This window comes from Larus michahellis, chromosome 6 (assembly GCF_964199755.1).
Source record: "Larus michahellis chromosome 6, bLarMic1.1, whole genome shotgun sequence".
Classification (NCBI taxonomy): Eukaryota; Metazoa; Chordata; class Aves; order Charadriiformes; family Laridae; genus Larus; species Larus michahellis.
This window is the reverse complement of record NC_133901.1, coordinates 21,969,353-22,033,674: the sequence shown is the minus strand read 5'-3', so window position 1 is coordinate 22,033,674 and position 64,322 is coordinate 21,969,353. Positions and strand designations below refer to the sequence as shown.

Below are 64,322 nucleotides of genomic sequence, written 5' to 3'. Positions count from 1 at the left end.
TGTCCCGTGCCGTGGGGACAGTCCCCGCAGGAGGGCGGGCTGGGGGTTTCTCCGTGGCCCACGGCCGGCGTGGCTTTTTGGCGTTGCCCCTGTGGTGGGTGCTGCTGTCTGACCTCTTCCCCTCCGGCACTCCTGGATCCCACCGGTGAGTGCAGACACACACCTGCTCCCCACCTTGCTCCGACCGAGCCCTTCCCTTCCTCCCAAAGGCGCAGCGCTCGCGGCCTCCCATATTTGCTGTCCTCCATGGGGAGTGTAGAGCGTCCTGCTGATAAAATTGCCTGGCTATAATTCTTGTATATCTTGTATTAATATCGTCATTAATACTGTTTCTTTAGTGTCATTGTCAATTATTTGGTCTTATCCTATTAAATCTATTTCTGTTTCAACCCTCGTGTTTCCTTGCTTTCCCCAACTCCCCTTCCCGGGTGGGGAGGGTCATCAGGTTGAAGAATAATTGTCTAAACAACACTAAATTGTTATGGGTTTTCTCAAACCATAGGAAGATTGTAAAGTGGAGCTGGGGAAACTTTTCTGTGGCTTAACCCCCCCCTCTTCTCTCCCAGCTCAGTTTCAAGCTGGAGTTCACTTGGTGGCTCCACACCAGTTGTCCTGCGAGAGCCGAGGAGGCAGGAAGGACCCCGCCGTGAGCCTGGCTGGAGGATTTCCAGCTCCCTGCAGCAAACCGGCCTTGGAGGGCAGCCAGAAGAGGGGCAGATCCCCCGGCCCTTGCGCGGTTGCCCCCATCAGTGGCTGCACCAGCAAAGGGGGGAGGATGCAGCTGCGCAGCAGCGTCGCTTTGCTCCAAGTTGTTCTTGTGCGCCCATTGCTCAGGTGTTTGTCTCTTCTCAACGTTATTGCAGGAAGGAATGAGAGCAATTGAATGCTTTCATGAAGTCAGTGGGGTGCTGACTACATGGCTAAAATGTTGTACCTGAAGATACAGCTACTAATGAAAAAGGAATGTTAAAGAACTTTAGATATGATTTCTCTATTTTTTTGAATACATGACATAAAATGAGGGTAACTATAATTCATGTGTGTTTTTATTTAATGCAATAGCTCTACATTGTAGTTTTGTTTTGTCAGAAATGAAGGTGTGAATGACTGAAGCTTGCTAACAAATGTTTAAATCTTCTTGCTAGGACGACTCCTCAACAAAATGATACCAGCCCAGGAGGAGAAGACAAGCGGGGCTGCACCCCCTAAACCGTGGGGACCATTTGAAAAGTGGCAAATTTCCTCTCTTCAGGGGCTCCAATGGTGTAACTGTGAGAGTGTCCATGTCACCTTGGATGTGTTCTCAGGCTGCAGGCCTGGCCTTGGAAACGTGCAGATGAAACAGCTGTGGCGAAAAAACCTGCAGAGCGCTGGTTCCTGGGTTTAGTGTCCCCTGCTACGAGAGAGCAAGAAGGGGACCCTTTTTACTGGGCAAGGAATGCAGACAATGTGGGCAGCCCTGCAGGGAGCCCCCACGGGTCCTTGTGCCCATCACCCCCAGTGCCGTGGGGCTGTAGAGAGGGAAAACTCCCAATTTTAGGATGGAAGCGGTACCAACTTGTGCAGAAAGAGGCCTGAAATGTGGGGATGTGCTCCCTCTGCCAGGGATGGAGCGGAGCAGCAGTGGGAGTAGAAAAGAAGGGCTGTCACCTCCTGGGACTTTCCTGGGCAGCCCCAGGTGAGCGTCTGACCCAGCCCCTGAGCTGCCATGCAGTCAAACCGAGCAGCGACAGGGGGTGCTTTCCTGAAATATTGACAGCTCTTGATGAAATGTGGGAGGCCTTTCCACACACAGCTGGAAGCATCTTTAGCAGAGCCCCCTCTGCTGCCTGTCCCTCCCGGAAAGCAGAAGCCGGGGTCTCCCTTGAGCTGTGCCAGCGCAAACGGCCTTGGGCTGCGCTGGACGGGACCTGCCCAGGCCCTGGGAACTCCTGATGCTGCAGCCGTGGGCAAGGGCTGCTCACCTGCCCCTGTGCTGCCCGGCCTCCAAGGGTCCCGCCGTCTTCAGAGCCCGCACAGAGGGCATCGCCCGTCCCAGCAGAGCTGGGTGCTCTCAAGGAGCTGCCTTGGCCCAGATGCCACCAGCAGTACAAGCTCCAGCCCTGCCCAGAGACTGCGATGACTCTCTTGGTGTCACCGGGACCTGTCAATTGTTTTTTGGAGTTGTAGCTGGGTTTGCTCTGGGGTTTTGCCTTTGGGCTTCTGTTGTGGCTGGTCACCTCCTAACCCGTAAGAGCTGTTGTATGATGAGACCATAAGGAATGGAGAACGATGAGGGCTGCCTGGAGACTGGGCTGGCACTTGTATGTGGAGACAGGCTGTGTTTTTCTTGGCATTTCCATCCGTCCAGACCTCTTTGGGAAGGATGGGCAGCACTTGTCCCAGCGTCCCACAGAGAGGCTGCAATGCCCTGGGCAAAACCCACTTGTTAAATGGCCGACTAACTGCCTTCCACCACTTTCTGTGAGCATTCCTGCCCCGGCAATAGTCCACCAGGATTGTCCAGGGCTGTTGTAACTCCTTCTGCTGCCATGGCAGAGACGGGCAATGCTCTTCCAGCCTTAGAGCTGGAGGGAACACAAGCATCCCTGGTAGCCCTGCCAAACACCGTGGCCTTAACTGATGTGCTGGTCACTGGAGAAAGGTCCATGGGCACTGGTCAGCCCCACATGCTGTACAGATGCAGAGCGAGAGCAGAGACCAGAAAGGGATGGCCATGAAATGTGACGTGAACATCAGCTCCAGCATGAAGTAGCTGGAGAACTTTCCTGTGGGGTGTGTGTGACTGCCAGGCATGATGGGATGGTTAGGAAGAGCCACTGAAGACAGGAACGAAGTGTAATGTGTCGGGATTCTTAACTTTGGGGGGTATGTATGTATTAAGCTGCCCCCCCTTTAAGGGGGCTCGTCCCCATCCCCACTGCGCTCCCGTTGCCGTGGCCCGTGTTCCATCTGCAACTGCCAGTCCCTGGCAACGGGCACAACGCATCCCCTCTGCCCTGCGCCCGACAGCCCTTCTCTCCTGCTCCCCACACAGCCCTGCTCTCCTGCTCCTGACAGTCCCGACCCTCGACCCAGCCCTTCCCTTCCCTTCCCTTCCTGCTCCCAATTCGTCTCCCATAGCGTTGTGACCATGAAGGAGAATCCGCGTGTGCTGGCAGAGGTATGGCCCCACTCCCCGGAGGTGGGCACCCCCTGGTGCTCGGGGGGCTGGGAGCTTGGCTCCCCCTCTCCCCCCACCCCTGCGAGGCCAGGGGCTGGGAGAAGCCCTGCTGGGCTCCTCATGCCCTGCTGGGATGCAGCATCCCTGCGCGGGGGGACATGTCCCCACACACGGCCCAGGGTGCCCCGGGCTGGTGCTGCAGGGATGCTCGCCGGGAGCAGTTGGGTGCTGCCCAGAGCCTGAACTGGTGCCTGCGCTGCCCCTTTCCAGGCTGGAGCCGTGGGAGCCGAGCCCTGCCAGCGCAGCAGCGCCGAGCCCAAAGGCTGCCTGCACAGAGTAAGGAGCTTCTGGGCGCCCAGGAAGCATGGGGGCAGGGTCTGCGTGGGGGACCCGGGGTGTGTGCCTGGGGCCCCATGGGGCAGGGAGCGGGGCCACTCACCCCTGCCCTCTCTGCTCTGCCAGATCCACAGGAGCATGCCTCACCCCGAAATGAAGAAGATACGGAAGAACAGGAGCCTCCAGCTGCAGACACTGGGGCGCCAGCACTGGTGGGTGCTGGTGGCCAAGGAGCTCCTGCTGGGGATGTGCCCACAGCTCTCCCCGGGAGGCGAGAGGGGCAGGGGTGCGGAGACCCCTGTCCCACGGGTCTGCTGGGTTGTGCAGGCAGGACCAATGCACTGTTCTGCTTGCCTTTCGGCTTAGGATGTGCCAATTCGCGCTGGAGGCTGGGGAGGCGGCTGCGAGGAGCGTGGAAATGTGGATGCAGCTTGAGATGGCCATGGACATCGATGTGCCTGAGGATGAGGAAATGGAGGTGGATGGGGAGGAGGAGGAGGCCATGGATGTAGACCCGCCATCAGGAGGACAGGCATGTGCTCCCCATGCACTACCCGCAGGGAGGGAGGGTCTCCTGCCATCGGGATGGGGATGGGGCTGGGGTGGGTGGTCCCCGCTGCAGGGACATGGTGCCCGCTCCCCTCGTCCTGGCGGCACAACCGCCCCCACTGCGCTGCCCTGAGCCCCCGTCCGCTTTGGGATGGGAGTGGTTTCTTAGGGCCAGGACAGGCAAGCGTAAGCCCGAGCCCAGGCGGGGCTCAGTGCTGGTGGCAGAGTCCTGCTGTCCCCAGCATGTCCCAGGGCTGTGGCCATCGAATGCCCATCAGGGCGAAGCCTGACCTGAAGCAGCTGCTGCTGCTGAGCTGGCTGGGGAAGCCCCAGCTCTGCTCAGCAAGGTGCTGCTCGTTAGCCAAACGACCGTGCCACTTGTTTTTCTTCCAGGGGTGGCAGATGTGCAGAGACCAGAGGAAAGAAAGTGGAGGTGTGAAGAGGAAGAGATGTATATAGTTGTGTATAGTTGTGTTTTGTAGTTGGTTGTGTTGTTCTTAGTAGTTGTAGGCAGTTGTGGTGTTGTTAGTAGCTGTAGGTAGTTGTGTTGTTGTTAATAAAGAGTTGTGTTCATGTTTTTCACACCCAAGCTCTGTGTGCATTTATTGGGAGCTGCGGCCTTTGCAGAGTTGTGGTTCCAGTGTCTCGGGGCTGGAGGGGGCTGGGGGCGCTTTCACGGCCGCCCCGGGGGCAGGGGCTCCCTGCGCACAGATGGGGTGCGGCTGATGGAGGGGACGGCCCTGGGCGCCAGCGGGGTTCATGGGCTGCTGGAGAGTGGTGTCCCCAGCAGCCAAGGGGTCCCCAGCCAAGCGTGAGCTCTGCTGTGACCGACCCCTGCCGTGATGCCAGCAAAGCAGGCAGGAAACCTTCTGCTGCCCTTGCTGCTGGAGGGAAAGGAAAGGGACGGACGGGGCATGAGCCAGGATGAGGCCCCACAGATGCAAAATCCCAACTAATCCCCTGAGGGCCATGACATCCTTGGGAATGGCTGGTATAAGGATGAGGGGAGAACATGGAGTGGGCAGCACAGCCCGGGACGGGGGAGGTTGTGAGGGGTTTCGAGGAGGGCGATCTGGGAAACCCAGCAAAGCAGATAAAATTCCTCTCTTGGGGCAGTTCAGGGGAAAGATAGGTGCTGTCTGCTGCCTTCCTCCAGGATCCTGGGGGATCCTCATTCATCTGCACTGGCTGCAGGTGTGTGACGTGGTTTGTGGTGGTTTATGAAACAGTATGATCCCCAGCACCGTGCTCCGGGAGGTTGGTCCTCACCTCATCTTGTCGCTCAGCTCTTTGGGCACAGTTCTGTCTGGGACGTCCTGAGCAGAAATAGCTTTGCCCAGCTCACAGTTAGGATTTTCATGTAAGGTTAGTGTGTGTGCGTTGGTTATATCCAGACGTGCTGTTGTTCAAATATTTACATTTTTGTTACACCTGGGATTAGAAGCTACATCTCTGCTCACGGAGAAGGGTCCTGACCAGCTCCAGTAACCTCTCCACCAGGCCCTGGTTAGTCCCGAGGAGCAGGAGCTCCTCCGGTTCAAGCTGGGCCCCAAAGGTGAAGCACCACCATGGTTCCAAGAGAGACCAAAAAACTAGCACTGAGGGGAGGAATTCTGCTGTTGATCAACCCACACGCGCTGGGCACCGATACAATAACCAGCACAATCCAGCTGCTTAAGAAGTCAGAGGATAAAGGCTTACAGCTGCTTGTATTTTAAAAGACATAAAGAAACTAGCTAATAGATTTCCTGGGACTACACATCCTTCCTCAGTCCATATCCCCCCGTTAATTACTCCAAGTGGAATATCCTTTTCTTTACTGCCTTACCACGGCTGCGGGCCAGCCGGGCACGGGCAGAGAGCGGTGGGCTCCTCGGGCCCCGGGGTGATGGAAATACCTGTATTTAACAAGCCCCCCAAGAGTGCACGGGGAGAGGACAGCCCCGAGCTGGATCTCCTTTTCCTGCTCTTCCACGACGTACGGCCCCGCGCGGCTCTTCTACTCTAGAGACTACGCCTGCCCCGGCTTGCGCCGCTACACGGGGCACCTCGGCCCGGCGGGGCGGCGCCGCTACACGTAGCGTTACGGCGGCGGCCGGGCTCTCCCCGCGCCGTCAGCTGACGGGCGGCGGGCCGGTCCCGCGGCAACATGGCGGCTGAGATCCACTCCCGGCCGCAGAGCAGCCGGCCCGTCCTCCTCAGCAAGGTCGAGGGGCATCAGGACGTGGTGAGCGCCGCGCTCCTCATCCCCAAGGAAGACGGGGTCATCACGGCCAGCGAGGACAGGTAAGCGGAGGCCGCCGAGGCGCTTCACGGGGCTGTGAGGCCGCCTCAGGGCCCGCTCCCCGATGGGGGCTTGGCCAGGGGCTGGGCCGGGCAGGGTAGGCCCGGGCGGCTCCTTGGTGGAGGGTCCGCTCCGCTCTCTCGGCGGTCTCCCTCCGTGCGGGGCTGGGGCTGAGACCCCCCGGCCTCAAAGCCCACCAGTCCCGGAGCCTCCATCTCCCCGATCCCGGGGCCCCCCGAAGCGGGGGAGCAGGGGGAGGTGGCAGCCGGCGGGAGGTGGCTGAGCCCGGGAAGTGTAGCGCTGGGGAGAGAGGTGTGAGGCGGGGGGGCAAAAAAAGTCCGTTTTTACGCGCTAACTTTGCCAAGAGGCACACAGCCATGACTCTTTGCCTGGAGCCACAAGGAAGTAACCGAAGCTGCAGTTCCAGGGAGGAAAATAAGCGGAGCTGCCTTCATGGCCGCCGAGGGAGGCAGCGGCTCGGCCCGCGGGGCTGCAGACAGCCTTCCCCCACCCGTAGGAAAAGGTGCTTGTGCACCACAGCAGTGTGTTCCAGCCCCCGCCAAGGACATGGGAAAGTACAACTCGTTCATGTGTGTAAAAGGGTTCTGTAGTGAGCAGAAACAAAAATGCGGGAATGTGTTCTCCCTTGCCCTCAGCTGTGCTGGCTGAACCACTTGAGGGTACATCACTGCTTCCGCTGTCTGTCAGGAGAGTTTAGAGCTCCCCGAGCTGCTTCAGTCCCAACAAGCCCATTCTGAAGGTCTCAAACCTGCTTCATTCTGGCTGAAACAGTTCAGGGAGTGAGTTAGCAGATCTGCAGGAGAGGCAGTGATGGGCCACTGAGGACAAGGGTTTCTGGGTGGAAGGGAAAATGTCTTCAGAGTCTAATCCTGATCCTCAGCACTGGCTCACAAAGCATGTGAAACATCTGTCACGAAAGCTGGTAATGTCATTAAGCAGTTATTCAGACCAAATGAAAGCGGAAATGAGGAAGGAGGTAGCATAGGGGGTTGTTGACTAGGAGAGAGCTGAGGGGTCTGCAGTGTAGTGGTGAGAGCTGGAATTTCCCCCGTGCTGCCTGGAAAGTAACTTTTTGAATGTGAAGAGCAGTAGGAGATGCTTCTTAAGAGCTCCTGTCCAGAAACTGTGGCAGTGATTGAAAGGAACATGTTAAAGTATGCAAGTGCATTCTTTGAGAGATGGCTTGGTGGAGAGATAATTTTACTGTTGTAACGTGAAGCTCTTAAACCTGAATTTGCATTAATTTTTGCATGAGTTCTCATTTGAAAAGCCTGACCTTGAGAGTAACAGTAGGTTATGAGCACTGAAAGTCAGCAGAGCCGTGGTGTTACCTGAACTAATGAACTGTCTTTTTTGATATTTATTATTAGGTCAAAAAGAGCAAACACAGCAGATAGCAGCAGCATATTCTAAGTTTAAAGCTTACTATTAGCCATGGCATTCAGGATTTGGGAGAGAGGGGAAGAGATCAAGTGCAAAGGATGTGAACTTGTCCTGACTGAAGTAAGGTTTACCAGATATTGTTAGTTTTTAGTTAGCTGGCGTTAAAGCAATAAAATTTGTGTAGGACATGTCACGGTGCTCTTATGCAGATCAGGTAGAAACACTGTCAAATTTGTCATACTTCTCAGTGATCTGGTAACGTCAATATGATATTAAAAATGTGAAACTGTAGCTGCAGTTATTGAAGTGGATTATCAGCACTTCTGAGAAATCAGAAAGTGCTGGTCTGTTTTGACTTCCTGTCGAGAGGTGGTAAGAATGTGTTTTTTGTTGGCATGCTAGGAATTGTTTTCAAGTGCCAGTTGAACTCGGTAGAAAACAGGCAGTAGAAGTAGTTGAATTTGGAAGACTTAATAAGTGGTTCTTTAAAGTGACTGATTGGATTCTGCCCCCTTCCTTCCCCGCCCCCGAAGAGAAGATAAGCACACTTAATTCTTATATGACCTATGAGTTATCATCACTGAATTCTAAAAGCCTGATATACAAATGCTGTAAGTTTGGGGTAACTGAAGCCAAATATTTCCTGATGTTGTTTAAAGGGTATTTGAAAATATTTTTCTGAAGCATTTGGAGCCAGGCTCCTGTTCCTCAAAGATGTTTTTTTCAGCCATCAGATTGGGTGTCTGTTGTAAAAGGCCATCAAAGTGCTCTTAAGTGCGCCAATATTAGTGTTAGGGTTGTACCATCAACTTCTAGCATGTGATAGAAATCTTGATGTTCTGTCCCAAGCTTCCAGAATGCTGGAGTTTTGGGTGCTGGAAGCATCCAGCACAGCATTAGCATGATCAGAGGATAAAAGGCATATGTGCTTCTCAAACTGTACGGTTAGATAGTGGCATATTAAATATTTTCATGCTCTTAGACATCATAGTGTGCAGTGTGTGCGCTGAACGGTGGGTATTTAAGGGAAACAGAGTTTTGTGATTCCAGAGAACAGCACCTGCCTATTCAGAGCTTGATTTTGCAATTTAGTAGGACTTCTTAGAGTTTAAAATGCAGTTTCCTGCCTGGTAAAGAGGTAAACGGCGTCCTTCACTGTAGTAATACCTACCAAAAAGCAGCAGGATTTAAATCTTGACCCTTCGAAGCAGTAGTAGATACTGCTCATTGTTGAACTGTGGCAGTAATTGTACCTAGCTTACCTAGCTTGCTGCAAGCAGTGATGCTTGGATGTGTTAGAGGTGTTTTCTAGCTTTGAAAGATGGTCTTGGTTGGTCTCTTCCCTTTGTGTGGAAATGGCTTTCTGTACTATATGCTGGATAACAAGTTTTGAATGGGACTGAGCAGCTTCCTTTGTATTCCGCTTTTGTCTGCAGTTATTCTGATACTGTCTTAGTACTGTGCAGGGTGAAGTGGGATGTACCCACTTTTTGGATGATAGTGTGGGCTGAATCTTAACATGTTTGTGTTCAGTTTGTTGTGATGCCCTTCTTAAAGGAGAGAAGAGGAAATGGCAATCTTTAAGAGTTCATATCTGAGTTAAACCTGAACAGAATTTCATGGTGCAGCCTTGCAGAGGTTTGTCTGTAACAGCCAATGCCTGCCTCTAAACTTCAAGGTCTAATGCTGAAGGTTAGCAGTTTGTGTGCTCAGGCTGCGTTGATAAGACCCAAGGATGCAGCTGCATCGTTATGTGGGCAAGTTCTGGTGGCAGATACGGACCAATGCAGAGAGCAGAGACTGTTACCCACCTTTGGCGTGTATAAATTTCTAAGAGAAGCTTTGGACTCTAGATAACACTCATGTAGCCTGCCTTACGGTGGGAGTTTACTTAGATCTTTAAGCTTTCAGAAACTGTTGCACTGTATTACCTCTAATCTAGGATACCTCCTACAGCAGATCAAAGCCTACTCATATATCCGTCACCTGCAGTTTAGCATGTTGGCAAACTTCTTTCTCTCCTGTTTGTTCGCTAAAAATGGGGTGTAGGTGTTAATACTGCATAACAGATTATGCTGCTAGCAGCAAGCAAAGTACAGAGTTCAGGAAGTGAAAGAGCTGCTGTGTACAACCCCTTTGAGCAGTATACTAAAAGAGTAGGGCCAAAGTATTTTTGATTAAATCTTAATACAGCTAAGGCTGTCAGGTATTTCATAATAACCAGTCAGAGGAATGTGTTTACAAGTTCAGGAGCGAGGAAAACATTGATGCACAAACATTCTCCAGGAACATTGTAGATTATCCTCTTATTAGAGGAGTTGTAGTTCTTTCTATTTTAGGTGATATTTCCTAGAATGAGAAGTAATGGTTCTATTCTTTTTGAGGGCACAAAAGCTGCAATAGTAGATCTGTGAATACCAATAAGAATCTAGCTCTTTTTTTTAAGTTTTGAAGCCAGAAAAGGAAGCTAGAATACCTGCAGGAGTTAAATAGTTGATTTTCCCAATCTAATTTTTCAGCAGGAGGCTTGCCATCTGTGAAGCTTTCTCAGAACTTACCTAGAAAGGATGATTAACTCTGTCTCCCTATAGGCATCTTGCCTGACCCTGGCTCCAAGATGATGATTGGAATCCTTGCAGTGTGTCCCTCAGCCTGGGCAGCCACCTCAGGTACCAGCTGTGAGATAGATCCATCTGCTCCAGGCTGGTTTGTGTTTTCTCAGAGCTGAGATAGGCCAGTGTGGGCTGCACAGATCTGTGATACTGTCAGGTCTCTGGACTTTGCCTTGCTGTCCTTGTTGTCAGCAAACAAATAACTAAGGCAAGATGAGTGTTGCCCAGCTGTAGCTGGGGATGCTGGGGGACGATACAAGACGCTAAATGCAAGATGATGGTATTCTATTTACCACAGGCACGTCTCTAGAGTCACTAGCACATCTGAATGCTGGTATTCTGTGACTTGTCAGCAGCTGCTATTGCTTTGGAGCTGCTGCTTAAATTGCAGTATTAGGGCTTTTTTTCAGTTATGGAACTTGAATATTTGTCAGAACTAATGTCTTAGCAGAAATTCGATAAAAGCATCAACTGCAAGCTGTGACCTTGAGCTTACATTGCACTGTGATTAAACTGGATTCCTAACGGTGTTTTGGGAAGGCAGTCAATAGCAGTCTAAATACTTCTGGTTTATTTTGACTACCAGAAAAATGCAGTCTTATGTTTTTGATGGGAAAGCAATTGTCAGTGATTGATTTCAGATAGGAAAGCAAGTCTTAGTGGTTTTAAGGTGTTGGGAAGATGAAGTGCTTGGACCAGGGCTGGTATAGTTGCACAGTACTTGCAGCAGTGCTTGTGTTGTAACAAGTTTGGATTTGCCTGCTAATGTTCCCTCACTCCTTTCTCCCAGACATGCACACATTTGGCTTTTAGGGGGCATCTTATGTGGCACGAGCACAAATGCTAAATGCTGACGGATTTTCTTGCCTCTCAAACCCCAAGTTTTTTTTATTTCCAGCACTGTTGGGTGCTTACTCACTCTGTAAAAGAAACAGCAATTGAGGACAATAGAAATCCTTAAGGCCACACTCAGTATTACTTAAAGATGGCTTTAGTGTGTGTTTCTTTATATTATGTAAAATAACCCAACCAAACAAAACCCCCACTTTGAATTACTCTTCTATAAATGTGCATGCTTTACAGCTGAAAGCAACTTCTGGTTCAATAGTCAAGGTTAGGGAAGTTTGGAAGGCTTTTTAAATCTTGTTTTACTTCCTCCTGCCACTTTCAGATATCTGAGTCTACTGTAACTTAAAAAGTATGTATCTATCTCTGAGTGCTCTTTAGTGAGTTTCGACATTTTTATGTCCTTACTGAGACTGCTGTCAAACAAACCTGTGTCTTTCTAGGCCCCAAATGGGGAATGCCTAAGGAAAGGTGAGTGATAGCCAGCTCTTCTCAGGTACTGGGCACAGGCCTCTCCATTAAATAAAGACCAAGTTTTGAGAAAAGTGCTAAAGACTCTAGGGTTGTTATGGCAATTTTTATAATAAAACTTTCGTGGTAGAAGACAACTGTGGAAGTGCCATTGCTGGAGGACTTCTCTGGTTCTTTAAGCTAGAACTGGTATTTCACAAATTAGTTTGTCCTAACAAAAGGAGATGCGCCACAATGAGAGATCTGTAGAAGAGAGAATCGAGGAGAAGGTTATTAATTGAGAAGGTTATTAATCGAGGCACAGGTTATTTGCTGACTACTGTGAAACGATCTCTTCAAATTTTGCTCTGTCAGAGCTTTGTATAAAGCTGTCAGCTTATCTGTGCAAGCATGAGGCTAGCGAAGTCTAAATCTTACTTAAACCAAAATAAGAAGCTTTCAGAAGTTAATTTTGCTAACTCTTGCAGCTGTTTGCTTAGGTTCTCAACTTCAGTGAGGGACTGTATTGTTGATGATCAGTGCACAAACTATACTTCTAGGACATTATTTTCTTAGAAAAAGCAAACCCTTGCTTCCTTTATATTAATTCCTAGTTTGATGTGATTGACCAGAATACTACAAGGAAACAAAGTCTACTTTGGGAAAATGCATGATCTCAATCACTATAATACGTCCTAGTTTTTTTTATATCAAAAGTAATTACATGATTTTTGGCTAGAAGTTGAAGAGTTGAATTAGTAAGAGTGGAAGCTACCATCCAAGAAGCTCAGAACAGTTTGAGTATGATGGAGCTGCTTTAAAAAGCAGATTAAAAATCCATTATAATGCAGAGGTGCTAACCTATGCTACTATTGGCATTTGCATCATAAGAATGACTTGAAAGCATTGTTTTTTTCCTTCTCTCATGTTACTAAGAAGTAGCAGCTGCTCTTCTGAAGTGTTAACTTTCTGATTGTGAGGGTGAGTATGGATTACTGGAAAGAGGAAGTGAAAGCTTTTAAGAGAGAGTCTTAATGCAAAATATTTAATGGACTGGAGTAGTGTGCATTTGCCACTGAACTGGTGGCAGAGGGATTTGATTCAAAAGCTGAAAATTATTGTTTTGAGGCAGTGTGTATTCAGTTTTAGAAAAGGAAAGTAGTACGTTAAGGGTGGGCGTTGTCTGCTTTATTTTTAAGTTATCTTTTAAAGAAAGGCCCTTAAATGGATTACAAAATAAGAATGCTACCTTTATGTCTTCAACCTGAAAAATTCTAGTCTGGATGCAAGATACGAGTCCCCTCCTGTGCTCTTTTTGTTAAACTCTTACTGGCAATCCTATATGATGTTTATCAAGTCTATCCACTAGGTTTCTTTTTCTAAAAAATTCTAAATACTAGGCCTTTATTTAGCTAAAAGTAAATACAACAACTCATTTCAATGAAGTCTCTTGACAGCGTTTCCAGGTACACATGTTTACAGATCAATTAGGTTTCCATTTAGGAATGAGGAAGTTGGATTTAAACAGTAACAAGAAGGTAAACAATGGTTTGGAGAGGAAATTTCAAGTAGACTTAAAATAACCTCAGCACTGTCTACATGTATGCTCTTAACTTCTTGATGTAGATTCCCTTCAAATGTGCCTATTGTTGGAATGTTTTTAGTTGACAGTAACTTTCCACTTCCTTGCTGATTCTCTTATATCCCTCCTCCCAGGATGTGACAGTCATGAGAGCAGTGTGTAATGCTAAATATTCTCAAGACTGTTTTTGCTTTCCTTCCAAGGCCTAATTCTGGAGGGTTACAAACTAAAATCAATTTTAGAAAGAGCCTTAGTGTGCTTTCAAGTTGTCTTGTCAACTTCCTTCAATTCCTTTTTGACTGGCTAATAAGTCCTGTTCATATTTAGGCCAGAGGAGCAGTGGTACTAACATTGCTTGTCCATTGCATTTGTAAATGGGGGAGTAGAGGCATGCCTCAGAGGAAATAATACTGAAATAGATATGATGTACTTTATGGATCCATACATCAATATTTGGGGATGGAGATGTCAGTAATGTGCTGGTCTGGAGGATGAGGTACTTCTGTTACTAATATTCAGTATCTGGCTTGCTGAAGGATGAGTTGCATGGAGAAGCTGTTAAAAATTCAAAAGTTCAGGCTTCCATAATGGAACAATTTGTGGTTCTTTTTTTTAAACATAGCAAACACTTAATCTTCTATAAAACAAACTGTGGTTTGCTCTGCCAAAGCTGGAAAGTTCCCGAAACTTGAATTTGACTTAAATCAGCCAGAGCCAAGGAGAGGGAATTAAAGGAATGCAATATGTAGCAATTTCTGAGGTGGGCTGAAATGGTATTTCCATTTCGTACTTACTGAAACTCAATATATAAATAGTTTTGAAGAAAACTCTTCATGATTCAAGGGTGTCTATTCTTAGTACTATTATTTTTGTTATGTTAGAGTACTATCGGTATACTCTTATTTCTATTATGTTGTTGTTCTATTATGTTTGAGTAGCAGAAAAGCTAAGATGATTGGAGCTGATATATAAGTAATGAACTTGTTCAGATGCAAGGGATGACGTACATACTTAAAACTGTCTTCTGCCCACTCTTCCCATGACACAGAACAATACGAGTATGGCTGAAGAGAGACAGCGGACAATACTGGCCCAGCATCTATCACACCATGTCATGTAAGTACAATGCTGGAGATGGTAAGTGATAGCCAAGCATAGCATGGGGTTGTTTACCTGTGCTGTGGGGGGGAATACCTCCTTCCCATTTCCCCAGGTGCTTGATTCACTCGATGATCTTAAATTTGGGAACTTTGCAGCAACTCTAGCTCAGTCTTTAATTTGAAAATAGCTGCATAATAGGTGAGATCTAAGGCAGCATTCTGTTAGAACCATATCCTTCACCAGGTAAAACACTGTGTGGATCTGCAGCTGAAAATGTCTCAAATGCTGGCAAATAACTGATCTGCTGAATAAGTGTGCTTTCAAACCACTAGCTGAAAGTTCAGACATACCAAGGCATGCTTTATTTTTCTTTTTTTTTTTTTTTTTTTTAAGCATTTAGATTATTAAGAAATCGATACTGAGTAGTAGCTTCAGTGCTAAGTAGATCTTGAGAGTCAGTGTGCTTTTTGGGTTTTGAAACGTCACTCAGCCTGGATGCTTTGGTGTAACTTCTTTACTGTAGAGTTGCTGCCTAGACATATGCCACATATAAAAAGAGGGAATACAATGACAAAATAAAACATCATACATACAAAGGATAGTCTTTGGAATGACAATTTCTGAACTAATTTGTGTACAAATGTTAAACGAAGACCAAAGAATTGGACTCCTTGATGTTCTGTGTCTTCAGATGCAGGCTGAGTAGCCTAGGATCTAGATTAGAAATCCCAACTGTAATATTTTTTTTTCCTAATAGTTGATCTAAATTACAGCAGCTGCTCCATGTATCAATTTTCTAGATAGACTGTTCAGATTGTGCTCTGAAAAGGTTTATGCAAAATGAAGTGCTCCTATACGTAGTTCGAAGGGATGGACTTGTCCTTATGCAGTATGACCACTGAAATATTCCAGACTGTCCTGCCTGGCTTTAAATTTCTAAAAACACCTTCAAGGCTACCTTTTCTGAGGGTCTTGGAGAAGAGGGTATTGGTTTAGAACACTGTATCCTTCTCATCCTTATAACTTGCAAGTTTAATGAGGACATTCTTCAGTGAAATTTTTTCACAAAATTTTCATCAGGAGACTTTATTGTAATTTTTTTGTCATTGCTTTTCACATCTATTTTTAGCCCTTAATTTATAACAGGGAAGTAGGTCTGTAGAGGCCTTCTGCTAAAAGAGATTGTATGTAATCTCAAAAACATGAGTCGCCTTAAAGTTGCAGAAGTTGAGATATGATTCCATATGAAGTTGGCATGCAATTACATTTTTCTGTCTGTCACTTTACTCTGTAAAGAACAGAGTTCTTCATAGTTCTTTATAACTCTGTATATAACACAGTTATATACAAGAACAAGAGTATTGTTCTTGTATATAACTCACGGCTCCATTTGAGGTAATTTTAAGGAGCTCAAGTTCTTAAGTGTAACTAGCTGCATATGCTGTTGCTGCTAGCTGGGCTTTCAGCCTGTGTAAAATTCCTCTTACTGAGGTGCACCTTGCGGCAGGAAATCATGGTTGCATATGGTTCCTGGCGGTATATCTGACTTACTCTAGTAGTGTACCTCTCCTCAGCTTCACATATGGGAATTTAACTGTCTTACCAAGGGATATTATCTATGTAGACTAATTTCTATTGAGCTACTTATTCTTAAACAGCTTGTGTCCTGAGTGAAAGAATTGGTTTTAATCAGTCATGTGTATCCTAATACCTCTATTTCAATAACTGTAATGTGCTTTCTTTTTTTGGCAGCGCCATGTTCAGCCATGGCGTATCATCATGACAGCAGACGAATATTTGTAGGCCAGGATAATGGAGCTATCATGGTAAGTTGCTGTGACTTTTCTTCAGAACGCAGATTAGAATTGCTTAGATTGTCTGTGAGCACCAGGTGTTGCTGGCAGCTGATAATTTGTTTTCTTTCCCTTCTTTTTGGAATGCAACTACTACTAAATGGCTGAACTTCTTGGCAGTTCACCTGAGATGTACATGGGAGGACTGCAAATAAATAAGGGTTCTTCTGGCTAAATGTGAGCCACCTAGCCTCAAGAAGTCATTGAGCCATTAGTGTACTAGTGGACCCAAACTAACACACTTTATCGAGGAATTATTTTGAGGAGTACATTAAGCTGGACAGAGTGCCATGGCAGTGGACTAACAGGGGTTGTGAACTGCAGCTAGGTTGCATCTGGCCAGAAGTATGGATCTGCCTGTATCTTGCCATGCACGTGTCTCTGGGTTTTCTTCCTGCAGATCTTTTTATGATGTGGACATTTCAACACTAGCTCTAAAATTACAAGAGGCAGGATTGATTTTATTTTTTTCTGGGAAGTCTTCCTTCTGTCTTTCTGTACTCTTGCTGTAATGGCTCTCCCTCTCCTGGAGAGCAGATACAGATGTCATAACAGAAAGTGGGTCTGTATTCTTCCCCTCTTTTTCTTGGCAGAGGAGGGGAATCTTGTGACTTGCAGATGCTTTAATGGTTTCCTTTCTCTATGAAAATAAGGTCAAAATAGTAAGTGTCCTGTGAGGAGCCTGGATGCTGCATGAGTGTCGTAAATAGTGATTTTACTGATAGCTACTGTGAATAGTCTATACAGAACTACATAGAATAGTGATTCTAGTGATAACTACTTGAAATTGTAAACTGAGACTGTTAAAATTTCAATAAGCCTAATACATAGAGAATACTCTCACTTAAATCAGTCCATTATGAAGTCTCAGATACTTAAATCCTAAATTCTACAAGATACAGTTTTCTTTGTTCTTACTGGGGACAAATGAGATCTTATCTCTCCCTATAATCTCCCTTCAGCAAACTTGACTCTGAAAGGGTGCTCCCTGTTGAAAATGCAGTTCATTAATAACTTTAATTTACAGTTGGTGTGTCAGTGTGCTATGCTCCAGCTTGAAAAACTGCTAGTTTTTAGTGAGGTGTATTGCTGCTATGCAAATTTTGGCCTGCTCTTGGTTACTGTTCTTTTTTTCAGTATCAATATTGCTTATATCACTGCTATATCTTTTCTAATGGTTACACTTTGCTTTTAGGAGTTTCATATTTCAGAGGACTTCAATAAGATGAACTTTGTGAAGACCTATCCAGGTAAACTGTAAAACAGTGTCTACAGTAAGATTTGTGTGAAGGGGAGGCATCTAAAATAGTTGTGAAACTGGACACCGTCACAGATTAATCAAGTCCAAATATGCTTTAAATCTGACTGACTTTCTAGTTGTTGCTTAGTTGGGGATAACTGCCGTAAGATAAATGTTCTGTTATTGAGTAATCCTCAGTCAGTTGAGTCCAAGTTGCAGTCATTATCGTTAAGTTCAGTACATCATTAGCCTGCAAGTGTAATGAGCCAGAACTAGTGAGTTCAGATTTTGCTCTTCAGGTGGAGTAGTTGTGCTGCATGAATGTTAAGGTAAGAGCTTTCTAAAGGTGCGTTTTGGTATTTGCAATTTCCATCCTTACTTTCTGTAATCACTGGGCTTGATTACTTCTAGATGAAGGTAAGAGTCCTCACCTTCTCTGTCATTTTAGGAGAGCAAGAGGGATGAAAATGATCTTATTTTTCTGGTATGTGGGGAATAGGGATTGTTCTAATAGTTATGGAGAAGCCAACTTCATCATTTGGCTGCATATCTTTAAAAGAAATACAAAACTTGATTGCTGGTTAAAACTGGAATATTAATGTGAAAGGCCTGGAGGAGACTCTTAAAGACTGCAGATTATGTGTCAAAACAAAGTGCAGTTTGTCTTATGACTCCCTGACACTGATAGAAGTTCTTGCTTAGGAGAAAAAGACCTTGTTCTTAAAGCAACAAAACCTCCCTTTATCCTAAGGAAGATGACTCGACAACTCAGTCAAGGGAAGTACTTGCATGTTGTGGGCCAGGAGGGGCTTCTCTCTGATGCTCATGTAACTTCTTGTTTAGTGGCAGCATTCCAGACAAAGCTGGGTGGGCTTTGGTTTGCTGTCACATGTAGCAGTTTGAATGCTGTGGACTAGATACGCTTTCCAGTGCTTAAAAGTATGAATCACAGAATGGTTTGGGTTGGAAGGGACCTTAAAGATCATCTAGTTCCAGCCCCGCTGTGATGGGCAGGGATCTTTTCAACCAGACCAGGTTGCTCAAAGCCCCATCCAGCCTGGCCTTGAACACCTCCAGGGATGGGGCAGCCACAGTGTCTCTGAGCAGCCTGTTCCAGTGCCTCACCAACCTCACAGTAAAGAATTTTTTCCTAATATCCAATCTAAATCTCTCCTCTTTCAGTTTAAAACCATTACCCCTCCTCCTATCACTACACTCCCTGATAAAGAGTCCCCTCCCATCATTCCTGTGGGTCCTTTAGATATTGGAAGGGGCTATAAGGTCTTCCTGGAGCCTTCTCTTCTCCAGGCTGAACAACCCCAGCTCTCTCAGCCTGTCCTCATAGGAGAGGTGCTCCAGCCTCTGATCATCTTCTCAATCTGGGCATAGCTCCCCTGGGGTCAGGAAAAGAGGCACTTAAAGCAATTAAGGTTTTTAGATGTGTGATGTTCTCCCTGGAAGCTCTGGCCTAACTAGAGGAAGCTGAGGGTTTGCCTGCTTCTTAATCAGAGCATCTTGGGTATCTGGGCTGAACTCAGCTTCTCTCTCTGTGGGAGAAAGGCTTAAATTAGCTGACTGACATGTTGGGTTCACTTAAGCTATTCAGAAGGCAAATACCAAATGAAACAATGCTAACCTTTTAATTCAGCCTAGAGGCAAGTACAGTATGGTAAAAATGTCTCCCTGGGGCATTGCTTAGTTATCATCTTCAGCCTATGTCTCTCTGAATTAGAACATAAGAACCCATTGCTTTGATTTTAAGGAAAAATGAGCCAGAATCTTTTTCTTCCTACAGCTCATCAGAATCGAGTGTCTGCTATTACTTTCTGCCTGACGTCAGAGTGGGTGATCAGCACTGGTCATGACAAGTGTGTCAGCTGGATGTGCACCAGGAGTGGGAGTATGCTGGGGAGACATTACTTCACCTCTTGGGCTTCATGTCTACAGTATCCTTTGAAAAATTATTGCTACCCTGAAACTGGACGAGTACTTTATTCCTTTAGCTCAATTTGTTCCAGAGTGATATCTCTTGCAAGTCTGAAAACCCTTATTCTGATTAGATGTTTGATACCTTTATTTCTGTTAGCTGTTGTTAGATAGTAGAAGGGGATGTTGTGACCTTGAGTTGCAGAAATGGCAGTGCGTACTAGTTCCTAATTTTGAGATATTTGTCTGTAGCATCTTGTGGAAGTGACTAGTAACTGTATCTATAGCCTGGTGTGTATACTTCCTCAGCAAGTTACTTTTTCAACAGATGCCAGTGTGCATTTGAGTCATTCTAGAGCATAAAACATCATGAAAACCCTTTGGACTGCTTTAATTTTTCTGTCTTTGCCCATGTTAATATTTTCTATCTTTAAACTACAGGCTACATTGAAACTTTATTAGTTCCTAGTAGTGATTTGTGTGCAGTTTGCTTTCCTGCAAATTGTCTTTAACTTCAGCAGTCATAGCTTCAGAACTCCAGTTGTGTATTCAGCTGTAAGGACTTCAGGGTATTCTTTATCCTGTGTAAAAGACTTACAAACCTAGTAGCTTAAAATATAGTTCGTATATCAAAACTTTTGAGCATGAGTTAAATACTTTAAATTTTAAACCTATTTCTTAGCACTTGTAATGATGTCAGTTTAGATGTGGCCCGACAGTAATTGGAGGTACTGGTTGGTGTATGAGGATTAATGGCAGTAATGTTGTAGAAGTGGCGTGATTTAAAAGCTGAAAGAGGTCAACTACGTCTCTTGAAAAAATAAATACCTCTCTAGAATTGCTGTATACCTGTGTATTGCTAAGAAACTAGGAGGAAAGCTAACCGCTTGTTTGCCAGCAGCATGTCTAGCCTTCTCGGGTCTCCCACCTGTGCAGACTCTGCCTTACTGACTGAAGAGCTGATAGGTTTGTATTTTTGTACTGTTGCTCTTTTTTGCTGTCCTTCTAGAGTCCAGGGGCTTTGTGTCCCACGAAACATTTCAGGTACAGCTAGCCCCAGCTGAATGCAGCACAGAACTGGCTTAATACTGTGTGTGTGTGTTAGGAGACTAGCTCACAGAACAGTCTGGTGCCTCTGAGCCTCACTGTTTGAATTCAGTGGGTTCTATAACTAATGCTATTGCAAATAATGGAACAGTTTATTATGAAAACAGAGAAAAGAATATGACCTTTTCTATCAAGATAAAAATAAATTTCCATTGAAGACCTTGGCATTTGAAAATGCATTATAATTGATCCTGCCTTTGGACTTGTGTTTGGAAGAACTAGCTTTCTGCTGTGTGTACTAGGTGCTTAGCCTCCCTATCAGGAGGTTCCTTAGGATTTATTTGTTAATGATCCTATGCGTAAGTTTCTGAAAAACACAGCACAGTGCCTATTCTTTACTGGATTAGTGGGGATAATGCTATCCTGAACTTCCAAGATGAAGAAAGGATCACGTGTTCAAGGACTTAATGGATTTGTTGAAAGCAAATTGTTTATCTCGGGATTCTGAAGGCCTAAGAGGGATTTCAGAATGTCAACAGATGACAAAACCTCTGCTTTTTCACTTATGGTGGTGGGCTTTTTGGTATAGTGACTTTTTAAAGTTAGTCTTTTCTGTTGCTTATTATGGACTATCTTACTAGCTGCTGCTTTTGTTTTTTTTTGTGGCTCCAGGAGGACAGGTGAGTTGATCCACAGCTCTTGGGTTATGTGGTATCATCTGCATGGGCTTTTCGTAGCTCTTGCTTATATCCTGAATAGCAAAAGCCTTTTAAAGGTGGCAAATGATCTGGTCCCATCCAGCTTGCTGTGCTTTAGTTTACATAGTTTAGTTACATAGTGACAAAAACTGAATATCAGAAAATTGTTATGATATGTAATGATTTTATCAAATATGTCACCTTGTTAGTAGATCACATGTTAGGATGTGGTGTGGCTTTTATGTCAGTGTTAAATGAGAGAACTCTTTCTGAAATACGGTTCAGTCTTCGATACCGTGGTGAAGGACCTGCATCAGTACACTTGAAACTACAGAGAGCAGAACAAGAAATTAGATGGTCTCACCTTCTCAGTAGCTAGAAGATTGGGAGTGTACTTCCACTGTAAGGTGGAGGGTCAAAATCCTTGTATCTTAGTTTTCGTGTCCTGGGGACATCAACTAGTATAACATACTACAAAACTAAGAGTTTATGGGAGCGGGTACTAGGTAAGACTGAATGCACCCAGCGTCCAGTGAGGTGCTCCTAATGGTAGCTCTGCACTGCAACAAGTAGCCTGAGGAGTTCTGGCATCTCTTTTAGAAGATCCTGAGTGTGTTCTGTAAATATCTGCTAGAAATGGTGTAAATCTACTTGGCTTGCCTTTAAGTAGGAGATGGATTATCTCATGGCTTCTCCAGTGGCTTTCTGAAATGTTTCTCACTTGTTTTCCATACCGTCTTACTTGCACATGTAGGGAAGGGTGAGGAGAAGAGAGGAATGAAAAAGGCTTAACTATTACAGTCTCCAACCCCTTTGGAAGTAGTTATGTAGATATTTATCTGTCATATTAAAATGTTCTTTTCCAATTTGTTTAGAGTCTGTAGCTGACAGCTGTGCTATCTGTTTCAGTCTTGCAAAATACTTCTAAAGAACAAAGGAGGCTTCTCCTTGACTGGTGTTCAGATATGATTATGAAACTCGGCATGCATTTGTTGGTGATTATTCTGGACAGATCACTCTCCTGAAGCTTGAGCAGAATACAAGCTCAGTTATCACAACACTCAAAGGGCATGAAGGTAAAGTAACTCTTCCTCTAAATTCCACTTGACCCAGATGATAGTACCTGTTTGTAAATCGGGACATTCAGTTGGATATCTACCTCTTAAGGATAGGTGTCGGATAAACATCTAGTGCAGGGTAGCAGCTATCAAAAGCCGTACATATGACTGTCTCTTAAAGAACAGACACATTCTTGCTGATGAGAGATCTTTGCCTTACAAATACTGACAGGTATTTTTACTATAGATGAAGAATAAAGGTAAACATATGCATTCAATTAAACACAAGTTATCCACTAGATGGCCACCTTTAAAAACTTTAGTCTCCTTAACATTAAAAAGAAAGGATGAGAATGTGTTACCTTTTTTTTTTCCCACCCTCTGGAGACCTTGTATTACTATAAAAAAATATGTAAAGCAGCTTTAGCAACCCCCAATCTAGATTCTAAAAAGCCGCCTAATTCTTCACAATGTTGACTTTAATGTTCTGATCGGTCTTAATGAGACTCCAGTTTCCTATGTTTAGCTGAAACTAAGCTATATGCAAGAAATTTAGAGAGCCTTTGAGAATCAAAAGTGTCTAGTCAAAGACAAATGTCCCATCCTGCATAGTATAGCTGAAGTCCTTATATCAAATAGTCTGTAACATGATATGGAGCCACTGTCCACTGTAATGAATAAGGCAAGAATGCAAATCACAGAAGAATGTGTAATTTAATAATATGCTGAGAGAAGAAAACAAGACTTAATGTCTCTTCCCATGTGGTACTGGCAACTTTCAAATCAGCTGACTAGTTTGGGTAGGGGTGAATTACTAAGTCGTAAGTGTCTGACCCACTGGAAAAGACTGTCTTGTTTCATAGCTGTAAGTATAGAGTAGACTTTGTTAAAGCTGGGTAGACTCCTGATTTACAGATGACTGCAAAATGATAAAGCCGGCTTTGAATGAGGGAGGCAAGTTGAGATTTTTCAAATAAATGCCTCTTCTGCTTTCAAGCAGAATTTCAGATTGTTTCAGTTAAGAGCAAAATAATTCTCCTGGCCCTAGAGACTCCTTTACCTCTGTATGCTTTAGCACTAGTCGGTGTTAAAATGCAACTCCTCGATAGATGATATTGTTAGTCTGAAATCAGTGTATCTCGACATGGCACTACTATTGAGTTGTGGTGGGTCTCCAAGCACCAACTTCAGCAGTGCTGTAAGCATGCAGACAGCTTTGCCTTATATATAAGTTCCTTAAGGGGATTGTGATCCTCAAAACAAGAATTGATCTAGTATAGAAGTCGATTAAATTTGATGGGCAGGAACAGGTTTTTCTTCAATTGGTGTAATAGTAGTTCCTTCATCTTTTTTATTTTATGTTTTTTTTTTAAAGCAAAACAGATTATGTGTAACCTTTTTTCCTCCACAGTATTTGCATAACATTCTCAAGGCCTGGTAACCTAAACTTAAATGGCATCTAGTTCTTCTCTGAGTGCAGCTGTGTTTGCCAGACTTCAAAAGTCTGATTTCATCTTGTTTCCTTTCTAGCTCTTGCCTAACTGTGACTTCATAAGCAAGCAAGGTTTGCTTTGCGGTCTAAATGGTTTTAGAACTTGTCCTTCAACAGTCAGCTTGCAGAACTCTCCGTATTTAACAGCCTACTCTGTGCAAGGCTGAGATAATACTCAAATCCGCCTTTTATGGTGCGAATGGTCACTGTTCTCTCGGAGACAAGTGTTTCCAAATGGGTCAGTCTGAAAACAGTGTAGCCGTAAAGGAGGCAAGAAAAATCTCTCGCTCCAGAGAGCTGGAATAGACTGATTTGGGCTGTAATTACCATTCGTCTTGCTTTCAGACTAACAAGGCTTTTGATGACAACTGAGCAATGGAAGGATGCTTTAAAGGGAAGGCTGTCTGTAGGGAATAAAATGTTCAAGTGACTTCAAAACTATAGGCAGCATGAGTGACAAAATTACTTCTTCAGTCTCCTGTCTACATTGCCATATATACGGGTTCAGTATAAGACCGCTACTATCAGATGACTCGTTTCTTTCTATGTCTGACTAATGAGGCGCACAGCCAGGTTGGGCCTTCTGAAATCTGGTTTTGTGATTTAGTATGTAGTGGCCAGATTTAATAGTAGCAGTGAAACTCACTTGGTTTCTTATTCCAACTATTTTGAAGTTGTAAATAGTTATGTAAGTGAGGTGGTTTACCTGTGAACATTGCATGCTGTCCTGCAGCCACTGTACAATACTTACTGTATTGTAGATACTAGTCTCTGCTTGGCAAGTTTTAGTACTTTTCATCTTCCAAAGATCGCATAGCAGCCTACTGACTCTTTAACAACTACCTAAATACAAGAGGCAGAAAGCTAATAATTCAAGCTTTCTGGCTTATTCTTTGCATCTAACTTTCTTCTTAGAGATGTTTTGTTCTATTGTCAAATGTTCTTTGCCTCTCTAGCAGGACTGTGTCTTGCTGTTGCATGCTGTCCTTTGCCTTAAGGCTTTCGATATCTGTTACTGTAGTAAAGGAGTACCTCAGGTTTCACTTTAATAGCCCAGAAGAACATCATTATGCTGGGGAGTGACTCCCTTAGATCTAACTGCAGAATGTTCTTTCCTAGGAAGTATTACTTCCCTGTGGTGGGATCCTGTTCAACGACTGCTCTTCTCAGGTGCCTCTGATCACAGCATTATCATGTGGGATATTGGTGGAAGGAAGGGGCGAACGCTGCTGCTCCAGGGACATCAGTATGTAACTGTGTCTTATTTTTTCTACATGTTCTGTAATGAACACAGAGTCCCAGGAAGACTAAACAGCATGGCAAAATACCTGAATCCTTGTGAATAATGGAGAAAATAACCTTTTGCAGAACTCTGAAGACTTTCAGGGGGAAGAAGGATAATCAGTACTAGGAAAGCATTACTGATAAATCCTTTTTTTGCTCATGTTTGATACTTCTAAACCATGGGTAATGAGAACATAACATAAAAGTAGGTTATAGAAAGAGGTGGGTAAAAATCCTAAATCATCTTGCTTGGACTTTATGTAAAAGTTGCATGCTTCTGTATTGTAAATACTTCCTTGAGTTGCCTGTGAGGGTGGGGCTAGAAACTTAATGTGTAAGCATGTTTGTGTACCCATGTAGAATAAGTTTCAATATGTTCCTGTTCTCTGTGTATCAGTGAGGTGATAAACTGATTGGCTAAATGACAGGGGGTGGGGGTCTCAGCGTCAGAAAAGCATGTCACATCTCCAGAGTTCTGTGGGATTAGGTAGTTGTCTGTATTTAATCAACTCTTTATTTTTACAGACACATAACACTAGCTGCCATTTTTAAATCTAGGGCCTTAGTTCAGTCTGACAGGCAGTGCACCACTGAAGATATATTCTACTTAGAAACGCAGTGGTAGTAGAGATCTTGTTTATGTTTAAAGATGTATTTGTATAGTGCATTCTCCTCTTGTCTAATTCCATAGATGCCTCCATCCACCTTTGATCAAGACTGATAGCCTTAGCCCTAGAACTCTTGTTAAATCTTGAGGATTTAGTTTTATGGCTAAAGAACTAATAATAGAGTACTGGTTACAAAAAAGTAACTGAAGTCAGTGACTGGAGGACTTTATACTGCTGTTACTGCTGCATCATGTGTCCTGGTGAAGACTTATAACACTGTTAGTTTCTCTTCAAACATCACACTTAGCATCAAACTTCATACTGAATGGGAAAGTAAGTTCTTCTGAGAAGCAGAATGGCTTTTTTAATTCAACTTAGATGTTGCAAAGCAGTCTAATACCATTGAGATCCTTTGTTTAGTTTCTTAGGGTAGACATATTTTGCCATGACTTTATTTAGGATTAAACTGTCTTACTGGTGAATGCATGCTTTGTTTTGCAGCTGCAGGCTTAAATACTGTGACTTGTTAGCAAAAGTGGAAGCTCCATCTGCTTCCTGTATCTTGAAACAAATATTTCTCTTTATTTTTCCAGTTGTCTCTGTTTTGATAACTGGCTCTCCTTGCCAACACAGAAGAGAATTTGCATGTACACTCTGGGCCAGTTGACACTCAGCTCACTGTCAGTGCTTACTCCCAGCAAATGTTAGCATGGAACTGTACCTCTGGTATTCTGGTCAAGGCTGTAAGAACACTGCTCTAGGCAACATCCTGATGCTATGATAGTGCTTAGGTGACAGCATCTGTTCTCTCATCTTCATAGCTCTACTTAGTAGACTTAGCAAAGTGTTGGAAATCAGTTTTGGCTTCCTAGGTAGCTTTACAAGGATAAACTGGGGTTTGGTGGGAAACTAAGCTTTGTTTTAATACGTATGGGTAAATAGTGTCTACTTTGTTTGCAGTGACAAGGTGCAGGCTATCTGTTACATCCAGCTGACACGTCAGCTGGTATCTTGTTCAGCTGATGGGGGAATTGCTGTTTGGAACATGGATATCAGCCGAGAAGAGGTAAGGTCATGTTCTAGATCAACAATTTTTTTATTCTTTTTTATTTTTTTTCTCTTTTCAGAGGCTGATGTGGCTTTGCTTAGTCAGTTCTGCAGGCTGTTTTTCTCATATCGCCTGCAACTTAAGACTGAATGATGTTATTAAAACCTGTATGAAAATCTATGGCTGTCCAATTGCAGTGGATGGATTCCCAGGACAGGAGAAGTGCAGGACAGGCTTGGGACTGCTTAGAGTCTTATCACAATGAGACAACATGGTCACTGGAATGGCTACAGCCTTTGCTGCTGGAACTCTCTAAAGCATGCAAGCCTTTACAGTATAGAAACCAATGGACTGTGCTTCAGCAGTCTTGAAATAAGTTCTCAACTCATGTCAAAGCAGGTAAAGAAGTTTTGAGATGCAGCTCATAATGTAAAGTATCAGTCCCCAGACAATATATTTTCTAAAGATCTCAGCACACAGCAAACCAGCCTGCCATGTACATTCTTTCTGCATCAGTTCATATCCATCATAGGAGCTGAAAAGATGTATATTACTACTATCGTTGGTTAAACCATAATTATAGAAGTTAGCTTTGGTTGTCCCCATAAAGCAGTATTTAAGGCTCAGCCTTCTGTGCCCCGTTGCTTTTCCTTAAATGCAAGTGTCATGGGTAAGAACTGTTTTTCTGACATGTGTTGAGCTGTCACCTTAAACACACTGAATGCTACATGTGATTCTAACATTTTCAGCATCTCTCCAAAACTTCTGTGATATTATGAATCTTTGCAGTTGCAAGGAATTGACTTAGAATACAATTGGGAAAACAAGATGTGGCCATTTCTCTTCTGGATCTGCACACAATAATTAAGGGATCTTCTGAATAATAGGCAGTTTTAATACAATTAAAATAATATGGTTAACTTAGAACAGCCATGATGTCTCAGAACTCATTAGAAAAACATAATAGAGCCCAGTCCAAAAGCAAAGAAACTAAACGCATGAAGAATGATGAACATACTGCCTCTGAAGCATTAGCTAGCGAGTCATGTTATAGGGTATTCTCAAATACACACTAATGCGCGCAAGACTAGAAGACAGACTCTTTTGATTAAAAGGAATGGTAACTCCACTAACAGCCATACCATTGATCTTGGGCGGTTCCAACTGTATGTTAGTAACAGTGTTGGAAGTGTTGGCAGGTTTTTACTTCCTATTTAATGCCTGAATAGGAAGATACCCTGTTTTTCTGTTAGAGACAGCCAGAAAGTGGATTGTCTTCTCAAAAATGCTATTAAGTGAAAACTGCTATTGTAAGTAACTGAAAGAAGCAATATGGAACATCTCACTTGGCAGAGAGGCGACTCGTTTCTTCTTTCCTCCCCACCCCCCATGCTGGAAACGTTACTGCCCTTTACAGTATTTTCCACTGGCATGGGGGAAGGAAGGGGATGCAATCGAGGTTGAAGATGTAGGAACTGGACATCTGGTATTAACAAATATTGATGGTGATATGGTGGTGCAACTGACAATATTATTGTTTTATTACTGTCAACAGTGGATGTAAGTGAATTGAGAAGAAAAGCTTCTTTGTTGTTCTAGCTTTCTTCCTTTTGTGTTTCAGGGAGACTCCCCCATCAGATGTGTAAAGTTGTATAGAATACACGTGTTCTAATTCAAGTCTATATATGAAAAATATTGTGCCTCTCTTTCCGTCCCTTACAAGGACGCTCAGTTGAAGTATCTGAGAGTGCTGAAATATGTGAAAGCTACAATTATTTTCATTTGGTTGAGTCCATTTATGACAGGAAAAATATGTGGGTGGGAGAAGGGATGCATAATGAATATGTGGGCAGGATGCAAAGTGCAGATGAGTTCTTAATTATCTCAGACTGCAATTCTAGGGAAGCAGACAAGATATTTACTTCAGAATTTACTTCTTGACCTCCCTTCTTAGAAGGGATGACTGCCTCATAGCTTCTGCAACTTGGATTACACTAGCCCTTAAAAATCATCTAGGCAACCAGAGCAGCAGTCTTTGAATGCCTGCAGCAAGTTTAATAACTTAGATGTTTGAATTAGTTTTCTTATTAAGACAGTAACATAACCTACTGCTGTGGGCTTAAAAAGTATAGGAGGTGTGTAGGTACAAGTAACTGTAGTCTTGGGTTTGTGGTTTTTTGTACTGAGCTTCCTATGTACTATACCGTAGGCAAACTATTGTTGTAATGTCTAGAGCTGAGACAGGGCATCTTTCCAAGTAAAACTTTACTTTGGGCCCTTAAAACAAACTTCCTTGGCTGTTGTATGAGGAAAAATAATTCTGATTGTTTGCATCTCTTGCTCTTTTGTAGGCTCCTCAATGGCTAGAAAGTGATTCCTGTCAGAAGTGTGAACAACCTTTCTTCTGGAATATAAAGCAAATGTGGGACACAAAGACATTAGGGTTAAGACAGGTGAGATCGCTGGTTTGAGTGCTTAGCTGTACTTCAGCACTTAAGCAAAATGCAAACAGAAAACCACTAAAGCTGTTAGATCTTTTAAACTGTTGTTTTTTTGCTGCTTTGAAGTGAGGGTTTATTGAGAGGTTACAGCTTCTAGGCAGTGCTGAGAAATTTCCAAGTTCTATGGAAAGTGTTGCATCAAACTTCTATCACAGGGCAAAGCAGGCTGTGCTGGGACTGCTCCGTTGGATTTCTCTGAATATTTCTGTACACTGAAGCTGTGGATAGCTAATCCTTAAGTGTTGTGTGAAGTAGCACACAATGCCCCATAACTGAGAAAACTGCAGCCTAACATAAGGTTATAAGGTACTCAGTTCAGTGAAGCAGCTTTCTTTTTGGAGGGACTGGACGGGCACCAAGACACCCATCTGTTTCTGGCTTTCTTAGACTGTTATTTTCTTGGTTGCTTGTTCAGCCCTCTTTTTCCCCTGCTCCCAGAAAGAGCTTGCAAAAGGAGAAGAGGATGGACAGGGAGAATAAGGAGGTAAACCCATTAATGGCCAGCAAGACTCTTCAGAACTCCAGAGTCCTTGGTCTTTGCTTGAAGTAACAGAAAACTTCCTAACAGTTTGCTTCCTAGCAGGTTGCAAACCAGAAACTTCATTGTTGTTGCTCAGTGAAAACTTGATAAAGTGGTCAAGTGGCACAATATGGTGATTTGTTTGTTTGCTTTTTCCTCCATGAAGCATCACTGCAGAAAATGTGGACAAGCAGTATGTGGCAAGTGCAGTACCAAGCGGTCAAGTTACCCCATCATGGGATTTGAGTTCCAGGTCCGTGTCTGTGATTCCTGTTTTGAGTCAATCAAGGATGAAGAGTGAGTATTAAGGAGTAATAGATTAAAGTAATACTGCTGAGGTGCAGAAACACTTCTGCCTGCTCCACATCCACACACAATGCTACACAAACATGGCAAGCTGACTCTGCTAAAAGGCCACCTTTGCACTGCAGTAGCAGAGATCCCTCAGCTGGCTCTGCAAGCTGATTTAGATCAGATGTAGTATTACAGCTTTATCCACTTGATTTCTTCTTTTCCATGAGCCCAGATCTAGAGTTGAAACGTATTTGTCTCAAGACTTCTGTTCAGGTAAAGGCTATTGATTGCACTTAAAGTTGCTAAATGGTGCCTGATAATGCATCACAGCTGCCAGGATGTATATGCGTTAATTCACGTACACTTACTGAAAACTGTTCCTACAGGAATATTCATCACAGCCCAACATTATTTTCTCCATGCAGGCAAATTGGGTTAAACATCATTTGCTGTCTCATTAAACTACTCTTAGCAATGAATGAAACCCCTTTTTATTTCGATATGAACAACACTTCACTGTTCACTGTCCTGTCACCTCCTTGGACACCTGGAGTGCTAAAGGACCAAAGTAATCAGATGCCAATATTGGGGGTGTTGTGTTGTTGCTGTCATTTGGTTTTTTGTTGGTGTCTTTTTGTTTTATGAAAGAGAGAGGTGCTGTGCCCTAGTCGACTCACTATAGCCAGCAGGAAAAAATGTAGCTGAGCTTGACTTTATAACCAAAAGTAGAATTATTTATTAATGCAGTGTCCCACTTCTGCTCTAGTACTATTAACAGTCAGGCTGCAGGAGGCCAGGAAATGTCACACCTATGTAACTACTCAAGCAATGTCATAGCATGACTTGCTAATTTAATTCTGTCCCCTTTAATATGGCACTGCAGTTCTCAGGACTGATTTATTAGTACTTAGGCAACTTAATTTTCTTGTAAGTTTATTTTGTACTGGTATAATGATGCCATCAAGCTTCATCTGATGGCTGGTTTCTTTTGAATTGTTCTCTTGCAGCCGTACTTCCTTGGCAACCTTTCATGAAGGAAAACACAACATTTCACATATGTCCATGGACATCTCCAGAGGGCTAATGGTGACTTGTGGGAGCGACCGGATTGTGAAGGTATTCATGTACCTCTTTCTCTATTTGTACTTACGTGACAACTGTTGCTATAAAGCCAACTGTTGTGGGTAGCAAGGATTGTATTTGTTGCCGACTGTTCCTCCTGTTGCTGAATGAGGAAATGACCTGAAACTCCACTATGTGGAGTCTAGCTGTCAGAACTGGTTACTGTTGGTGTCCTCTGGACAAACAAAGCAGGCAGCAGCAGTAGGAGAGACTGCCAGTGGCCTTAAAGACACAGACATGATGAAACATGAAGGCTTCCTTCACTGAGCTCCCTGGCTTCTTGGAGCATTGCCACTAAAAGCCCTGGTTATAACAGTGACATGGAAATCAGATGATGTAGGATCTTGCTGTGCTTAAGCTATGCATCCTCCATGCATGTCAGAACTGAGACTGTTCCAGCGTCTGTATTTACTGTTTTTCTGTAAGCATGTTTATAACAAACTGCATAGCATTTTTTAAAACAGACCTACAGAGTACTCCTAGAAGACTCTTTTGAGCCCTAAGTTTGGCTTTTGGCTTGGAAGGCTGGTATAACTTGATGACGTTTTCCTCAAGGATAGCTTAAAGAGGTTTTGTTACCTTGTGTCCAGGGAGGTCTTTATGTTTGCTTCTGTGCCTCTTACAGAAATACCTCTTAGGTCTTACAATAATGCTATGTAATTCTCCACAATATTTTCTTCCAGATCTGGGACATGACACCGGTAGTTGGTTGCAGCCTTGCAACTGGCTTCTCTTCACGCTGATCTCATACCCAACAGGTTTATGCACCTTATGTACAGCAATACGCACCGAATGAATGGAATCCTTCTTAAGAATATTACCGCAAACACTGGTTGCTTGATTCTTCTCCTGCTGCTGTTCCAGGATGGACAGTCACCTTTGTAGAGCACGGCTTTTCTGTTGGGCTCACCGGGAATCTCCTTGGTGTGGAAGTGCAGTTTTGCAGCCTCTTGGACTAACGTAAAATGGCTTACCTGCAATATGACACCTTGATGAAAGGACCTGTTGTTTCTCGGTTTACATATGTAGTGTTAACGATGTGCTATCTCTGCTGATATATCTTGTACAGATAACCTTGTAGCTAAAACATTATCAGAGTAAAATGAGTGTAGTAAATTCGATTTGTGCAAATAGTAAAATAACTTATTTTCTCTTCCAAAAAGCAGTTGTGTAGAAATACTTTTGAGCAGTCACTGTCTAAACTGCCTCCAAAAGGTATGTTGGTTATTCCTATGGAAGGAGGAGATACTTCAAAGTGGCAGGTAGCTTCTTTCAGATGAGATAATAAGAGAACCTTTGATCACACAAGATTTCCTTTATTGGCTTTCTTGTAGTGTTTGTCTTCAAGTTCAGTTATTAGTGAAGTCACTTTTGTGGAACAACTGTTCTGTTTAGGTAGCTGGTGAGTCTTCGAACAATTCTAGGCTCTTTAAGTAGTGTTTTAGCATAGCTAATAAACTTCTGTAGTTCTTATGAAAACGTGCAGCCCAGCTACTCTACTCTAAAGACAGGTCGTAGGTATGAGCCGTGTACTTTGACAACTCTATAATGCTGTTAGAATGGGAAGCTAAGCAAATCTGCCTTGTTAAATGTAATGGCTAAGAAAAAATGGCCAGCTAAATTTTAGAGACTTTTTCCTGTGGAAAGGCTGATGTTTCTTTAATGGTAGGGAACCTGTCTAAGTGCAGCATAAATTCAAATACTGCCTTGGTGTTGCTTAAAACAGATAAATACTGAGCAATAATTACTGAGGTACAGAACAGCTGCTTTTTTCCCTGCACCTAGGTCTGTTAATCCTGAGATATCTATATTGATCTTTTCCTGTTTCAAAGCTGAGAAGTATGAAGAAGAGCTGGGAGGCTTTTATGACTGTGCAGTTGGTCCGTACAGGAAATAACTAGTGAGATACTGTCAATAAATTGGTCTGTCAGTTGTGTGAATTTCCTACATTTGAACATTGTACGGAGAACTTATTTTGAAACTTTGAAAGCTAAGGTAATATGTCACAGAGTTTAAGCTTGGAGCTATTCAGATTTTTCTGAAAACAGATGCATATGTGTGAGGACAAAAAATGTGGGTAGGTCAGCTGGCCCAGAATAGATGGTGATGGTGTTGCACAACTATCAAAGGTAATAGGCTCTTTCTGGCAGAGGACTTAAGGGTTAGACTGTCTTTCTTTACAGCAACAATCAAGTGGTGCTATGAGTGTTAGTGAATTCAAGTCCTAGGAGTGTAACTTGACACTAATAATCTGCATTGGACCATGCTGTAGGCTGAAATAGATGAAGATCACGGTATCATTCATACGTCATGATTCACTTGCATTTTAAGCCAAAAAGCTGATAGTCTCCAAAGGGCATTAGAATCCAGAGTATATTAGTTACTGTTCTTTTGGATCTGGCTTTGTCTGCCTTTCCATGGGCCTTCTCTGGAAGTTTTGCGAAGAGTCTTTTAATTTGCTAGGCTTATTGGGCCACTAAAGAATAAACAAACCCCTCTTTTGTGGGAATCCCAAAACTTGTCTTACCTTCAATTTGGGATTTAGCACTAGTCACACTGATTTGATTCATCCCTTGCTACATGCTGTATAGCTTATGTTTTTTATGAAGGCTTATTTCTAAGCTATTGAGAGAAAATCAATAATAAATCAAAAATAAATGCAGCTTTCTGCATCTGAAGGCTTTCACCCGTGTAAACTAGGAAGGAAACTGAGTGGTTGAAGGGGTGAATTAGCCCTGATAATGCTCTGCATTTGCTTTCAGACTTCTTCCTACCTGGGTTTGGAAGAGAATGGAGGCCGCCTTCCTTGCAGCGTGTAAGGCTGAACATGAGTTACGTTGCTAGAACTGTTTAAGATCCTACTGTGCTGTGGTAAGGAGGATCTAGGGTTGTGAGTTAAGCTGGGAGATCGATGTAGGTATGGGATGAATAGCATCTTTTTCAAACCAGACGTTCTAAAACTTACACCAGTGATACCGAGGTGTAACTCCTTTGCAGCTAGCACTCCTGAGCTTCAGCTTTTTTAGTTCTGATTAGTCAACGTGCCCCCTGCTCAGCATGCAGCTCCCCCCCTTCCCTGTGAATACTTCCTCTGCTTCTTGACAGCCACCTATCTTACATTATGGTTTTGCCACTAAATAATATATTCTCTATTACATATTGTTAAACCTAAGGAATCTATTTTCTATAATTGATATACTTAAAGGTAGTGTCAGTTCAGATGTAACAAGACAATTATGGCTGCTAAATCATTAGTCATTTAAGTATACTCTTGGTGTTGAATGAGTAATCCTTACAAACCACTAAAGAGATAGTGTTTTTGTTTAGAAACAACTATTTTGAAGGCACATACTCTCTCATGAAATTGAACATACTTCAATGATGTCAACTCAAGTGTGCAATTACCGAGAAGGCTTGATTTGAAGCATTACTAGTCTCGCTTGTATAACCTTCTTCGTTGGGGCAGGGAAGGGGAGCAAAGGGTACTAATATGGGCTCATTCTTTACTAGTTGTATTTATGTACCCTGCATAGTTAAGAGATGCTAGATAAATCCGTCCCTCGTTCCTTGTCTGTTTTTTAAACTTTGATTACATGTACAATAAAATATTTCTTGATATTCACTTAGTCTATTTGGATGATCCATCTTTTCTTCCGCTCTGTGAATTATGTGCTCTGGCTCCTGCTTTACATGGCCCATGTCCAAATTCTAGGTTGGAGGGAGAGCTTGTCAGATGTGTTGTAGTGGAGCTGAGTGAGCTGGAGCAGTAAGGTTAAAGGCCCATGATGAACTAACGAGCTGAGACAAACAACTGCTTCATGGCCCCAGCTCGGGATGTATAGCCTTATTGTGTGTCCTGCTTGCCAGCTTGTATAGACCTCTTCTCTGGTTCCCCTTCAGAGGTCTGCAAAGGTTCTTACAACATAGTGTCAGAGGATCAACCCCTTCCCTGAGAGCCCTTGGGACCCATCTGAGGTATTAGAGAAATACTAATTTATGCTGGATGGGATGAGCAGAGTCTACAATATGATATATACAGAGGACGCAAACTGCAGCCACAGAAGGTGGTTACACTTGTCTCATGACACTTTCTCACTCAGAAAGGATGGGGACAAGCCGGGCAGCATCCTTATTCCTCACAGTTACTCGCAGCCTTCACAGGCTCAAATACAGCACTGGCTGGCTTTTTAACACCTGGAGTGCCTGAATGTTGACCTGTTAACATGAGGTGTAGCTCACTGCTCCCTGCGGTATTCAGGAGCAGTAGAAGGAATCTGAAAGGGCTTCACAAACTCTTTCCATGTCTAAAGGGTGGCTGAGGAGCCTATGTGGTTTATAATACTGTAATTTTTTTTTTTTTTTTTAACAAGACACATCTCATTTTGATCAGCTTAAACTTCTCACCTTTCCCAAGGCAAAATCCCCTGTTTTCTACTTCCAACAAAAATTGACTGGAAACAATGAAGCTGTTACTGATCTGTAGTCAGAAAAGCCTGTTTAGATGTCTGTGTAGACCATGTTATAGAATGTTTTAAATAAGGTATATGAACTCTGGATTAGTAAAGTTTGAAAGTGTTTGAGAATGCAAATGGTGTCCTTGTGGTGAAAGCGCTATAATACATGTATTGGTTTTCTAAATGGGAATGCATAGTTGATTGCTTCTTACATTCCTTATGTTGCAACCTTCATTTAAGTTTCAGATAAGCTGTGTGGCAGGTCTTAGCAATGAGTTTTTTGGTGTGGCGTTGACTTCAACTATTGGAGATATTTTGAATACGCTAGATGCAGGAAAGGGACAGATTTTTACGTTGATCAGATTTACTACTGTATACTTCAGAAGGAAAGCTCTCTAAGGCTTTTTGTCTCTGTAGATGAAGTCCTCAGTTCTGAATGACCTGGCTAACAGTGAAATATCACGATCAAACTCTACAGAAAATGATGAATTTCTGCCAGTTCAACAGTTAAAAAAACCTCTTTTGTCATCCAGTAACCATCTTTCAGTGAGTTGCAGTGTGGCCTTTGAAGGCTTTCTCTGCTTCTCTCCTGAGTATAAGGCGATCTCTTAAGTGACTGCTACCAAATTGTCCCGCAAAGTTTTTTGCCCCTTTGGAGGAAGTAAGGGCATGGTCTCTAGGTAACTGCGTGTGGTCTACTGAACTCTATTAATGTGTAAAAGCTAATAGTTGAACAGATTCAAAGACAGTAACACTTACTGGTTTTATCACTTCGGCAATGGAAGCAAACATCAAAATAATATCAGTAATAAAATCTATACAATTTCTTTTTCATAAATCTAAATATAAAATATTTTATCAAATAATAAATGTATGGGGTCATTAGACACTTTGCTTTCTGCTTCTGTAGCATGAGCCTTTTCCCCTGCAACATACAGGCAGCTCATAGTTGCTGTAAATAATAGCCCTCCCACTCCCTTGTGTACCCAGGGTCTCTTACCAGTTTTATTGTACAATCTGTGCTCACACAGATAAGTTGAACCGTATTCTTTGACTTATTTTCGATGTCTTACACTAATTTTGGTGGGATTAACTGGCTTGTCTGCAGAATATGTGGTACATTAATTCCTAAACTGCTTTTTGTCACAAAGATATCATGGGTTGCCTTACATCTCGCTGTTAGAACTGAGTTACTAAGTAAGTCCTGTCAATTTTGTTTACCAAGGCCCCGGTGTGCTATGAATCATGCTTTCTGTGAGACACCCAGCGGCTTAGGTATCTCTTAGCATTTATCCAGCTCAAACCCAAGATAAATTTATGTAGAAATACAGTTTGACTGTGGGATTTCCCATCTGTATTTTTATATGTTGTCTTTCAGTTTTTCCTCTGAAATGCTTTATATTATCCTGTTTTTCAGGAAACTGACTTGCAATAACCAATGTTATGGAAGTGCATGCTTTTCTCCCCTTGACCTTGTTTATAGGGAAAGACAAAGAATAGGGTTTAACTTGCTCCTAGCTTTGCTTCTGTAGCTGTCTTTCAAACAAAGAAGATACCATGACTCTCACTGTCTATATTAATTTTTATTTCTGAAGCCTGTTTTCCTTATGGTTTCAGCTGCTGAAAATCTATATGCACATATCTGTCAAAACTCTTTAAGTTTTCATGAGCTGAAGTGCACCCCTGGGCTGCTGATCAAGAGTGGGCATTGCTTGCTAACATTCCTTGCTGGTGTTGCTGCTAAGCCATAGCTGTTTTTCTGGTCTAGTACTGTCCTTTGTCTTTTCCTGGTTCTCATTCATTTCTCCTTCTTTCTCTCTTAGTTTATGGCTCCTTCTTCAGGTTTCCTCCGCAGCAGCATGTCCATGTTGGAGTTCAGCTCCTTGAGACAGGTGATAGCAGCTCTTGAAGCACAGCTGAACTCCTTGTCTCAGCCTCCTGATCTGTAAGAGTGAGCTGGTCTTGCAGTGGCTGAATTAAAGATGACCAAGGCAGCAGATGTGGAAGGTGAGTGTCTTTTGGGAAACAACCCATTACTTCATCCTCAGATACGAGACTCCATCCCATTAAGCACCTATAGCAATGCAGCCAGAACTTGCTCTTCTGTTTGCTACAGCCTTTGCAACTTGCAAAAGAATACTGTAAAAGCAACTACCTCTTAGAACCATGACTGCGCGGTGTCCCAGCTAAGTGGTGGACACCAGAGGTTTTAATCTTGTTGATTGGTAGGGAAGGTCTGGGATCAACAGGACTGTCAATAGTACTTACAGGTTTTGGGGAATGTCAGGGCAATTTCTGTAAGGGTAGAGAAACGTTGCATGTGTCTAAATGGTGTTGGTGGGACATAGTTTAAAAATAGATCTCATAGGTGTTATCTAAAAGAGGGAAACAAGGCTGTAAATTGTGTTACTTACAGTCCTTTTATGGAGAAGAAATGCTGGGAATATGCATGCTTACAGGTAATGAGGGATGTTGCAGTCTTCCTTACGCCAAAGCAGCAGTTCTCTTGTTTCACAGTGTGCATATACCGACTGAGCACTCTGCTGTTTCAGAGGACGGTCTGAATGTGTGTAGATCTTACAACCAGGATGGAAAGGGGAAAAACATGAAAGAAACTGAATGAGTGAAGGTGGAGTGGGCCAAGAACTGAATGGCAATGTGGTTAAAGAATGCAGAGCCTTAATTTAAGGGGTTGTAAGGAAGGACAGTCTGGATCTAATAGCTGTTAATCCAACTGAACACAAGAGGGCTACAATAACACATTTTCTCTTGATAGAAGGAGAATTCTGGATGGAGCTTTATTAATGTCTGTCTACCTTTTGTCCTGCTTTTAGTTTTATACAGATGGGAAATGAAATAAAATGCTATTTGGCACCCTTTAAGTACTTGTGTACACCTATCACTTCAGTACAGGCTATGAGGATTTGAGACTGCTATTTTTAACAGTTTTCTAGTACTTTAAAGTGCTTAAATGTTGGGACTACTTACTGAGCATGCTATTGCTGCTGATAAAGTACCAAAACCTGTGGCACAGATATATGATTTGATATGTTCTCTAGTGATATGAATGCTTTGTTCTGCACTTAAATTGTGAAGACTCCAGATTGTGTGAGCAAATAAGGAAAAGGGAACATATGAGAAGCAGGGGAAAATTGTCTGGAAAAATACAAACCCCTGCCTGGTAACCAAGAACAAGTGTTGGATTGCTTCTCTATTGATCCAAAGTGCAATTAAAAGCTACCTCCTGCAGCTGAATTTAGATTGAGCTTTTAGAATTTTCTCTTTCCCCTACGGCCCTAGTATCAAGTGGAAAAAAACCTGCACAGCAGTCTCCTGTAAAATCACCAAGTGGAGTGTGCATCAGCCTGAATTCTTTGGTTTGCACAGGGCTCTGGGTGCCTGGCAGCAGCTCCGTTTAGGCGCTGAAAAATCACATCAAGGCTAGAATTAGTGTAAATGACCAGTGTTCTGCTTCCTTTGTTGTGGTACTCAGTATCAGTAAAAAGGCTTCTTTCCGCAATAAAAAGGCGGGATGTTTTTTCAGAATGATTTTTTTTTTTGCAGTTTTTTAGAAGGAAGAAAGCATGTTATATTTTGTTTTCAGAAGGCCCTCAAGGAAGCAATATGAGCCTTTTTCTCCAGGCAGACACAGGAGCCAAAAGTGAAGGGTCTCAAAGCCTTTTGCAGCCTGTTTGGAGTTAGAGAAATACATTTGCATTGCTTTGCAAGCTTTTGTGTTCAGATTAATTCACTGGGCCTAAGGGAAGGACCCGAAGGAGTCCATGGTATGGCATTTTTCTGGCATGAGATCACCCCACCAGTTCACCTGGCACAACTGCGTGCCACAGCAGCCTCCCCCACTTCCCTTGCTGGCATCGATAACCATCAGCAGCTCCTACCTGGGAAGTTTGAGCTATCTTCTTCATCAGAACATCATGCAGGCACATTGTGCCAGTGGCAGAGGGGGGTGGGGAATTCCAGCTTCTTACTACTTCTAGTTAGACAGTCATTAAGTACAGCCTAGCTTTCTGGGCTGGAAAGCATCTAACTTGGGCAGGATCCTGTATCTGCAGCCTTGTTTCTGTAGGGCAGCAAAATTCTTTCTGCTAACCTGCAAGATTGGACATAATGGGCTGTTGGCCACCACTGTTAATGTGCACTGTATGTTTGCTGCTGCTGCTTTTTTTTCTAATGTACTTGCAAAACCACAAAAGAGCAGGTTAGTTCTCTTGAGTTCTTGGGCCTAATTAAGTAGGGTCTTTGCACAGAAAAGATAAGATTACTGGGAAAAGACTGTTAAGCAAAAAAAATTATTGTCCATCATCAGAATATATTACATAGCTAGGCAAGATGTAGGCTGCTGAAGAGAGTTGTTTTCATGAAACACTTTTTTTAATCAATTTTGGAGATGAAATTATTGATACCCTGCATCTCTAGTTGAACTGCTCTGTGGTGTCCACATTCTTGTGTGTTAGGCAAATCCATTCCTAGTGTACACAGAGATGTAGCTTTCCCAACACTGCAGTGGTATCTATGGACACTCCCCGTGCACAAACAGCGGGGAGTGTTTGGGGTTTAAGTGCAGAGCCAGCTCCTTGTTGTTCTGCATAGGCCACAGCAGGTAGAGCTACAAGGGACAGGAATGCGACAGTGGTTGTGGGGACGCCAGATGTTACCTCCTGGGGAAGGCAGCATGGGTACTGTGGCACTTCGGGTGGCCTGTTTACTCATCCCAGCTATCTTTTGGAGAACCTAGCAATTTTGGTCTACTTTATCAGGTGCTGATAGCAGTAAGCATGTGTTTGGCAGGCTCACTGAAGGCAGGATGGTGCCCCAGCAAACCAGTGAGGCCAGTGCTGTCTGGCAGCGTGTGCTGCACCATGGCTGTGCAGTAAAGGGCCAGCATCTTCATATGGTCTGTAGATAGTGCTGCTTTATGGGCCTGGGATGTGTGCTCAGGAAGCAACAGAGGACAGAGGCAAGCGAGCAGATGAAGTATCAGTGGGATGTGTGCTCGGGAAGCGACAGAGGCCAGAGGCAAGTGAGCAGATTAAATATCAGTGGGATTTGTGGGCAGCTGGGACTCGTACTTCTTGTGTTGTGCACTCCAGAAGTGAAAGCAGAGCACTGGGCAGCATCGCAGCACAGCACACATTGTCCTGCTTGGCGGGACGGGGCTGGAACATGCAGAAACCAGGAGTGAGCAAGCAGCAGTGGAGGGCTCTGTGAACAGCGTGTCTGTATAAACCAATCAAAGCTTACGGAGGCAGAGAGGAGTAGGCATGCTTAGGGAAAAGTGGAAATTACTTCCACGCTGTTAAATGAGCGTAAGGAGCACACCCCTGCATATGCTTTCTGCTCATGCAAACAAGCATTTCCAGCTGGATTTCAGCCCAGTTGCCCTCTCAGCCGTGCACACACAATTGCTTTTGACCAAGGGATCTCTCCTCCATTGCTGTAGCCAGAGGCTGAAGAGGGGTTCTGCTGGTGTCAGCCATTGACACCAGTGTCCCCTGGAGTCCCTGAGCTCCTTCGGCTTTTCCTTTCTTACTGATGGCGCAGATGCAGCTAGCGCTGCACACAAAAGCAGGGCATGGCTCTGCACAGAGCAGGTGGGATCTGTATCCCGAATCCAGACACACCACCCTCGGGGATAGATGCATGCAGTGTGCTGGGGAGCCTCTCTCTTTTAGACTAAAAACATGGGACGTAAACATCCAAAGTTTTCACGTTTTATGCTCATGTGGTAGTTTGCCTCTGGATCAGACTCCTGGTAAGAGCTTGAGAAGCCTCAGGCTTGGATTTAGAGCTTCGGATTCAAGTGCTGAGTCTGTGGATGTTGCACATTCCTTTGGCACCGGCTGCTTATCAGCAAATCCCTGCCAGAGGTTACAGGGATTTGCCAGTCTACCAGCAGAGCTGCTCATGTCTTGCTCTTCCATCCGGCTCCGCCAAAAAGCACAGGTTAGCAAAGCCCAGCCATTTAAGGTATTTGAACTATCCCAGTTTCATTTTGATGGAGATGGGCCGCAGCGCAATCATGCCTGTAGCTCCACCGGAGCGTCTTTAGAGTATGAATGCTTGGCAGGGGAGCAGCTACAGCCAGAGGAGGGCATGAACTGCGTCTTTATTGAACTCGGGTTTTGCTGTGGCGAGAAAGGTGTCCTTTGAGCGGTTACCACAGGTACATGGTGACAGCAGCGGTCACCCCTGTGCAGACAGGGTCTCCGCAGCCCCCGCTCCCTGGAATCGAGCACTCTGCGGGGAGTCCCTTCCCCCTGTACCCCGCTCTGTCAACAACCTGCCCTGCTGCCCCCGTTCCGCTTCCCTTCTCGGGGGCGCCGAGGACGGGGGAGCAGCGGCAGGCAGCCCTCCGTCGACGGCCTCTCACCGCCAGGCCGCAGACGGGGGAAGCCCGACGGCCCGGCAGCCGCCTTGTGCCCACCGCGCCGGGCGGGAGGAGCGTGGGCAGCCCCCTCCCCCCTCACCGGCCCGCGCTCCTGCTCCCCGGCCCCGGCCGGGGAGGAGGCGCCCGGGGAGTTCCCTTTCGGGGCATTGTGGGAAGGCGCGGTGCGGCCGAGGCCTCACCTGCCGCGGGGCGGAGGCAGGCAGGGCGGGAGGGAGGCGGCCGGCAGCCAGCCGGGCCGGGCCGGCTCCCAGCCTGCCGCCACGCCATGGTAAGTGGGACGGGGCCGGGCGGGAGCGGCCGCCCCCTGCCCCGCCGTTCGCCCCCCGCGGGCCGGGCCGGGCCGGCGGCGGAGCCCCCCTCGACGGGAGCCTTCCCTGTGCTGTCGGGAGGCAGGGCGGAGCGGAGCCGCCCCGTCCCCTCAGACCCGCCGGGATGGGCCGGGGGAGACCCGCCGCGGGGCCGGGCTGGACGGCGGTGTGCCCGGGGCCGAGAGCAAACAGGAGCGGTTGCTGGAAAGGCAAAGTCCCCGCGGAGGGGCCGGGCCGGGCCCGGGAAGGGCGCAGCCGGCCGAACCCCCCTGCCCTGGTCAGGGTGGGGAGGGGGCCGTCTCCAAACGGGTCGCCAGCGGCTCCTTCGGGGTCGGAAAAAAGAAACTCGGCTTAGTTTTTTGAAAAAAAAAAAAAAAAAAAAAAAATCGTTCGGCGGGAATAGTGCGAGTTAGCTTTACATAGAGGTAAAGTGTGTTCTTTGGGAAAGCGCATGCCAGCCTGCCTGCTTAGAGATGTGCCGGCTGCTCCGAGACGCAGAAATGCTGTTTCCAAGTGGGTTTGAACAAGGTTTGCACCTGCTTTGGGGAAATGAAAGTTACGTTCTTTTCCTTTCTGTCTTCTGACCCTTGGGGTGAGCCTGGGTCAGGCTGGTAGCCTTTCCCAGCCAACCAGGAAAACAAGGCTGTTACAGAGAGAGGTTTTATAAAGTCTTCCTGTAACCTGAGGAGCCGAGGTTCAAGTCTGCTCCAGTGCCTGGAGAAGGATCGAATGTGGTTTCATGTGGATCTGTGGCTTTCGGCTGGCTCTGGTGTCACAGTGGAGCAGTGTTGGGCAGTGGATTGTCTTGGTAAGAGCTTTTCCCCACCTGTATTCCCTGGTGCTGGGTAAGTGGAGAGCTTGGATGGCCACCTTGCCTCCAGCTCGGGTGCCTCTGCCCCCCTGCCTGGTCCCAGGGGGGTTGTAGAAACTTCGCTCTGCCTTTCCATCAAGTAATGCATCTGTGATAGAGCGTATGGGTCTGGTTTTTTCCCTTGTATGTTGTCTGTTGGCAACCAGTCTGCATGTCGGACCCGGCTCCATGCCTGGGGAGAGGTGGTAGCAGTGGCTAGTTTTAGCTTGGAAGGAACCTGGGAGGCTGGATCCTGGGAGGGAGGCCCTGTGGCTCTCCAATGCTGTGCTTGGTGGTGGTTCGCTGGGATGAGAAAAGGTTGCTGTGGTTATTCTCTTTTGTTAAGCTTGATGACCAACATCCTCAGAGTAATGGCTAGATTTTCCCCAAGGAGGACTGCAGGCTCTCAAGCAGTAAGATGGTCAGTGATGCCTCTTAATTGAGAAACCATCTCGGTGCTTGATAATTCAGAGTTGGGGCAGGTTCTGCCAGCATGCCCTGAGCTGCCGTCTTGCACAGTTTGCCTATTGTGTGCATCTGTAGCATCAGTTACCAGCAGTGCAGCTGAACGGGAGTCTCGCAGCTCCTTCATCCGAGGCCAAGTTTTGTTGTTTGTCTCTATCCTCAAAGGCAGAGCTGTGTTGTTTCTTTTCAGTGGTTTAGCCAGAATGCTAAATATGTGTTAGTCTAGCGTATTTAGAAAGGTCTACCTGTCATTACCTTTGCAAATAGAATATGCACAGTGACGAATTTACGCAGTCTCCCTATGTGAAGTCCCCATAAAGCTATAACCTTTCTGGTTACACCCCGAGACAGCCCTACATGTCTACTTCCCTCGGGTAAAGCTTATGTAAACAACTGGAGTTCCTATTCTGCCCTTGAAGGTCAGTAAATATGGGAGCTGATTTCAGGGAAGCTGATCTCAGAACTCTCCCTGATGCACGCACTTCACAAATGCCGATTTTCAAAGCACTCACGATGGTCCCAGGGGAGCGCTGCTTACAGCAGTGCTGCTTATTCACAATTTGGAGACTGTCTGCGGTATTGATTGTTACAATTTTATAAGGTGAGTGTGCATTCTTACCATTAATAACTTTTCTTTTTTGCTTTTCTGAGGCCATAGTACAAACTCTTGCTGGCGTTACTACATTAACTAGTGCTCTCAGCCTTACCCCATTCTCCTGTTGTTGAGCCAGTGCTGATGAAAGGGTGCTTTTGTCAGGGTACTCTTTTGCTTAAAATTCCTCTGTCTGTCATCCAGTCTCTGTGAAGGGGTTGTTGCACTGCGTAACGTGTCAAGAAATAAGGGTACTGGGTTACAAACCAAGAATAAGCCTTATTCAGGCTCGCGACTGAAGAACTTTCAACAGGTCATTTAAACTCTCCGTAGATCAGTTCCTCTGGTTTGGAATGACATAGTTGTGCTTGCCACCTTTTTTCTGTGTTTTGAGATCTGACTGGAAGGTTCTTGTGCAAAGGGTACAGTGTCTTAGCAAGAGGGTTGCTTCAATAGTTTGCTCTGATGCAGATTTCCAGAGAAGTTTCAGGAAAGAGTCTGTTTAGCGAAGCTAACTTCACATCCTGCTGAGAAAGATAGCTTTTCTGCCCGGCTGCTACTTTGTGACATGTTAAAAAAAAAAAAAAGGAAGACTTTTTACAACGGAGACTTAGTTCTGCTCCCTGACATATATAGGTGCAGCAGAGAAACATGTCCTGAAGGATTGCTGTCTCAACAAAGTTGAAGAATGGGGAGAGAGCAGAGAGGATAAAATTATTAGTTTCCCCCAGGACATGTGTTGCTATAGCCTTTCATGCCTGGAAGTGTTGCAACACCTGGATTCTACTGCCACCTCAGTGTTATCAGTATTACTTTTGTGACAGTACATGACTCTGTTTGCGTAGCTTTGAGTGTAGAATTGTTGCCTGCATAGTAAAGGGCCTGCTTCCCTCCGACCTGTGCTGCTCATCCGTACGGTGAGAAAAATTAGTACTTGTGGGCATGCTCTGAAACCCTGGGGAAAGATCAAAAGAATCCCACCGAGCACAGGGGCTCTTAAAATGTACTTGGCCTGAACAGAAAAGGAGTTGCTAAGCACTGGTTCCACTTAGCAAGACATTTGATACCAGCCACTGGTCTAGAAGCTTGCGTGGAAATACTAGTGGAAGTAACTGCAGCTGCTGACACCTGCCTGGTGTTTGGAAATGAACTTTCAGCTATTCTGAAAATTGACCTCACCAACAGTCTCAATGCTCTTAATTGTTAAAATGGACACAGATCTGCAAAAGATATTTTTCAATGCTGCACAGAATCTACTATCTGCAGTTTGAAGAACCGCTTTTATCCACTCTGTGGTACAGCTGTGTATTTGCCTAGCAAAGAGGATGAACTTTGCCTCTAGGCATTTACCTCTGAAAGACAAGATGGGCAGCAGGTTAGAATAGATGAGGGAAGGAGAGAAAATGACAAATAAAAAATTCTTGTTCGAGGCAACTGTTCTACATGGAAAAAAAAAAAAAAGTCCATGTGGTATTTCTTTGCTTATTTATCTTGTAGTGAACTGTTAGTGTGGCAGTAGATAATGGTAATGGAATGGCGGTTTTTTTTTTTAGAAGATCCTAAGTAGATAGACTTTTCAGCTTGGAAAGAGATGACTGGGGGGGAATTGGTAGAAATGCATGAAATCATGAACGCTATAAAGAATGGTTGCTACAAGAAGAGTCAGGGTACATCCTGTGAAATTTTTAGGCACTAAATGTAAATAAAACAAAAGGGAATGCTTTTTTACCCAGTGTAGACGAATGTTTTTAATCCACTGCTGAGGGTGTTGTAGGTATCCTAGTAACTAGGCAGCTCATGGAGGATGGGTCCACAGGTGGGTTGTCTGGATGCAGTTTCTGGCTTTGTATCCTTAAACCTGTGATTCCTAGAGGCAGGACCACCAGAATGATTTTATGCATGCCCTGTTGTTTATGCTCCCCACTTCTGAAAGTTATCACGTCAGAGTACTGCGCCAGAGGGTGATCCATAACCTGGTATTCAGTTACTCCCTGTCATTCAGTTGGACTTTTGAATACCATTTTGTGGGATTTGCTGGGAGAAATGTTTTTTAGGGTTCTTCTCATGAAGTCTGTAATCTTTGAGTGTTGATGTGATCCTCTTCCAATTTTGGATGTCCCCTCTCAAGTACTCAGTATCATTACAGATTGTCACTGTTACACTAGAGGCTGCTCTGGACTGACTGGCTGTGCAGTAACTGCGATGCACACTTTACTGTCTGTGGGTAATAAGCTCATTTCCAGAAAGCAAAAGAAATTTTATGATAGATCATTTGCTGATTCTTTGCTTAAGTAATTTTTTTTTTTTTTTTTAATATTTTCACTCACAAATATGGAAATTGTAGGCGTGTCTCAGAGCCAGGAGTTGATAGGATGTGGAGTGCCAGGAGGGCTTTGGAGAAAGCCATGGCATCTGAGGTAGGCAAATGCAGGGAAGAGGGCTGGAGGGGTAATGGGGAGGAGGCAAGAAAATGATGCCGAGTGTGTGGACCATGTAAAATATTTGCTGCTTTTCTGTATCTTTAATTACTTCAAAATTCCATGCTTTATAAACCATCCTGTAGACCTTCTGCCATCCAGAGACATCAGTTATGTGCAAGAGCAGCAAAGGGAGAAAACGATGAAAGGACTGAGGAAACTAATGGGTCAGGGAGGGCAGGTAGAGCTTCTCCTCCCCGAAGTACTTACAAGATTTATGCTTTGGCATATACATCAAGCATTTGTGTCAGCCAGTTGTAGTCTTTCCAGTGATGCCTAAATTAAAACCATACTGCTCCTGTAAAAAGAATTCTTTCTGTATCACATATGCATAGCTACTAATTACCATCCCTGCCCATTCATTTCGCTGCTGTCCTGTTCCTACAGGCTGTCATCTGCATTTACTTGGCTGCATTGCATGTATGCTTTCTCCAGTGGCCACTAGGCCTTTGCATTTTTGCAGATGTTGCAGTTTAGAGAGGTGCAAAGTGCAGTCCTGCACAAATGGTACTTTGTGAGCAGGAATCATAGAATCACAGAATGGTTTGGGTTGGAAGGGACCTTAAAGATCATCTAGTTCCACCCCTCTGCCATGGGCAGGGACATCTCCCACTAGACCAGGCTGCTCAAAGCCCCATCCAGCCTGGCCTGGAACACCTCCAGGGATGGGGCATCCACAGCTTCTCTGGGAAACCTGTTCCAGTGCCTCACCAACCTCACAGTAAAGAATTTCTTCCTAATATCCATCTAAATCTCCCCTCTTTCAGTTTAAAACCATTACCCCTCCTCCTATCACTACACTCCCTGATAAAGAGTCCCTCCCCATCCTTTCTGTAGGTCCTTTAGGTACTGGAAGGCTGCTATAAGGTCTCCCCGGAGCCTCCTCTTCTCCAGGCTGAATACAGCATGCAGAGTCACTGGGGCAGGATGGGAAAAGAAAATTTACATTTGTTTGAAGGCAAGCTTGACGTGCCTTTCTGGCCAGACATGTCTTTCTGGCCTAGTATGTCCTGGTTTTATGTTTCTCAATATCACAGACGTAACCCCAGGTACTCTATGCACCAGTCTTTATTTTCTTCTCTGACTTGCTGAACTTGTGTAGGATGTCCATCTGCTATCCTCCTTTCAGACCTGAGAAGAGAGGGCATTAAAATCCCTCTTCTCCAGCCTGTAAATGCCTGTTGTTGCCTTGCTGTGTGCCGTTGGATCTTGAAGGCAGTTTTGCTCAGACACTTGCAGTTCTCAGTGGCTCGTTAACCAGCGCAGGAACTCCTGTATGGTCATCACCCTCTGCTTAGTCCCTTGAGGGGAGCGATAGACACAAACCGCAGGGGAAGGAGAAACAGAATCAATTTTGTTTGAAGAAAATGGGGAAATTTACCATGTTGTGCCTTTGTCTTTTGCAAGGCTGCAGGCTGGGAGGAGAACACGTAAGTGTTGGGTGAGTGTCTGCCTGTCTGCTCTGAGCTCTAGAAGAGCCGGGGGAATGGCTGCATAAAACTCACAGCTCAACAGACACTGGGCTAGGAGATGGGGATGGGGAAGGGGCAGTACCTCAGACATTCCCTTTCCTCCAAGTCTCATGACAAGACCTGGATGAATATCAGAATTAATTTTTGGTCCATTTTTTCATTCTGGAGGCTAAATTTCAGGCCAACATAAAGCATTTTGTGACATCCTGGGCTTTGGCCCTTCCTTCCATAAACAATGGTTGCTTCTTTTATGTTTAGGTTATTAAATCCATGTTGGTTTTTTTACCTTAATGAAAAAATGCCATTTTGAAAGGGAAAATTGATAATTTCTTTATTGAAAACGCCTAAATGAAATGCTTCAGTGTTTCCAAAAAATCACTCCCGTGCTCTTTTGGAGTCATTCACAAATGTGACTCTGACTCACACGTATCTTCGGTCCTTCCAGAGCTCGGGTTTTCCCTCAGCATCTTTGCTGGGAGCTGGTGGAACGGGCGTGAGGCCGCTGCAGACCTGCAGTGTTCCTGCTCCACTAGGAATGGGCATCAGCACTGTCTGTCCCTGGCTGAGGAGTCGGGGAAACTCTGTCACCTTCTGGTGTGCCCGCCAAAGCTTTTTAACTTTGCTTCTTGAAAGGTCGGAGGCAAGGGAAGGGCACCGTGGTGCCTTCACGTAGCAGGGATTTGCAGATGCCTGATAAGACAAACTGGAAATGAGAATAGAAGAGGCTCTACCTTTTCCCAGAGTCCATTGGGCTGGATTTTAACTCTGTTTCTTCACCAGGTGTTCAAGGAACAGACTGGGAAAATGGCATTTTGTGACTGTAAAGTACACTGGGGCTATAGTGAATTAGGGGTAGCTCTCAGCAGCTTGTTCAGCTTCTCCCTTGGTCTCCTCCTCCTTGTGATAACCTAATGAGGATTTCCACAGCCTCCCAAAAAATGTATAAACATGTATACTTGTTTATATAACTCTGAGACCCCAGCCCAGGAGGCAGAAGGGATGCGAGTACCTAGTTAATAATTGTTCTGAATATCTTCAAATGGTGCTGCTTTTTGTGGGGTTGGCCAGCGGCATCCCTGCGGCTGTGTGGCCCGGAGTGGAGACCGAAGGTGTGAGTGCCATCTCCCCGGTTCACACGGCTGTAGTGCGGTCACCGGCCTGCTCTCACATTGCAGCAGTCGGGGCAGGTTTTGGGCAAATAGCCTGCCTGGATTTCTTCTTGCTTATTGCCTAGAAACTGCAGTTAATTCCACTTGCAGGAATGAAAAACCACTGATTTAAGAAAACAGAGTAATTATCTTTTACAAAAGATGGATGTCATTGCCTGCGTCTACGTCTTAGGATCTATTTTGGACAGATTTGCCATCTTCGCTGTTGGCGGGATGCCCATCAGCCTGCGAGGAGGAGGCACAAGCATGCCTGTATTGTGGGGAGGATGTTGTTGAAGGAATGCTACCGGCTTATGAGAAATGAGCCAAGGTTGGGAGGACTGGGCATGTTAGGGGCAGCAATAAGCAAGAGCAGAGCTGAGGGGAGCTTGTGGGGCACTTAGGGCTTCATTGAGCTTGGTTTTCTGATCCTTAGGTAGGCATCAGAAGTGAGGAGCTTCAAGATGTTTTTAGTTTGGAGCTTGAGCTCAGCTGTACTGTTTTGATTATAGTTTATTTAACTCAAGTGAGGCTATTGAGAAGGCTGTTGACTGGATCAATACTATATGGTGTAAATATCCTTTAAATGCTAGTATGTTGGTCAATTTAAAATCTTCAGTAATAAGATAAGGGTGACTTCGGCATCATGCAAAGCGTAAAATCAATGTGTAACTATAGTCACGTGTGCCTGTAATGATCTGGCACAGCTTTTATTGCGTGGACTTTGGATGTATTGTTTAGGGGAAATTGTTCAGAAATGTTCCTAATGGAGATTAAGCAAGAAAGAATTCTGTGCCAGTTAGGCAGCAATACGCTACTCTGGTACTTTTGTGTTGCTGTTTTTTGCTTTCTTTTTTCTTATTTGCTTGCATCATACAGACTAAATAGGTGGTTTAAATTTTAAAGCTGAAATTCTACAGTATTTAACAAACTTATCTGTCAGCTTCTGCGCTGCTGTGAGTAACAGTTTTAGTAACAGAGTAAACAAGTAAGGAAATCAAGATTTTTAATACAGTAGCCTGTTTTGGATTTTACATAATTGTTTTAAAAGTCCCTAAAACTCCAATGTGTATATATTAAAGGTCAGTAGCCAGGTGGAGACTCCATGCCACAGCAGAATACCAAAATACCTATGCTTCAGACTGTTATTATTCTGTCTCTTCCTGATGTGGCTAGGTTGTTAATACATTAGGTCAATACTTGTCCATTTATTATGTCTTTCTCATTTCACCCTAAATGTCTAGCATTCCAAACCGTATGTCTGTTCACACTATAGCTATTCATTTTGGTGGGAAAAATTCAGTATTTACGTCCCTCCCTCCAAAAAAAGGCACTAAACAAAGCAAAAACTAAAAGAGAAATATTTTAGTCTTCAAATGTTTTGGAGAAAAAAAAATCAGCTAATGGCTGGAGTAATTTGGATGTTCATACTTTTTAAAAGAAACAACTTAATGAAAGTAGATTTTGTTCATTTTCAGATGTGATGTAAAATTCTGGACAGCTGTCTGTGTTGGGAAATACATTCTTTCATATCAGAGGAAAGAATGAAAAATAGTAAAAGATAAGCAGAATATGGACTCAACTAGACTAAAACAGTGCCAGAAGATCAAAGAGACTTCAAGGGAGCCAGAATAAGTTAAAAGAGAACGTTATGATGAAAAGTGGCTTCCTCTCCACCAGGTACAGCCAGTCAGCCTGGTTTTCCCCAGGCTTCTGTCCGCAGCTGAAGGTGTGGCTTTTTTCATCCCACTTCCCTTTTTATGTGGTCCATGAGTTTTTCTTCATTAGCGTCTCATATTTTGCCTGTTACCCTACTGGCAGCAGCAGGCTTAAGTGGAAAGTTCCAAGTTCTGCCAAGCTGTCTGTTTTAGGATAGTAATTCCTAATTTGCAAATTTTATCTAACTTGTGAATTTCAGGAATCTTTCTGTTTTATAAAGGTTTGATTTGGGAGGGCTCTTAACCGAATTCGGAAAGGTTATAGCTGAAGCAGAATCTAAACCCAGTGCTGCTGGAGCGGCAGAGCTGCCTAGCCGAGCAAATCCTTGCCCAAACCAAGCACCCAGGAAAGAGGAGGGTGCTTGCTTTTCCCAGTCTTCCAGCCGCCGTCTCCTCTTCTGCCTTCCGTCCCCTTAGGCTTCTTGGAGTCCTCCTCCCTGTCCTCCTTTCCCACCAAGGGACCTGGAGCAGCCACATGCCACAGAACAGGTTTGAAAGCAGTCAGCAGGTTGAGTTACAGGAGGAAGAGAAGCATTTCTAGCGCATGTTATTCTCATGGAGGGGTGAATTAGAGCCTCGCTGCATTGACCCTGGAGTTCACCTCGCAGGAAGAAATGTGGCATCTTTTATGTGTGTATGTCATTGGACGGTAAACTGGAGAAATGACCCTGGCAGTCAGGAAAGCCACTTTGTCTTCCCCTGTAGTCGTCTTTATTGGATATCCCTACAGGTGGTTTGTTCTGTATGTTGTAGAATATAGTCTGCAGTCCTTTAGACAGTCGTACTAAACGTTGCAGCACAGGTTAAGTTAAGTTTTAAAACCTCTGTAAAAGTTACATGTGATCCAAGTTTGAAATGAGTGAGCCAACCGTAAAGTGTTTGATCGGTCTGGAGTGTGAAATGCCAAATACAGGGGAAGGCTGCGCCGAAGGGGACCTCCAGTCTTGGCCGGGAGCAGTCCAGGAGACGAGCTTAGTGAGCTGCTTATCAGATCGTGACAGACCATTAGCAAAAGGAGGGAAAGGTCTCCCAAGGAAGGTGGAGAAAAATCACAATGTGTGTTAGTTTTACATATTTTATTTACATCTGCTGTTTGTAAACATGTAGACCTTCTGTATTTTGCATTTTTGATGTCTGTTCTATTTGTTGTTGAATTATTTTATGTCAAAGCCTACCATTTGATTTTTTTTTTTTTTGTAGCCCTGAAGCTCGGGTTGGTGTTTGTTACCCTGGTACATTTCTGTAGATCTCTATAAAACAGAAGGCCCTGTAACTTTCCAGCCCGCTATATAACTTACAGCTGCAATTGATTCCGAGATGCATAAGAAGGGGCTAGAGTTCAGGTTTAGAAATCTAGTTTGAATGCTTGATTTTAAAAAAATCCTATTTTTCCAACTAGAAAATAATGGCCTACAAGTATAACGTGGAGTCATTTAGGCTACTTACTGATGTTTATGGAGATCATTTTGCACCATGGTGTAGGTGGTTGGGTCTGATTCAGTAAAACAAGCTAATAAAATTACACTCAGCTCCCAGACCAAAACGTGTCTCCTGCAGACTCTGCATATGAAGGCAGCTGATTCTCTCATGGGAACTGCACTCCTCATCCTGACCCACTCAGGCTTGGACCCAAACATTCCCTCTGACGTCGCCCCTGGGTCTGGCGATTGTTAGTCACAGCCAGCACACCCCAGAAGGGTAGGAAAGGAAACCAAGCACCCCTGGTTCAAAGGTATTTTGCTTGAAGCAAGTCATTTGCCTTTGTTTTCCTCTGGAATTTTTGAAGATGAGTAAAACATTGCAGGATAATCTACCTCGATTGGTAGTTTGGCTGCTGGAAACCCACTAAAAATTCCTTAATCAACATCCATCTTGTCATTAGCACTATAGGAAAGCAAATATGTTTTCACAGTCAAGGAGCAAAGAGCAGATGAGCGCTTAGATTTGTGTTTGTGCAGTACTTCAACATTTCCAGGTTTACTGATGCATCGAAATCTTTCCAGTGAGCCGTAATGAGCAGAGCTATGAGAGTGAGGAATGTGTTGTATCATGTCAGTTTGGTTGGGCAGAGCAAAGCTGAACTGAACGAAACCACCTCTACAGCAATTTGATGGTTACGCTTACAGGAATTAAGCCATTTAATCTCTTGAGAATGAAATATTATTTACCCCGTAGAGAGTTCCCCAGATAGAATGGGCTTTAGAAATTAGAAAAAGGAAGGAGAATCAAAAGAGAAAAAAACTAAAAACCACCACACGATATTTTCTCTTTTAAGTATCTGCAGCTTTCCAATATGTTGTTTTGTTCCAGGAGCTCTCAGCTGGCCAGTAATACGTACCTAGGCTTGAGGGTATGCTATTTTGTTGCAGAGTGTAAAATTAGAAATGTACTACAGCAGAGGCTCTTATCTATTTTCTAGCTGTATATATTTCTATAATAGTAAAATTGCCTTATGAGGTATGCAGTTATATTCTGCATTTGAAATAGCGTCGGATAGGAGACGCAAAAGACAGGATTTTTGAAGCTTGTGTATGAATCTTGATACATTTAAGAGCATTAGTGTGTATTTTCTGATTGCAAAGAATGTTCCCTTTACTCATGAAAGTGGTGGTGAAACATCAGCTGCCGTCTGTATAAGAAACAGTGGAGTTTCAAAGGAATTTTAAATGGAGAGCAGCTCACTTTCCTATGGGTGAAGCATAACGTACTGAAGTAAACTAAGCAGCAGAAAATAGTAATAATATTCACAGTAATTCCCTGGCTCATCGGTATTTAACCTTTTAGAGGCGTAAGGTTGCTGTCCTGGAGATACATGTATTACTTGCAGGCACTTAGATTTAAGGTCCTTTGGGTCCAACAGCTGAACTTAAACCAGAACACCCTTTCATTGTCTGCCCCTGCTGAAGCGCTGCAGGCAAACATATTTCTTCCTGAGGATGTCTTGGGCAGCATGATCTTGGTACGCTGCACATGCTGTCGGCTTTTGCTAGGGATTCATTGACTAGTTCCCTGCATTTTCAATCAAATCTGATCATCCTTTCCCGTCTGATTCAACATATTCTTAGAAATTTGTTTGTGAAGTAGCTGCTACCTGTGCCTGATTGCTTCTAAATGGACGCCTGCTGACCTGCTGCGCTTATCTGCAGAACATACGCTCTGCTTTTTGGAACACGCTCATCTTTGCAAAGTCTTTGGAATTAACGTGCGGCGCAGCAGGCAAAATAGTCTTTCATTCCTCCAGCTCCTCTCAGTGGACAAGCATATGGACAGTAAGTATTGTCCCTTCATCTGCTGGGAAGGGGTAGCCCTGACAGCTGGAATATTACCATGTCAAAACCCAGCTGGTAATATGGACTGAGAAAGGCAAGAACATGGTGCTTTGATCTTCACTGTAATCAGGCCATGTGTACTGCCAGCAGCATAATTGTTTTTATTTAGCAAGCTCATCTGGAGAGTATTACAGGACTCAACGCAAGGCAGCTACAAAATCCTTGTAATTTTATCAAGCACATTAGACTAATGATGGTAAGAGCCATGTTTCCAGCAGTAGATCCTGCCACAGGCACATATGAATAAAACAGTCCATCTTTCCCTAAAATGATCCCACATTTGAAATCTTTCTCAATATAGTCAGAACTCTTATCTCTGGATTACTCAACAACTATGTGGTTTAATAGCTCAAGAATGGTTCTGAATTATGAATGAATGCTTTGTTTAAAATCCAGTAGCGGTTTTTTTGTTTGGTTTTGAGGGGTTTTTTTAATGTCTTTTGGGTAGAAACTTCTCTGGTGCACTTCTCTGCTTGGACTTCACCGGAGCATAGAAGGTCTTTACAGAAATCAGCGTTGTAATCTTGATCGTAATTGTGAACATTAACTTTAGTCCTCACTGGGGAGATGGAGTGAGGGTGAAATATAGGTACAGCAATAAACTGCGATAGAAAACAAGAGGGAGACGCCCTTCCTGCAAGTCCCTGGCCTTCAAGCGCTGGTACTGGTTAGAAAAGCGATGGGGATGCCTGTCAAGAACGTTGTTTGCAGTGTCTTAAGCCATTGGAAGCGTCTCTGTCCCTCCTAGGTTCTTTTTTTTTTTCCCATTTAGCAGAGGACATCCCATTGAGATGGATGTCATCCCCAAATAGATTTCCTGCATTCTTAAAGCCATTTCCGTGCTGTGGGTAGATGCCTTACTGTACTGCTTAAAGAGTTAGTATGGTCAGTTATTTTAATCTGCTAGTAAAAGTATTTGTATAAATGTGAATTGATACTTTTCTCCCAAAGGCCCACTGGCATTTAAAAGCTAGCACTTCTGTATTTCAATAGTACTGCTAATGCTAAGCATGAAAAAATCATGGGTCAAACCATGTAAAATTTTGACTAGCTTTAAAATTGAAATTTTAGAACGGTGTATGTATCATGCTTTATTTAATGTAAATCCTCGGTCACTGAGGTCTGTCCTTCGTCATCACAGTCATCTGTGTTTCATAACCTGGTGATTTCTTTAGTAAAATAGTCAAGCTCCCTTTCCCAAGTAGTTGGTTTCTTCTGTTCCTTATAGCCTCTTCTCGGAACACGCTGCTTTGTTTGTGACCTGAAACGGTGCAATACCAGAACCGTTGGTGATTATGATTTCTATCTAAGTATTCATACTTCTATTCTTGTGCCACACTGCATCCTTGGTCTCCCTAGCCCTGTTCTATGTAAGTCTTTACTTCACTAAGGTGTCCAATCTTGCTGGAGGAGGGGCTGGGGCCCTCTCCTCACCACCGCGAGTGGTGAAGCTCCTCCTGTTCCCCAGGGAAGTGGGATAACAGGAAGCAAAGCTGCTGTTTGCCCAAGTTAGGGGATGGCGGGTGGGAGAGGATGCAAAGGGGATGTCCAGGGGAGAGGTCCCACAGGGAGGGGAGAGCTGCTGGGGGAAGAAACAGGAGAGGGGGAGTATCTCTGCTGCCATGCTCAGCCTCCCCAGACCTCACGGATGCCACCTCTGAACATCCCACCAGGGCTGGAGATGCCTTCACCAAGATCTTACAAGTTTTTGGCGTCAGGCACAGGAACGCTCTTCTCTGGCCGTGGCCCCGGCGTTAACCATGTCGTTTTGTTTACTTTAGATACACTTCATACTGCTCTTCAGTCGGCAGGGGAAATTAAGGCTTCAGAAATGGTACACGACGCTACCTGATAAAGAGAAGAAAAAGATCATTCGAGAAATTGTTCAGATTATTTTGTCTCGCAATCAAAAAACAAGTAGTTTTGTTGACTGGAAAGACCTCAAGCTTGTTTACAAAAGGTGTGAGTAACTTTATGAGAACATGTAATTACTATTCATATAAATAACACATGCTAGAAGAGGAAAAATAAAGGCTCACTAAGAAAAACACCAAACAAACCCTACGTGCTAGACTAAGCTGGTAGGAGCCTGCCATCAGCAATCTAACAGTGTCTAACAGCACAGTGTCCCTGCACAAACCAGCAGGGTAAATTGCGGGGTGAAAAATACTTGTACAATCTGTCAAATGAGAAAAATGGGAGTAACCTAATAAGTATTAGTGGTTGAAATTCTGTTAGAAGGCTTTAGGCTTCACTGCTCCTTCTAATTCCCCAGGGTGGCCTGCTGAAACGTGTGCTGGGCTTTATCAGGCTTTTCAGGAGGCTGCAGGAACTGTTCTGAGGCTCCTTCAACATTTTGTCCAATTTTGTCTTTGAAATATTTTTTGCTCTGGAAAGTGTTAATTCCCACTTCCTTTTCCGAACAAATCACTGGTCCCCAGTTACGTGATGCTTAGCATTAACTGCCTTTTAGTTTTTGTAAAGTTGTAGCAAACAAAAAGTAGCCTTTAAGGTATAGCGCACTGTATTAAGCGGCATCTCCCATTTAGCAAAAATGGAGTCCCTTGCTGTGAAGTGACGGATGTAAACATCCGACCAGATGCTGTGACAAGTTGGGGCTCTGCCCACAGCACCAGAGACTTGAGGTAGATTGTTAACTCCCATCTTGGGTTGATTTAAACATAAAGTTTTGCTGCAAGTTATGAAGATTGTTTGGCCCAAGCAGTTTCATGCTTTCTGGCCCTATGTGAAACACTGTCAGTCCTCTGAGAGCCAGCAGGCTTGCTGAGATGTAACTCCTTCCACCTTTATTTTTGCCTTTATTTTTATTTTTTGATAAAGAGGAGTAACTCATTCTACAGTTTAACTAACTCCACTTACTGTCGTGCTATTGCAGCAGGTGAGGAAGACTTTTAAAGTACTATTGATTTACTGTTTGTTTTATTTAGACCAGCGATGCGGGTATCCCACTTTGCCAAGGGTGCGGTTTGTTTTTCTAACTAAATTAATAATTTGTTGAAATTATGTGATTTATTTTTTTTAAGTGTTCTCTGGGACACTATGAGAATGAAAGAAAATTATTATTTTAGAGACAAGATAGATATTAACTGTGATTTGCATAACTTTTAAGAGACAAGCAGAGCACTGAGGATCCAGCTGTTCACTCTCGCGTTTTTGCCTTTGTTTTTGTAGGTATGCTAGTTTGTATTTCTGTTGTGCAATAGAAGACCAGGATAACGAGCTCCTGACACTAGAGGTCGTTCATCGATATGTAGAGCTTCTGGACAGATACTTTGGAAACGTAGGTTTTACTTTCTCCCATGAACTGCACTCCTGGCTGTCTGATAAACAAAGTTACCTGTAGCTGTTTTGCTTCATGTTTCCATCTGCCCTACTTGCCCCATAGATTCTCTCCATCCAGAGTGAAATTCATTATTAAAATATTTTAAGAAATAGTGCTGAGACTATCATAAGATATTTTTCCATCCATTTTTCCTCCCAGAATTAATCTTGATGTTTTGTGTATCTTTGTCAGAACAGATTTCAAGGGGAAAGCTTGAGGAAAATTACTTAAACCCACCCCCCCGGTGACATTTCTTTAATTCTCCCTCCGGACATCTTCAGATATAGTGATTTTGTTTGTTTCATAATAATGACATATAAAGAGGAAGAAGATAAAGTGTTGGGTTCTTAAGAAAATACCTGAAGAAGGTCCAAATAAGTCTTTCAGTAAGTCTTTAAAGACTACAAGAGACCCACCTTTTCTATGACTATTTTTTAAATTGTCCCCACTACTTTAATTCATCTCTTATTTAAATCACTGTGCCATGACTCGCATTTGTACCACCTCAAAACAAAAAAGCAGTTGGTGACTGCAAGGTCACTAGGACAGGGGATTTGTCTGGCTCTGTGAAACTGCGTGAACACATGTAACCCATATTACAAGTGCTACATAAGACCTCTTATAAGGTTAGTAGGCTAGGAAGTTAGCTTTGTTCTCTGAAAACTAGTATGAAAGTACTGTATCATATAAAATACAGTAAGTAGAATATCTTTGCTATAAGTCTAGGCTATATATAGAGAGAGAATATGTGCAGAAGCTGCAGTATTACTGATTTGTAGTATCTTTCTTCCCCCTGCTACCTGCCACAAGAGTGCATATGTTGAATACATTTGATCATCTTAACTTCTGGCACAGTAGTGCTTATAATGCTGTAGAAGTCATTTAAATGTTGCGTGTTCTTTTGTTCTGGCAGGTGTGTGAGCTGGATATCATCTTTAATTTTGAAAAAGCTTATTTTATTCTTGATGAGTTTATAATTGGTGGAGAAGTACAAGAAACTTCAAAGAGGTCTGCAGTGAAAGCCATGGAAGACTCTGACATGTTGCAGGAGGTAAGGCAGAGGAAGACAAAAGGCAAACACCACATCTTCCTACATCTTCCTTGTTTGACACAAGCTTAAAATACAGCTAAGCACTTCCGGTACTTAATTATCCAAATGTGTCTTAACTTCAGTTTTGATAAGTACAACAATGCGGTTACATAGGCTTTCAATTCAACCCTCTTGCATCTTGTGGAATCATCTGGAGGCTCTTTATATACTGCTATTCTTCTCTTGCAGTTTAACTGCTAGAGTTTCTCAGATATTACATTCATAAAAAGTATAAGACAAGTCTAAGATATTTATATAATATAAGAACATAATTTAAGATTATATTTTATGTATACAAATATAAATAGAGAAAAATCCGTTCTGTTTCACTAATACATTGGAACAGATGACCGACTATTAACAGTTAAGATTGGCAAGAGTGTGTGCTGGCAAACTCCGCTTCCATTCGTAAACACAGGGCACAGATGTGAAACCTACGTTTTCCTGCAGGGCGCAGATACGTAACCTTTATTCAGAACGCTGCAGGAATTCTCTTCTGTAACTTGTACTGTTGAGCCAGGAATGGCAAAAACAGTTGAATGTGATGGATTTATTTAATTTTTTCCTAGCTGGTGAAAGATCCGTCCTAACACCGAAGGAAACAGCTAGTCCTACCAGCGTGCTATGGGCACGCTATGCAAGTCAGACAGGTTTTCACAGTGGTCTGGCATTTGTGCATGAAACTAGGCCAGTTATGGACAAAGCTAGATGTGATGAGTTTAGCCACAACCGTGGTATGTCATGATTTGAAGATCAGATTCTAAAAGGCCATTACAGGTTTTTAAAGCAGAATTATTTCTACGTTTTAATTAATCTGATCTAATTCCATGCAAAACTACAACTGTCTTCAAAGAGGAGAAGAGGGTTTGTTTGAATATTACTGTACCACTCCATAATGCATCGTTTCTTTCTTTTTCTTTTTTTTTTTTTTTTTTTTTTCTCCTCCAGACAGTAGAAGAGTACATGAACAAGCCTGCATTTTAACATTAAAACTACCTGGAGAGGACCTGCTCTATGCACCTGTAAAATGCACTTCCTGAAATTGCTTCCCAATGTGCCAGATCCTCAGAGAAATACCAAAAACCAATGACTAAAGGGGTTTGTTTGTATAATGGTGAAGATGAAGGTCAGCTAATGTAGCACAGGGTTTAACAATTCTGTATTTGCATTACTCTGCAAATGAGTTTCTCAGAATTGTTATTACCCTTGATCTAGTTTCTCTTTTCATTGCTGGACTAAACACTTGTTTTGTATCATGTCTTTTAGCTATGGGTTTTGCCATCATTAAATGTTACTCTGACAGTACTTTGAAGAGGTATTTTTACTAGTTTTGGTCCACTGCTGACCGTATGACTCTACTTTTGTACAAATGTCCATTATTTTGAATGTAATGATTATTCTGCTCTAATAATAATTTTTTTTCTAAAAGCCAAATTGTTGTGGGCCCTGTTTTCACAAGCTTCTTCTGAAAAGATTAATCCGTCTAGTTTAAGAAGTATGTGTCCCTTTCTTTCACTATTTTCTGTCTATTTTCGGCTCTAGTCTGCTAATAAGACTGCTCCAACTGCTATTAGAGCACGCTCCACACCTCCCTTTAATCTGGAAGACTGTGCTGACTCGAGGTAGGCTTCTCCCAGGTTTAATGAATCCTTGTCGCTGCTGCATGCGGATGGCCTGTTTCTGCCTTTCTCCTCATTTTCCTATCCCCTTCCTAGATCCCCTGGACCTGGACAAAGGCTCCAGCCCTTGGAAGTGTGCAGCTTGACAGTAAGAGATATCTTGAAGAGAAGAAATTAGTCTTTGGGATTTTAGGGTGAAGGTCATCTCATCCATCTTTTGACTCTTTATACACCGATAACCATCTTTGCCAGCAGAGTTTTCCTGTCTGCAATTCACACACCTATGGGGATGATCAGCTTTCTAGTAGTTGAGCATGACCCATTTTTGTGAAGGCTGGACAATTTAATCAACCTTTTATAACTTTGCAACCTGCACAAAGGGAAAAGGGGTAAGGTAGTAGAGACGAGAAGAATCAGCTGGGCTAGGCATCTTGCTGTGTGTTATAAAACGCTGTAGCTGTGTGTTAACTCGCCTGTCTTTCTGCAATTTGGACTCTATGAACTGTTTGAACTGGCTTCCTTAGAGAGATTATTTCCTCCCTTAACAGAATTTAAAGCTTAGAGAAATTCTGTTCATCTTAGCCCATAACTCGTAGCTACATATTTTGTCTCTGTCAAATCATGAAATCATCCCATACAAAAACTTACTTACTGCAGGGGGTTGGACTAGATGACCTTTAAAGCTCCCTTCCAACCCAACACATTCTGTGACTCTATGACAAAAATTAGGTAAGTTATCAGACAAATATGCCAGAACGATCCAAGCATTGATTCACATTTCCCTTTAACATATATTTTCTTTTATTTCTGGGATGTACAGTCAGTATTTTCCTTCAGGGATTTTTCTAATCTTTAAATGTCCTGCGTACTTATTCTATTATTTTTATCGCTTCTTCCTTCCCAGTCTGTTTGTATCTTCCTGGGGAGGGGTTTGGGTTTGGTTTGGGTCTTTTTGGGGGAGGTTGGGAGCACTTTGACAGAACATGACAACTTTGCTAATTGTCAACCCACTTTTCTGCCTGTGTTATTTAGTCTGTTAGTAAAACTGTGACAAGCTGGTTCGTAGCGTCATGCTGCTCTTTTTATAATTACCTTATCCATCTGTTTGCTCTGTATTGATGTCAAAGGCATACTTTCAGCATTGAAAAAACAGTAAAATTGCTTGAAGGGCTTTTAATAGCTCTGAAGACATGCAATTTAATAGTAAATTAATGAAATTGTATGAGTTGTATATTATTTTCTCATGGTTTGAAATGAAGTTTTTTAAAGTAGAGTGTTTAATTGATTAAGAAGCCACTTCAGAATGTGCAAAGAGTCTCTTTCCGCTCTTTACTTTTATAAGTGACTTCTGTTCAGTGAAATCATTAGCTTTTACTCTTTTGCTTTTACTCTTTTTTGGAGCCATGCTGTGAGTCGCTGACTCTTATTAAAACGGTCATGTTGCTTGAATTCTGGAGGGTATCAAAACAGGAGTTCCAAAAAGAAGATTTCTTGGTATGAATAAGGACATCATAAGCCTGTCTTTTCAATCATTCTAAGAAGAGCTGTAGGACGTCTTTCTCTCTTTTCAAATGAAGAAGAATTCCTTCTGGAAAAAAATAATACATTAGCTAGGGGTACTTATGCCAGCCATATCAATATAGCATCTGAAATAAATAGCATTGCCAAGCTGATGTATCCAGTGTCAGCTTCAGAAGCGTGAAGGAATTAGTGTGGTTTCCTTGCCCTAGTGCAAAAGGTCATTGGAAGGTGGTGTGCCTGTTGTACCAGCTGCCTTTGTGCTACAAAGTTGGATGGAAAGTATGCGTTAAGCACCCTAAAGAACTGCTGACTTATATTTGTGCTTTAAGAAACATCTACAGATTCCTGTTGCCTTTGCCTGGAGATGGGCTACCCAAAGTAGGCAAGTGAGCCGTACCTAATGTGACTTTTGCAAGTGTCAGCCTCTATGTATAGCATACTTAGGTTTCAAATCAATTTGTTCTTAAAACTTGTATTTCTACTATTTATAACCTTCAGTAAGAAAGGAGTCACTCACCTCAGTGGTGTTACAATAGCATTCAGCTCAACACAACTCTTTCTCCAAAGGGAAAAAGCCCAAATGACACCCAGTTGTTGGCAGGTTACCTTTAGGTCACCGTGTCAAAATGCATCCGTCTTTGTGGAACTCCATTGCCATCAACAGGACTCTACATACATTAGCACACTGTGGAGTACAGCTCATCAGAAGATTTGTTTCTCTTGGTATCTTAGTTCTTTGATTTTTTCTTAAAGCAGAAGATACGTATATCTTTGTATATATTCATAAATCTCTCTGAGGCGTTGCCCGTTTCATTCGTGTTTGCTGTTGATGTTTCTCTCTCCAACCTGCCTGACTATTCTAGCAAATGATCAATGTAAAGTTTCCTGAGATTACTTTATGAAATTGTTATCAAAAAAAGTATTAGAAAGCAGCTTCCTTAACAGTTTTCCCAATCTCACTAACATATTTTGCGGTTATCCAAACTCTCACCTTGCTGAGAAGCTTCAAGCCCCTATGTCCTAGTTTGCAAAATTACATTTACTAAAACAACCATTAATCACAGTTGTCTTGCTAGCCTAGATTCCCTTCCTTGCTTTCGCTGCCTGCATCTAACAAAAAGCTACTTAATTTTCTTATTAGCATCTCTGCCCGGAGGATTCTTACTGTGATCTTACTGCTTCCCAGTTGTGACAGGGCTGGTTCTCTGTCATGCAACTGTTTGCAACTCATGAGTTGTGACATCTTTGAACATATCATGGCAATTAAAAAGAGAGAGACAGACGTTAGACTGGGATAAAAATAAGTGTAGTAATGTCAATAGGAATATTAAAACTATGACAAATCATCATGAGTGAGAAGCGAGAGTGTCAGGATCTCACAGGATTCATGAATCCTTATAATTTCTGTTTCTTTTTTCTGAGTGTTGTGGCTCATTAAAAGGTGTCAACTCTTACAAATAACTGTAGGAAAACTGGCGTTTAGGTTACCTCCTATCAGCCTTTGTTTAACAGAAAGCCGCTGAAAGTGAATCTTCAACGCCTCCCCCCAGCTGCTCCCACAAAAAAACCCTGTGCTTTCAGAAACCCAGGTGGGGAACTTACTGTGCAGTTTAGGTATGGTTCTGTGTCTGAGTTTATGTTGGACCGAGTAATGCTGTACTTATGAAAGGATGAATTACTATTTTTTCATTTATTTCACAGTCCTTCCAATAGATAACACTTTTTTTTTTTATCCTCGGCTTAGCACTGTGCTGCGTTGGAGGAATACAGCATGCAGTAACAGTACATTAGGGGTCAGGAGGGACCGGTTTATAGGGAAAGATTAGAGGAGTTTAACAGTGTGAGTGAGGCTTTCAAAGATACCCAGAGACATTCAATCAACGGTCCCCTCAAAATAACATGGCTCAACACAGTGCATAAAGAGAGAAAACTCCTATCCCTGTCTGTTCGTGATGTTCTGCTCCATTGAAAATGCGTTTCAGCACAGCTCCTGTGTGGGGGACGTTGCTCTCACCCTGCAGAAAATGACTAAACCCAAAGGTCTCAATTCTGCCGTTAATCCCTACGGTGGGATTTTCATTAACTTAATCTGACGCCGTTATGAGCGTGGGGTCTGCATCATCACTTACATCGTTATATTTTTGTTTTAGGCAAGTTGCCAAGAACTTGTGAGCTCAGACCAGGTAAAAGCGTCCTTCTGGGGAATCTGAAGGCGTTCTCACTGAATTCAATAGAGTGTGTGTTCCTTAGCATGAGCATAATACAAATAAAATATAGCTGTTGATTTACATGTCTATTAGGATTTTTCAGGGATTTCTTTTCCTGAAGACAGCGGCTCTAGCGTGAAGTATAGTAGAGAAAGCTTAGCGTTTGTAGCAGAAATAATGGGCTGTGCTGCAAGAGACTTAATGTTTGCTGTCATGGAAACCTGTTGCCTTGGAACATGACTAATGAGACCCAGGCTAAGGGAAAGGAAGAAGCTATTCTTGAAATTATTGCTCAGCGAGCC

The 64,322-nt window shown here is 43.6% G+C and overlaps 2 protein-coding genes across 4 annotated transcripts; both read left to right on the top strand.

The window, feature by feature from the left end:
* Window positions 1-5,894: 5,894 nt before the first annotated feature.
* On the top strand, window positions 5,895-34,640 carry WDFY1 (WD repeat and FYVE domain containing 1). The gene is made up of 12 exons (XM_074591238.1): window positions 5,895-6,334; window positions 14,275-14,342; window positions 16,080-16,153; window positions 17,376-17,430; window positions 19,216-19,366; window positions 22,055-22,167; window positions 24,761-24,887; window positions 26,494-26,599; window positions 28,933-29,034; window positions 29,769-29,899; window positions 30,904-31,012; window positions 31,702-34,640. Exons 1-12 carry the CDS (start codon window positions 6,198-6,200, stop codon window positions 31,759-31,761), a joined length of 1,233 nt encoding a protein of 410 aa, XP_074447339.1. The 5' UTR covers window positions 5,895-6,197; the 3' UTR covers window positions 31,762-34,640.
* Window positions 34,641-36,558: 1,918 nt separating this feature from the next.
* AP1S3 (adaptor related protein complex 1 subunit sigma 3) lies at window positions 36,559-60,104 on the top strand. Of its 3 annotated transcripts, none has more exons than XM_074591240.1 (5): window positions 36,559-37,479; window positions 56,022-56,200; window positions 57,433-57,541; window positions 58,497-58,634; window positions 59,622-60,104. In XM_074591240.1, the coding sequence occupies exons 1-5, from the start codon at window positions 37,471-37,473 to the stop codon at window positions 59,655-59,657; spliced, it is 471 nt and encodes a 156-aa protein (XP_074447341.1). In that variant the 5' UTR covers window positions 36,559-37,470; the 3' UTR covers window positions 59,658-60,104. The 3 variants fall into 3 exon arrangements, with proteins under 3 accessions (XP_074447341.1, XP_074447342.1, XP_074447343.1); XM_074591241.1 differs by lacking the exon at window positions 36,559-37,479 and adding an exon at window positions 42,037-42,149; XM_074591242.1 differs by lacking the exon at window positions 36,559-37,479 and adding an exon at window positions 42,929-42,997.
* Window positions 60,105-64,322: the final 4,218 nt, after the last annotated feature.

Bases quoted from the DNA above. Each gene is read 5' to 3' on its own strand.
- WDFY1 (XM_074591238.1), top strand. From the start codon at position 6,198: ATGGCGGCTGAGATCCACTCCCGGCCGCAGAGCAGCCGGCCCGTCCTC. The intron at 22,168-24,760 runs GTAAAGTAACTC...GTTCTTTCCTAG, and splicing joins AACACTCAAAGGGCATGAAG to GAAGTATTACTTCCCTGTGG. The intron at 31,013-31,701 runs GTATTCATGTAC...ATTTTCTTCCAG, and splicing joins GGAGCGACCGGATTGTGAAG to ATCTGGGACATGACACCGGT.
- AP1S3 (XM_074591242.1), top strand. From the start codon at position 42,929: ATGTGGATCTGTGGCTTTCGGCTGGCTCTGGTGTCACAGTGGAGCAGT. The intron at 56,201-57,432 runs GTGTGAGTAACT...TTGTTTTTGTAG, and splicing joins CTCAAGCTTGTTTACAAAAG to GTATGCTAGTTTGTATTTCT. The intron at 57,542-58,496 runs GTAGGTTTTACT...TTGTTCTGGCAG, and splicing joins TGGACAGATACTTTGGAAAC to GTGTGTGAGCTGGATATCAT.